The sequence below is a fragment of the Lycium barbarum genome, chromosome 2 (genome assembly GCF_019175385.1).
Source record: "Lycium barbarum isolate Lr01 chromosome 2, ASM1917538v2, whole genome shotgun sequence".
NCBI classification, from domain to species: Eukaryota; Viridiplantae; Streptophyta; class Magnoliopsida; order Solanales; family Solanaceae; genus Lycium; species Lycium barbarum.
Genome location: NC_083338.1, coordinates 95,072,894 through 95,144,982, shown reverse-complemented (window position 1 = coordinate 95,144,982; position 72,089 = coordinate 95,072,894). Strand labels below are relative to the sequence as shown.

Below are 72,089 nucleotides of genomic sequence, written 5' to 3'. Positions count from 1 at the left end.
GCATTTAACACCAGGTATAGTCATACTTTGCCTTTTAGAACTATTTAGAACTCCATTAGTCAACTATCAGTCATTAGAGTGCCACTAATCCATTTCTAACTATTAGAAGGAGCCTTAGACAAGTTCAAAACAGACTTTCAACCATTTTTAGACTAATTAGAAATCATATCCGGAGACAGCACCAAAACAAATACCAAACATGCCTTGTAAACACAAAAGGATCAAACTTGGATAATTTTAAAGGAAAGCAGTACAAGAGTAACTTCTAAACCATAAGCAAAACATTCTTTTTTATTTTTTAAAAGCCATTTCTGTATACACAGGTCCTCATAACATCAACATATCTAACACACACTTAAAACACAATGACATACGAAACAATTCAAAATTTCCCAAATGACCAATGTAATAGTAGGTTTAAGCTAAAGAGCTATATTTCTTTTCCTTTTTTAGACTAGTTTAGCCATCATTCTCCATTTAACACCACTAAACTGACAGAAAACACTACATTAACATAGCAGAGACAGTACAAACATCAAAATAATCACATTTTATCAGCAACAATTAGACAACAACATAGAACAACTTGAAAATAAAGCAATGTAGGGTGGAGATTAGAAATTACCTTTATTAGGGGCAACCTAAAGATCAAAATGGAGATTGGGATCCAAAGTTTCAACACCAAACAAGACCTTAAACCTTTTCTTCAACTTTCCAGAAAATAACTTGTATTTTTTAGTAGTATAGGCTATAGATTAATGTATATTAGTATTCTTTATAGTATTGTATATTGTATATTATAGTATATCCATGGTGTATTGTAGGAATATCGTGATATATAGGCTAGTACACTTAGTATTTTCAAGGGTATAAAAATTCTCCCCCTTTATAATGAACAAAAACTTGCTATTTATAGGCAAATTTAGTGAGCTAGGGGTAAAAATGGTAGGGAAGATACCTCAAAACAGAATTTCCCCCTCATATTCAAAAGATTTCGAAATTTAGGACATAGGATAAGGGATTTTTGTTGCAAAATTGTACAGTTAGTACTATTATCCACTCAAATATTGTACATCTCATACAAACAAACAAAAATCCATCCAATTCGTACTACACCCTAATTCAATATCCCTAAATTTTAGGGGAATAACCGAATAGTACGCCTAGTCATTAAATAGGACAAACAAATAACAAATTGACAATAACACAGTACTAAAAATGGATAGAAACCTTAAAATTGTACCCAAATTCAAACGGGTTTTACCCTAGGTCCCTGCTTTTGGGGTCTTTGGTACACTAGATGGCTAAAGGTTTTAAACCTCGACCATGGAAACCAAAAACCCACAAGGACCCGAGCAACAACCCGAGTCATAATTGAATTTAGGTTAAAAATAATGAATTAGGTTAAATTAAACCTGATAATCAGTAGAGGGAATGATGGGGACAAAAACCCCTATGAAATCGCACCAAAAATGGCCATGGAAGTGACTGAATTAGAATCGCGATGAAACCCTAAACCCAAGTCGCCATTGATGATGAATCCTTTTCCCAAAGGAACTTACCACTAGATTCAATCACCCAAAAATTCTCCATTTTCACCCACAACACTTTCTAGGACAAGCGTTTGGTGAATGGAAAGAATGATTCGAAGTTGGGAAATAAAAGGGGACTTCTGTTCAGCGATGTCTGCCTCTGTGGACACCTTGTCTGCGGATGCGGACTCGCCCCCGTGAAGAGGCTCTCGCATCTGTGGAGTCATTTTAAACCTTACCCTTTTGCATCTACGGGCCAAGCCCCACGTAGGAAGGCCCGCTGAAGCGGGACATCAGAAATCAGCAAAATCTACTTTTTTACCAAGTCCAACCCAAAACTCGACATCCATCTGAGACCTCCCGGATATAAATCAAATATGTATATCAACGTAAAAACACTCTACGAATTCACCTGTGCCCTTGGAATCCCCAACAGTGGTCATTTTGACCAGGTCAACCCCCAAAATCCCAAAAGTCAAGTTTCCAACCAAGTGACCAAAACGCTCCCGAGCTCCTCGGAAACTGAACCAACCACCTCACCAACTTGTATTCGACTCTCCGGACCTCATGGAACCAACGAAATTCCCAAAAAGGCTCGTATACACAAAAGTCAAGTTTTGGTCAACCATTTTTCACTTATTCAACTTAAGGGCTTCTAGAATCCTCAATATTCTTGACGACTCTCCCAACTCTCTCGAGAACCGTATCACCCATCCCCGCAGCTAAAAATTACTCTAACGGAGCTAGGGGAAGGGTCATTTGGGGTAAAACGGTCAAAAGGCCTAAACGACCAAACGGGTCGTTACACTTGATTTCTTAAAATATTGAAATTTGAAGGTCTTTATCTAATATTTATTTAATATCTGGGTATCTAAGTCAGGGTTTTAATACTTTTCAAGAGTTATTCGATCCTTACATAAAAAATCTAAAATAAGAAAAAAGAAAAAAGAATGCAAAAAATAGCAGGTCTGAGAGTAAGGAGTTCAAAGGGACTAATGCTAACATAATGAAAGGGAAGGAATTAGCTGATAAGGTGCAGCCTGTAGAGGACAATGACAATGAGGGATTCAAGGAGAAGAAAGGAAAACAAAGGAATAATAGGCACTTTCATAGAGGTAAATATGATGAAAATGCTTGGAGACTGAAGGAGAATCAAACTCTGCAAAATAATCAATATGCAGCACTGCAGAACACATATGAGGATATAATAGATGTGATTGATGTGCAGAAGTCCTTAGATGTAGAACCAAAGGTGCCTGATGTTCTAAATCATATAGTTACAGTGCAGCAAATTGTAGACAATACTGAGAAGGTCAAGGAAAAGCAGATGGAAGAATCAAAGGAAAAGTAGATAGATGAATCAAACAAGGTGGAGAGGATATCAGCAAAGGCATGGATTGAGAAGAACTTTGGTAAACAACTCAATGATAAGGGGGAGATTTTATCCCAGCAGGTGTCTAAGGTGATTTCAAGTACATCTAGTCAAGAGAAGTAACATGATTTAGAAGAAACTACTGACATCTTAAGCCACGAAAACTTAGAGGAAGAAAACAAGTTAGGTGATGTGCTGCAGGAGAATGCTGATCATGATGAGATTCCTATGTCAGAGGAGGAAGTGGAGGATAATGAAGGAAAAGAAGGTACAAGGCCACCAGAGAGTAACAATTCTGTCATCTTGCCTGTGGAACAAGTAGAGAATGCACATCATGGAAATCAAAATGAGATACAAGCCCAAGTTGATCTCAATAGCCAAGATGAGGAAGATTTAAATCAGAACATTAATGGTATAGCACATGAGGCAGATTTATCCCCTAGAAGTGTGCAGAAATTGAAGCAGGCAACAAATAAACAAAAACCTGTCAGAAGTAGCAGTATTCCAGTGGCAGGAGTGTCAACAAGAAGGAGTAAGAACAAAACCAATAATTCTCAATGATAGACAAAGCTTTATTTTTGAATATTAGGTCAGTTAACACTCAAAAATCTTTTGAGAGGTTAATTGAACTAAAGAGGAGACATCATTATTCTATCATAGGCCTAATGGAACCTTTTCAAGATCCTATTGCTATTGAAGAGTATAGAAGGAAGTTAGGCTTTCAGAATTGCAAGGTGAACTGTTCAGGAAAAATCTGGATTTTTTGAACAGATGAATGGCTTGGTGCAATTATATCTGAATCAGAACAACAAGTTACTTTGCAACTAACTCACTCATCCTTGAATCAATCAGTGCTGGTGTCAGTAGTCTATGCTAAATGTGATAGACAAGAGAGGGAAAAGTTGTGGGAAGCTATGGCGGACTTAGCAAATCAGCAAGACCTTCCTTGGATAATAGGAGGGGATTTTAATGTAATAGTGTCTAATGAGGAGAAGCAAGGTGGCCTTCCAGTCTCATCCTATGAGACTTTGGATTTTTCTACCTGTATACAAAGTTGTGGTTTGATTGATGTAGGATTCACTGGAGGTAAATTCACCTGGTGGAATGGGAGGACTGAAGAAGATTGCATATTCAAAAGGTTGATAGAATACTAGTGAATCAACAAGTGTTAGATATCATGCCATCCATAGTAGTGACTCATATGATTAGACATGGTTCTGATCATGCACCACTACATCTTGAGTGTAACAGCAATGCACATCATATTGTCAAATCTTTTAAGTTTCTTAACTTCTGGACAAAGCATCATACATTTATGGAGGTGGTCAAGGAGAATTGGACTGCTGATTTCGGTGGAAATCCTTTTTATGTATTTCGTCACAAGTTGAAGAAACTTAAAAGAGCACTGGTTCAATGGAGAAGGAACACATATGGAAATATATTTCAGCAGATTGCCACTATTGAAGATACTATAAAGGTGAAAGAGTTGCAGTTTGAAAATAATGCTTCAAGGGAGAATAGAATGCTGTTACATCAAGCACAGGCTGAACTAACCAGATTTTTACACCTGGAGGAGGAGTATTGGAAGCATAAAGCTGGTATGAAATGGTTCAATGATGGAGACAGAAATACAAAATTCTTCCATTCATATGTGAGGGGCAGGAGGAATAAATTAACTTTGAAAAGAATACAAGATCCTGCTAGTACATGGTTGGAAAATGAAGTAGATATTGGCACTGAGGCAATCAGGTTCTTTCAGTCACAGTTTAGTGAAGCAGATTCAGGAGAGGATTATGCATTGTTGAAAAATATTCCTAAGCTGATAACTGAAGAACAACAAAAGAATATAGAGGAGTTGCCATCTGAAAGTGAAGTAAAAGAGGTTGTGTTCTCACTCAAAGGGGACAGTGCGAGTGGGCCTGATGGATTCACAGGACAGTTTTATCAGAAGTGTTGGGAGGTTATCAAGCTGGATGTGATTCAAATGGTTAGAGCTTTCTTTTGTGGATCTGAGATACCACAATTCATCACACATACTAATCTGGTTTTGTTTCCAAAGAAGGAGGTGATTACTACTTTCAGTGATATGAGGCCTATCAGTCTCAGCTCTTTCTCCAATAAGATACTGTCAAAAATACTGCAGAATAGATTGATAAAGGTTCTTCCTAATATTATTTCTCACAATCAGACAGGATTTGTGAAAGGGAGGAGCATTGCAGAAAATATATTACTGGCACAGGAGATCATCAGAGATATCAATTTGAGAGCCAAACATACTAATGTGGTGATCAAATTAGACATTGCAAAGGCATATGATAGAATCTCCTGGATTTGTTTGACTAAAGTATTAAGACAGTTTCGGTTTGGAGAGGTTCTCATTGATTTAGTATAGAGATTGCTTTCAAACAACTGGTATTCAGTATTAATCAATGGTCAAAGTCATGGTTTTTTCAGATCAAGTAGGGGGGTAAAGCAAGGTGATCCACTTTCTCCTACATTGTTCATTATAGCAGCAGAAGTCTTAACAAGGAGTCTGAATAAGTTACATGAGAAGCCAAGTTTCATAGGCTATGGAATGCCAAAGTGGAGTCCTCAAATCGATCATTTATCTTATGATGATGATACAATCTTATTCCGTTCTTGTGATGGATACTCTTTAAAGAAAATGATGAGGAGATTGAGGAATTATGAGAAGGCTTCAGGACAGATGGTCAATACTGATAAAAGCTGTTACTATATTCATCACAAGGTTTCTGCTAGAGTTAATAGCAGGATTAAAAGACATACTAAGATGAGATATGGAGCCTTTCCTTTCACATATTTAGGTTGTCCAATTTTTTATGGAAGAGGGAAACTGATATATTATGAGGATTTGATCAAAAAAATGATGAAAAGGATTCTGTCTTGGCAAAACAGACTGTTATCGTTTGGAAGTAGATATGTGCTGGTCAATCATGTGTTGCAAACCATGCCAGTATACTTACTGTCAGCCATGAATCCTCCTTCTGGGGTAATAAGGCAGCTGCATAAGATTTTTACAAAATTCTTTTGGAGCAATACAGTGGGGGTGAAAAGAAAACATTAGGTGGCATAGGACAAATTATGTCTACCAAAGGATGAAGGAGGGGTTGGTCTTAGATCACTAACTGATATATCTAATGCATTATTTGCTAAATTGGTGGAATTTCAGATGTGGAAGAAGCTTATGGGGTAGCTACATGTTGAACAAATACTGCAAGAAATGGCATCCTACTATGGCAGTAGATAGAGGAGGATCTCACACTTGGAAGAAGATGGTGAATATAAGAGATGCAGTTGAGCCACAGATCTTTTGGTATCTGAGAAATGGAACTTCAAGTTTCTGGTATGAGAATTGGCCAAGGCTTGGGGCATTATATTATATCATTCCTGATGCTGCTAGAGAAGAAGAAATAGAGGTTAGACAGTTTGTGAAGAATGGGGAATGGAACATGGAACTGTTAACAGTCACTCTAGATCAGGAATTGGCTCAACATATCAAGGAAAATATCAAAGTACCAGTTGAAGAAGAAGAAGAAGATGAACCATGTTAAATGTTGGAAACAAATGGCAGATTCTCAATTAAATCTGCATGGGAGTTTCTCAGACACAGAGAGAGCAAACAAACAAGTTATAAGTTCATGTGGGAGAAAGGTTTGCCAATAAAGATAAGTTTTTTCATATGGAGAGTGTGGAAAGGGAGAATCTCTACAGATGATATATTGAAAAGGATGATGATCAATATACCATCAAGATGCTGGTGTTGTGAGGAGCATAAGGAGGAAACTGTAGGCCATTTATTTCTAACATCTTCCATAGTTGTCAAGTTATGGAAGTTCTTTGCTTCTTGTGCAGGTATCCCCACAGATGGAGTTGGTCTACATCAAATGATCATGGCATGGTGGTCTGCTGAGACAAAGCCAAAATTGCAGCCTATGTATAGAGCAATGCCTGCAGTGATCATGTGGTCATTATGGAAGAGAAGAAACTCCATTAAACATAGAGGATCAGTTCCTTTCTACAGACTGAAACAACAAGTACAACACATACTACATCAACTGACAAAGAAGAGATTCCCATGGCTGCAGAATGTATCTGGTGATTGGGAAAATATGCATCAGCACCTTAGTAGATATAAACCAAAAGTTTATTATGCTAAGGTGGTCTGGAGAATGCCACCTTCAAGGAGACTAAAATGCAATACAGATGGGGCAAGTAGAGGCAATCCTGGGCTCAGTTTATATGGATTCTGCATCAGAGATAGTAATGGGGATTTGGTTTATGCTGAAGCACAACAAATAGGAATAGCAACAAACATGGAAGCTGAAGCTGAGGCTATAAAACAGGCACTGAAGTTCTGTAAAGATCACAACATACAACCGGTTCAACTGGAGACTGACTCACTTGTCCTTCTAAACATCTTACAAGATACATGGATCATTCCATGGGAACTAATAAATTAGATTGAAGAGATCAAACAGGACATGAGAGCACTACAGGTACAAATTAATCATATTTTCAGAGAAGGCAACATGTTGGCAGACTTTCTAGCAAATCAGGCTTTGGATCATGCAGAGATCAAAGTACATGACTTTATACTCATGCCACCAGAAGGTAGAAGAATTCTTAATATGGACAAATCACAACTGCCTCAACTGAGGATTAGAACAAGGAGAATTCAGCAGCTTGATCATCAACAATGATACTACATGTATGGATCATAATATGGTGTGTGCACAGATTTGGACTATCATCAAAGCTGACTCAACATGATCACAAAGTGCATACTAGTTTAGGCTCACAGGATAGAAATGGAGGACAATCTCTTATTTTTTTAATTTTAGCTAGTTCATATTATAGACATGCTGTAATAGACTTTTTTTTTACATTATACATTTATTAATAAAAAGTTCTAACAGGCCTGGCCTGCTAGAACACAATTTACAAAAAAAAAAAAACTTTATAATATTATGGTTAAAGTCTGCTAGTAGTAGAGAGGAGAAGATGAAAAAATTATTATATGCATTAACTATCATGCACGTTGAAATCTGAGGATTAAAAGAGTTTTAGTCTCCTCAAATCCCACATTAAAGAATATGATTGAATGGTTAATTGACATAAAGATTAAAGGAGTAACTCTTTAGCTATTTAAAATGGCAAATAAATGGAAAAAAAAAATGAAAGAAAAGGCAAAAGAAGAAGAAAAAAGATAAATAGGAATGGTGAATTGACATAATTAGAGAGTTAAAGGAGTAACTATTTATCCTTTTAAAAAAGCAAATAAATTGGGGGGAAATGAAAGAAAAGGCAAAAAAAGATAAATAGGAATGGTGGCCATAGAGAGGTGCCACATCGTCTTGTCTATGTCTAATTTTATATTATATATAGATTTAGCTTACCCGTACTTCAATTAACAGGCTTGCCTGGAGATTCTAGCTCAAAGCGTCTCACACGACTCAGGCTATCTCTATTCTTTACTTTCAATTATATTTCGTTTATATTGATCATTAACTGCAAATTACAATGTGGTCACTTTGATCCACGCAGCCTAGACCACGTATGCAAATCTAACTATACCAATTTAGGGGTAAATAATTTTCTGCCGAACAACATATAGCTTACTAAAACAGTGATCCCCACTCATCTTATCTCGTGTAAAGCTTGCATGAGAATCACACTAAATTATGCTTGGAAAGTGTCACGACCCAAATATCGTCGTGATAGTACCCGCACTAACCCCCCCTGGTGGGCGAACCATCCCCTTAATGAAGTACTTATTCAATTTCCAAAATAACATAAATAGCAAGATCAATAATAAATAGCCTAAGTCAATACAACAACAACAACAACAACAACAACAACAACAACAAGCCCAGTATAATCCCACCATGTGGGGTCTGGGGAGGGTAGAGTGTACTCAGACCTAACCTCCACCTTGAAAGGTAGGGCGGCTGTTTCCGATAGACCCTCGGTTCAAGAGAGGAAAACAAGACAAAAGGTCAGATAGAGCTAAGCATATCGAAAACAATATGAAAACAAGGAATAACAAAAGCGAGAAAGTCATGGTAGAACAGTCCAGAAAGAAAGGAGCATTAACTACTATAGATAAATAAGATAATCAAAGTACAACGACCCAACAAATATAAGCAACAATCAAATGCAAAAATCAAATGGCAATAAACGAATGAGCAAAACTACAACTACTATGGTGAAAGGATAAGCTACCTAGGATCTGAGTCCTCCACAATCTCCTATCTAAGGTCATGTCCTTGGTGATACCATAGATAATAATAAGTGCGGAAATACTAGTCATAATACAATCCTAGAAAATGAAGTCACCGTACAAGAACTCTAATCCATACTGTCTAGAATAATACAACTGTCTGATCATAATGAATGTCTAAGGAATAATCAAAGACAATAGAGAAGGTATCCTTAGGCAGCATGGCAGGAAGGTAGCTCACCCTCGGATCCTAGCAATTGTATCCTCAAAGCTAGAATCAGGGTCTGGATGAAGGTCCTGCCCCAAAATCTGCACTCAGGAAAAGTGCAGCAAGAGTAGTATCAATACACATACGTACTGAATGGTAAGCATCATAGGCTGACTAAGATTAGCTCATGCATACAATCACAGAATCAAACAAGATAAGCAGATAGGTACAAACATTCACAAAAGTCACAACTAATCAAAAGTCGAATCATAGCCTATGGTGAAGCATCTAAACACAAGTCTGTCAGGTCTTCCACTATTCCCCAGAATAGCACAATACAAGTACAACCATAAATCCGATCAATAGATATAGAATATGATAATGATAGATGCAATGCAATGAGATGGGTGTCAATGCAATGCAATGCGATGGCCAACAACACAACCTGTACACACATGCTTCGATCGGAATCTCGACGTCTGGGTCCGTCATGACCCGCGGGGGACTCATGGCGTCTATGTACCATTCACTCTGGAATAGACCTCGGATCACGAGCCCATATACCTTCTGCTCCAGAACAGACCTCGGATCACAGATTCATATCGTACTTTCCTCAAAGATGTTACATTTTCTTCATAGATGCCATAGTCCTTCCTCAATCATTTCCGAACCATTTCTAGTCCTTCCTCAATCATTTCCGAACCATTTCCATCATGTAAGAGTGAATGAATGCAATAATGCTAGACCAATGCAATCAATGCCAATGAGTAAACGGTGAAACTCACAACACTACAAAACACATCAAGACTTATATAAGTCAACTCAACCATGGAAATGGAATCAACAATCTAGTTCAATCAGCATAGTGAGTCTATAATCTCACTTCATTTCCACACATAACAAGTACACCAAAATCACAATGAGTAAAATAACGATGACGAGCCCACATAATAAGAAATAATATCAACCTAAGAGTATATCAATCCCAACAACGTGTCCGGATACCTAATCATGCTTTCTCCCGTCAATTCTACGCATATATACATTTTTCTAATCAAAGTCTAATTAGAGTAAGTCGTAACCTACCTCAAATGATGAACATGAGCTACGTACTACTTCACCTTAGCCTTCCCCATACGAAGTGCTTCAGAACGATCGAAGTCTAATATTAACAATTCTAAGTAAGTAAATAACCACAACAAGCCAACTAATCGAAAGAGAAACGGGTGGAGAATTACTTCAAAATACCCTTATCGACTCGCGAGGGTAAAACTGGAAATTAAGGGTGAAATTACACTAGTCATAGTCTCATTAGTCATTATCCTTAATCTCATGGAGTTCTAACCACATTTGGTCCTTCAATTTCATCATTTAAGCTAAAAACCCTAATTTCATGAATTGATTCTAGAAGTCAAGAGAGATTCAATCGTAGAATCTATTTATCCACAATTATAGATGATAGAATTAGTAATTAGAACAACAATACCCAATTTAGATGAGAGGGTTTAACGATTAACTAACCTAGGTTCCATATCTCTTATCATGAACACTAGTAAAGGAAAGATAATGCAAGATTAAGGTGTAGAACTTACCCGAAGATGATTTCACCACAAGATCTCTAGAAATCGCCCTTAATGCTCCTTAGACTTAGGTTTTTGGACTAATGACATCGAAGTTAGGAATAAAATAATGAGTCTAGTCCAGCGTTCTTCGCTGGGGCGAACCATTCCCCGCTGCAGCGATCCCCCTAAGCGGACTCCTGTCCGCTGGGGCGGTACCTCATTAATTGCGTCATCATCCACTCCTGCAGACTAATTCCCGTTGAGGCGGGTCCGTTGGGGCGATTTTGTAGGGGCGAGTAGCCACCGCTGGGGCGAGACACCAGAAAGTCAAAAAATTCTGGTTTCTCCAAGCCTCAACCCGAAACCCCGACACCCATCCGGAACCTCCCAAATATAAATCAAACATGCGCACACAAGTAAAAACATGCTACGAATCCATCCGTGACCTCAGAATTCCTAGCGGAGGTCATGTTGACCCTGTCTACCCCCAACGGCTACAACCAAAATTCCAACCAAGTACCTAAAACGCACCCAAAAGCCTCGGGAATCGGACCATCCATCCTACCAAGTCATAAACGACTCTCCGGATCTAACGGAATCGACGAAATTTCGAAAATAAATCCGTTTATCCAAAAGTCAACTATTGGTCAAACGGTTCCACTGAAAGGTTACCTCGGGAATTGGGTCAATAGGGGTAAAATGGTCAAAACATGCATAACGACCGAACAAGTCGTTACAGCAAGTCAATTAATATTTTCATGGGTGCTTTAGGAAAGACAATATATATAAATATATTTCATTGTAATACTTAAACCTTTTTTTAGGCGACTTACACCTCTCTTTTTAGGCGCTCTATACATATGTAACTGTATGAGAGGAAAATCAGATCTAAACAGAGAAAAAGCATATTAACACGTATAACACTACAAAAAATAAATGTATATGCCATCGAAAAACAAGACATGTATAAATAACAAAGAACTATCTAAATTTAGACATAATATAAAATAACATGAGATGATTGAAAAATCAAGTTGGAGACTTGAACATACCGTAACAGATTCTCCAAATTTTACTACACGGTCACAATATAAAAGCACTAAAAAATTAATCTTTCAAGAGAAAGCAGAAATTTGGTGAATGAAATCAGTGATTTGTGAAATATAAATCTACGAAAGAAGAGGATGGAGGAATTAACATGTAATTAAGAGAATTTAATTTTTAAGTGTCTTTTGGGTTGACATGTTGAGTAATTATGACACGTTCAAATGTTAAGGGAAAATGTTCATCAGTTGTATTTAAAGACTTTTGAATAGGAAGAAAGGAGTGTTAATTAAGAATAAATTCATTGTAACCTCAAGAATTTATTAAATATGTTATCAAAAGAATTAGAAAAAGAACAAAAAAACATACGAAGAAGATAAAATACAAGGCTAAATGCTACTAAATGCTGTAGAGAGTTACATGTAGCACATTTGAGATATTTAAGAGATTTAAAGGAGTAACTTTTAGCTTTTTAACATATTACAAAAATAAAAAAATGAGTAAAATGCCAAAAAAAGGAGAAAAAAGATAAATGTTTTTCTTGGTCATTGAGTGATGCCACATCACTTTTCTATGGCCTAACTTTATATTATATATAGGTTCTCTCACTTTCATAATCATTTTTCTCTCCTAAATATCCTTCATCTTTATTTACGAATATTTACAGAGAATTGAATCTTCCCCAAATTCGACCCCTCGATTATAATCCGATCTTTTAGGGATCATGTCAATTTTTAAAAAATGTAAATCTAAGTGGAGCTGTGATGTCGAAAGAAATTAGAGTTACAGCTCATATTGGTGAAAATTTTACCTTACATCAGTCAGATATAAAATTAAATTCCACTTACAGCCCTTTCTATTTTTCTCTATCCTTCTCAAAAAGAAAAAACCAATATGCTATTTCTCCAAGTTTTAAATTGGCTGAGAATCTTGTTCAGTGGAGAATTTTGAAGTAGTGGACATGAAAAATATTTCCACCATGAAACTTTTGGAAATGGGAAAAAGAAAAAGCGACAAAGAAGGAAAATAAAATTGTGATATATATTTTTGTATACACATTATTGACGTGTCATACTCTGTGATATACAAACAACACAAATATTTTTGTGTTATACATTTGGATAAGGAGACTGCAGTAAATTAAATACAACTATATTTATAATTTCATATTTTAGATATACAAAGAAGGAAAATAAAGTTATTGTATACCTGAATGCTCGTTACGACTTTTGCCCTAATCGCCAGTCTCGTTAAAGAACAAACAAAGGCTCGGAGTCATTTTTCCGGACAGTGCCTAAATATTGGCTTTTCTTTTCGTCCGGTACATTTTGTCCGGGGATTTGATCGAGTGGTTTGCCCGTGAGACTTATTTATGCTCTGTGAATTCAGACGTCTCCGAATCATGTTAGGTATTTTAGGGCTGATGTTTTTCGACAGCTTACTTATCATAGATTAGGTTCGGACACCTGAATCCCTGCCTTATCAATTTTTGATATAGCAGTCCCAATTCGAGGGTGTTAAAAGATTTTGGCTTGGTTTAATGCGACCTTGTTGCCTTTGTCGAGTTTCGACTACAGTCTCCGGTATAGGGTATTTAGATAAAATGATGCCGAATTTCGGTGGTAATCATCGGGGTATGGTGTTTAACAAGAAGACATATCCGAAGTGCAATAATCTGAATTTTCAATAATCTTTATATTGCAAGTATTTGCACGTATATGATATGAATATTTCGTCTGTTTCCTTCTGTTTTTGCCGTAGCAACTACTAAGTGGACACGATTCGTTCTGATCGTTTGGTCCTTATATCGAAACCTAATACAGAAGGTCCGATTTTGGACGAAGATGAGAAATACAAAATTTTGAGGACAATCCGGGGTAGCACCTAACAGCGTTCACTTGCTTTGTTGAGCTGCTTCATTTTATATTAACCGGGGTAAGCCTCGATGTGGGCATAGTAGTCCCCTAGTGTTTATCCGAGCTGCATGATCGGGTAAGCACTATCAAGTCCCCACTCGTAGGGTATAGCCCCGTGTTTCCGGACACTTGTCCTCATTTTTATCAAGTAACACGTTGTACTTGTTGCCTCGTTAAAAACTTTATCGGAAAACCCATTTTGGGACTAAACCGTACTAAGGAAAAGAGTGCAACACGTGTTTTCAGACCTAGCACCTAACTTCATCCGGTACTCGACTTCCTGCAAAAAAGAAAGATTAACAAAAAACAAACACAAGGATAGGTGTCTATACCTTAGCAGTAGTATCTCTTCAAATAAGACACATTCCAATTATTGCGCAACCGTTGTCTGTCCATAGATTCCAGCTGATACGACCCTTTACCCATTATTCCGGTTATCTTGTACGGCCCTTCCCAGTTCGGACCCAACTTTTCATCATTGGGATTCTTGGTGTTCAAAGTAACTTTCCGAAGCACCAAGTCCCCAACTTGGAAATGTCGAAAATTGGCCCTCCAGTTGTAGTACCTTTCCATTCTCTATTTCTGGGCTGCAATACGGACCAACGCGTTTTCGCGAAGTTCATCCGTGAGGTCGAGTTTTATGGCCATGGCCTCCTCGTTTGCCTCACCGGTGGTGTATCTGAATCGGAGACTCGGTTCACTAAATTCTACGGGGATGGGGGCTTCGGCCCCGTAAACTAACGAGGAAGGCATTTCTCCCGTGCTTGATTTTGATGTGATTTTGTAAGCCCACAATACCTCCGGTAGCACTTCCCTCCAGTGATGCTTCGATGTTTCAAGTATTTTCCTTAGATTTTGAATTATTATTTTATTCGTGGATTCTGCCTGTCCGTTTGCAGTTGGGTGATACGGAGTTGATACAATTTTCTTGATCTTCAACCCTTCGAGGAAATCATTGACTTTGCTGCCAATGAACTGAGGACCGTTATCACAAGTTATCTCGGTCGAGATGCCGAAACGACAAATAATATGGTCCCATATGAAGTCAATAACCTCTTTTTCTCTAATCTTTTTGAAGGCCTGCGCTTCAACCCATTTGGAGAAATAGTCAGTCATAAACAAAATAAAACGGGCCTTACCTGTTGCCCATGGCAGAGGACTAACAATGTCCATTTCCCACTTCATGAAGGGCCAAGGTGATATCACCGAGTGTAGCAAATCCCCGGGCTGATGAATCATCGGGGCATGTCTTTGACACCCATCACATTTCCAGACAAAATTCTTCGAATAATCTACCATCCGGTTCCAGTAATAACCGGCTCTGATAATTTTTCGAACTAAGGCTTCTGCCCCGGAGTGATTACCGCAGGTCCCCTCGTGGACCTCTCTCATCACATAATCGGTTTCTCCGGGACCTAAACACTTGGCCAGGGGCCCGAAAAAAGACCGTCGATACAATTGATCGTCTATTAAGTAGAACCGTGCTACTTTTGTCCTTAGTGACCGTGATTCTTTTAGGCCACTCGGGAGCTTTCCATCTTACAGGTAGTCGATGTATTTGTTGCGCCAATCCCAAGTTAGACCCATCGTGTTTATTTCAGCATGCCCGTTTTCTACCGCTGAATTTATCAACTGCACTATAGTGTCGGGGTTGATTTCTTCCCCTTCGACTGAAGAGCCCAAATTGGCCAATGCGTCGGCTTCGCTGTTCTGCTCCCTGGGTACATGCTGCACGGTCCACTCTTTAAACCGGTGTAGTATCACTTGGATTTTCTCCAGCTACCTTTGCATTCGTTCATCCTTGACCTCGAAGACGCCATTTACTTGGTTAACGACCAAGAGAGAGTCGCATTTTGCTTCGATTATTTCGGCACCCATACTCCAAGCTAATTTCAAACCTGCAATCATAGCCTCATACTCTGCTTCATTAGTAGTCAATTTAATAGTTCTAATCGACTGTCTAATGGCATTCCCGGCGGGGGTTTTAAGGATGATGCCTAGCCCAGAACCTTTGAGGTTCGAGGCCCGTCCGTGTGTAAAGACCAAATACCCGAAGCCTTTCCCGAGGTTAGTAGAAGTTCTTTCTCAACCTCGGGGATCATAGCCGGGGTAAAATTTTCCACAAAATCGGCCAAGATTTGGGACTTAATGGTCGTCCGGGGTTTATATTCGATATCATATCCGCTAATCTCAGCGGCCCATTTGGTCAGTCTACCCGACAATTACGGTTTATGCATGATGTTGTTTAGAGGATAAGTAGTTAGAACGCATATCGGATGGCATTGAAAGTAAGGTTTGAGCTTTCTTAAAGCACTTACCAATGCCAAAACCAGCTTTTCAAAGTGGGGATAATGGGTCTCCGCATCCCCTAAAGTTCTACTCACATAATATATAGGGAATTGCATACCTAATTCTTCTCGAACCAAGACACCACTTATCGCTACCTCGGATATGGCAAGGTAGAGAAACAACTGCTCATCCGCCTTCGGTGTGTGCTGCAGAGGCGGGCTGGACAAGTACCTTTTCAACTCCTGCAAGGCTCTTTGGCATTCCGGTGTCCAAACGAAGTCATTCTTCTTCCTTAATAAGGAGAAGCAACGGTGACTTTTATCCGAAGATCTCGATATGAACCGACTCAACGCGGCTATCCTTCCGGTGAGCCTCTGCACTCCTTTGGTGTTATTTACCACCTCAATATCCTCGATGGCTTTGATCTTGTCCGGGTTAATTTCAACTCCCCGGTTGGACACCATGAAAGCTAAGAACTTGCCTGATCGGACACCGAAGGCACATTTCTTCGAATTAAGCTTCATGTTGTATTTATGGAGTACATCGAAGGTTTCGTGCAAATGTTTTAAATAGTCCTCTGTTTCCAGGGACTTGACTACCATGTCATCAATATAAACTTCCATTGTTTTCCCTATCTGTTATTCGAACATCCCATTAACTAGGCGTTGGTAAGTCACACCGACATTTTTTAATCCGAAGGGCATGACATTGTAACAATAAGTCCCGTACCGAGTAATAAAGGATGTTTTCTCTTGATCCTCCGGGTGCATCCGGATTTGGTTGTACCCGGAGTAAGCATCGAGAAAACTTAACATCTCATGCCCGGCCGTCGCATCGATCATTCTATTGATGTGAGGCATCGAAATGAATCCTTCGGGCATGCTTTGTTTAAATCCTTATAATCAAAGCACATTCTAAATTTATTACCTTTTTTCGGCACCACCACTACGTTATCTAGCCACTCCGGGTATTTTACCTCTCGGATAGAGCCTATTTTCAAAAGCTTTGTTACCTCATCCTTTACGAAGGCGTGTTTTGGCTCTGCCATGGGCCTCCTCTTCTGCTTTACCGGGGAAAATCTCCCGTCGAGGCTGATCTTGTGAGTAGTCACTTCCGGTGGCACCCCTGTCATATCCATGTGGGACCATGCGAAACAATCGGCATTAGCTTGAAGAAACTTAATTAACTTGTTCCTGAGCTCCGAGGTTAACCCCGTGCCCAGGTATACCTTTCTATCCGGTAGATATTCGAACAAGATGACTAGCTCCAGCTCCTTTACTGTAGACTTGGTTGCATCCGAGTCATCCGGCAAAACGAATGATCTGGGTACACCGAAATCATCCTCCTCATACCCCGGGTCCGACCCCTTCTGCTCCGCTGTCGAACCCGTACACTTTAGTTTCTATTTATGGCCTTTGCCACTGACTGACTCATCATCTTTTGGATCCGATTGTTTGGGAAAGAGTGGCGCTTCCTCGACCTCGAACATCTCCCTTGCAGCGGGCCGTTCACCTCGGATGGTTTTTATCCCCTCCGATATTGGGAATTTCAAATAGCTGATGTAATGTCGATGGCACAGCCCTCATTATATGTATCCACGGTCTGCCAAGCAAAGCATTATACTTCATATCCCCTTCGATGACATAGAACACCGTCTGCTGAATGGTGCCGTCAATGTTGACCGGCAAAGAAATATCCCCCTTCGTGGTTTCACTCGCCATATTGAACCCACTAAGCAGTCGGGCTACCGGTACAATCCGATCGGGTAGCCTTAGCTGCTCAACCACTCTCCACCGGATGATATTGGCCGAGCTACCTGGGTAAAAGAATAAAGAGAATCAGAAAGAAAAATGCACATTCCATATATGAAAGTTTTTACATCTGATGTGGCGTGATTTTACGCCACAAATCGATGCTTTTCTGCTATAAGTTTTACTTGTTTTTAAGCAAGTCCTTGTGATTTTACATGGTTTTTAGTGTTTTTCAGGTGACGAAACAGATTTGGTATGACAACAGTTGAAAGTGCAGAACCAGGTCGTAAACTCAGTTTACGGTCCGTATTCTACAATACGGGTCATATTTCATGGTCGTATTAAAGGATAACAGAACCAGAAAGGTAGGTTGAGAAGATGGTGGTTTACGAGCTCAGTTTACGGACCGTATTTCAGTTTACGGTCCGTATTCCAACACGTATTTAACCATTCGAGCAATTGGCAGAAAGTCTGAGTTTTGGAAGTTGAAAGACAACCAGGCAGTTTACGGGCCGTAAACCACTTTACGGTCCGTATTTCAAAAGATGGAATTTGCTCACAACTGAAGGACGACTGGGTCGTAAACTGATTTACGGTCCGTATTTCAATTTACGGACCGTATTTCGTAACGACGGGACCAAAGTGAAAATCTGTAACTTTTATGTTTCCAAAACCTATAAATAGTCATTGTAGGGTTTTTAATAGACATCAGTTATTATATTTTTCTCTCTTGACTTAGAACAGTAAATACTCTCTAGTTTTTGAAGATTCAAACATCAATTCAAGTATTATCAATTCATCTTTTCTTCCAAAGTAAGCAATTATGAATTCTTCAATTTCTTGTTTCTTGTTCTTTGTCATGAGTAGCTAAATTCCCTTACTAGGGTTGTGAACCCAATGATGGGTGTTTTGTGATTGGGTTTGTGATTGATATACAAATAATGGATTATTAGAGTTTAGTTATTCTTCATTCTTCATTCATAATTAATGGTTGCAAACATTGATTAAAGCCATAAACCTTGATTTATTTGGAAAAATAATTAGGGTTGGTAAGAATAACTAACAAGAACTCAAAGCTTTAAACTTTGTTTAATAAATTCACTTAGGAATAAGAAGAATTTACTTGGCATGATTAATCGTTTTTCATGGTTACTTTCTTATATTTGGGAAAATCATAGAAAGACATAATCTTTATTTATTGGGAAATAGTAGAGATTCACATAGAGATTAAGTGCATTCATATAATGATCCATTATAAGTATATCAAGATCAATACCCATGATCATACACCCTATCAAACGGGGACACAACCTTAGTTTCTTTTACCATAAATTTTCACCAAAGCAAGTAAATAGCAATTAGTTATAGAAAAACCAACTTTTACCAAAATCATCGGATTAAGACATTAGACATAGAACTTAGCATCCTACGACTTTAGTAACCTTTTCACACCATATTCCCTGTGGGATTCGACCCCAACCTTGTTGGGTTACTATTTTTGACAACGTCCGCGTTATACCATTAATAGGTGTAATTTGAGCGTATCAACATCCAAAATTTCTACAAAGCTAAAAAACAAAACGAGCCAAAAAGGCAAAGGCAAAATAAAGGCTAATGCAAGCCTTGGTCTACCCAGTGCGACTGGAGCCGGAGTGCTCGGATACCGTTCTCTCATAATCCTCAGAATCCTCAGAATCGGTATCGAGGGCTCTCTTAGCTTCCTCCTAGATCGTTCTGGCTTCGAGTATCAGGGCCGGGAGGTCCCCAAATCCTTGTTGGGCTTGCTCAAGGGTGGCCCTCCGGGACTTCCACCGTTCATACTCAACCGCAATTGTGGTATGAGCCTCGGTAGCCTCCACATTCTTAAGAGACTCAGATAAGTCGGCCTCAGCTTGGGCCAATTTAGCCACTAATTCCGACCTCTATTCATCGAGGATTATTTGAACCTGAGTAGCCGACTCAAGCTCGGCCTTCAGAATGTCATTGGCCTCGGCTGTCTCCTTGAATTTGGTTTTGAGCTCGTCACATATCCGGGCCCTATCCTAAGCTTTCTGTTCGAATACCCTCAACTTCTCCTTGTACTCATCATTCTTGGATTCAAGCAGCCTATGCCTCTCGGCCATATTCACGGCATCAACCTTGTCCGGGTCTAGCTCACTCCGAAGTTGAGAGATAGTGGCCTCGAGTTCACTAAGCCTCGAAGAAAAACGGGCATTGTCTTGGCTAAGGCCGACCTTGTCCGCTTCCAGGAGCCGGTTCTTTTCGATCATTCCGGCCAACTCAGCCTTCAACCGAAGATTTTCGGCCTTCGCTGCTTCGAGCTATAGTTGAAGGTTGGAAAGGGCAACTGCCCGGTTCAATTGATCCTCCTTTACTTGTAAAAGGTGCTGGAACTTCTCCGTTTCCCGACCCTAGGCATCCAGCTGGCCCTTAAGGTCGTCAACCTCTTGCTGAGCAAGGATGAAGGCCTCATTGACAAGCATCACACTCTATAAAAAAATGAGACGTTAAACTTGGATAAAATCGGAGCTAAAGTTCACATTGAATTATGGAAGGATTGGGTGATAAGCTTACCCGGTTGCCTGCGTGCATGCCCTCGTTAATAAGACTCTACCAAGGGACTCCGATCATCTTTCGCTTATCCGAGTCCGAGATGAGGGGCCTCAGATAGCTTGCAATTCCCACAGGACGGGACAAGAAACTGCAATCCTCGGGGACAGTAACCACGACCGAACTTGTCCTCCTCGGTTCCACGCTCGGGGCCGGGAAGACACGTACTAGGCTTTCCCTTGAACCAGTTATGGTGGACCGACTAGCTGCCATCATGACCCGTGGGATAGGGAGATGTCCGAAACCGGCTGCTTCCCCGGTAGCAGATGATGTATCCGAGAACATGTCATTGAGGTTATCTAACCTCGGCGCAGGAGAAGTTAGAGCAGCCCCAGCGGTCTCCGTAGAGGCAGGTGCCTCAGATGTTGAAGCTGGGTCACCACCGGACAGTGGGCCGGTATCCACTAGAGCCTCGGTGTCAGGGACCGGCTCTGCTCTTTGTTCGCCTCAGCAGTCAAGGTGAGCCCGGATCTTCTAGTCCTTTGTAGGGGAGTCTCCTCAGATGAAGCATCACCTGAAATGTCAACATATTCAATTGACCTTAGAGGAGTCGGATAAAGAACTTCTTCCCCACCTGTGTGCAAAGCCGGAGCAGAAGGTCCTTCCCCGGCTGAAGGAAATGGCAGAATGGTGGCTTCCTCATCCGGAAAAGAGGCGACGGAGGGGGCCACACTGACCCTTCGAATAAGGAAATCGGGCTCTGCTCATCCCTTAGAGTCCGAACGACGCTCCTTGCCCTCTTCTTCGGTTTCTGCCCTTTGTCCGAGGGCTTTTCCGCCTTTTATTGGCAGTAGCATTAAGACGAGCTGTCCTTGCTGAATCAAATTCAGGTACCGGCGCAGCAGGCTCGGCTGCTGGCTCTTGTCTTGGCTCTACCGAGCCCTTGGGTAAACCTGAATACCGAAGAGGTTATAAAAAGTAAAGGAAAAAGTAGTAGATACAATATATTCCAACTCAAGCAGAGTATTACCGTGATTTTGGGCAACCCATCGGCCACGCGACAGGTTCCCCCATGATCGTTCTTCATGGGTGTGTTGACCGAGGAGTGCTCCAACCCATGCATTCATGTTCCGGACGGTCGAAGGTATCCATGCCACGGCTGATATAAAGAGAGAAGGGAAGAAATCGTGTGAATACAATGGAGCAAGTGTTTGACAAAGCATTCAAGATTAATTATTGAAGGGAGAACTGAGAAACTTACGATTATCGTTCCACCTCTCCGGAAAAGGCATATAATCAGCCGGAATAATGTCTGCGGTCCTCACCCGGACGTAGCGCTCTAACTAACCTCGGTCTCTGTCTTCATCCATCTTCGAAAAGATCGGGTTCCGACCTCGCTTGGCGAGCTTTATTACGCCTCCTCGAAATAGTCTGGGGGAATATAAACGGATGAAATTTTTCATCGTAAATTCTCTTTTTACATTGTTGGCCAACAGCTGGAGGCAGGCCACGGTCCTCCAGATTATCGGACCAATTTGGGCCAAGGTCACGTTGTATGTCCGGCACATATCCAAAATAATCGGGTCAATTGGGGGATTGTGCTTGAGTGTGAAGAGATAGGTGTAAACATATAAGAAGCCTTCCCTATGATCGGTGATAGATTCGTCGGGCCTGGGGGCGAACACTTGCACCGGACGGTTCCGCAATCAGCCCGGATCTAATCAAGTTTATCCTCGGTAATAGACGAAGGATATCGCCTTATATCGAACTCTCTATCCGCAACCAGAGAAGGCTTCTCGGCTTCAAATTCTTTGTTGTAGTTGGGTTTGGACGGTACTATGTCCGAAGCGGTAGGTTCAATGAAGGTTTTTCATTTGGGTTGTGAGGTTGGCTCGGCTTCTTGAGAAGAAACCGAGGGAACATCCTGGGAGGTAGTTTCGGTGTTGGCAGACATATAGAAGATATGGAAAAGGAGATTGATGAATTCGAAGTAGGATACGAAACAAATTGAAAGTGTAAGAAGGATTGAAGAGGAAGTTGAAAAAATTCAAAATGACGAGATAAAAGAAGAAACACAACAGCACTTTCGATCAAAGAACAGCAATGGAGAAGTTGGCAAAATCGGTTTATTCTTACGATCAAAACAAGCGAGAAAAGGAGATGATCGATCAAAGAAAGTAAGAAAAGGAGATGATCACGATTGAAACAAGTAAGAAAATGGGAGAGGAAAACGATAAGAAGTGGAGAAGTTAGAAGATGAAGTGAAAGTGGTAAAATGAGAGGGTTAAAAGCCTTATATAGGCATGGGAGACTGTAACGGTTACAGAGGTCAGCCAACCGGGAGGTGCCACGTGTCCCACAATTAATGAGACGTGATTTGAAGAGACGTGCGTTCCGGCGGTTACCGAAGTCGGCCATTCGGGATGAGACACGTGGTTGATGGTAGAGGGACGTGACATAACTGTTCCAGCTAAAATTTAAAGATAAGAGCGAGCTTGTGAAACCACCGGTTTTGTGACTTATCCACTTCCCGTTACTCTGGTAAAACTACAGTCCGGAAAGTGTGAGGACTATCTGTATACGGTAAAAATCGAATATGCGCAAAACCGGTGACACCAGGGCCGGGGGTAAGATCAAATGAGCACGAGTATAATCAATCTTTTCTTCAGACCGGGGATTGCACCAAATGTGGCTGATCCGAGAAAATAGAAGTAAATCTGTTGGTCCGGTGTCTCCGGACCAAACTTTGCATTGCCGTTAGCCCGGTTTCGCCAAGTCAATTCTCGTGGCCGTTAGCCCGGTCTCTCTGCATCTGGATTGAACGTGGCCGTTAGTCCGGTTTACCAGCTGCAGAACAGCCACGCGTCATGACCGTTCTGCCATTTTGTACTGACAACCGTACGGGTGTCAGACCGTACGGTCCTATCTTATCCTTTTAGGGTTTCTTTATTCCAAAAGGGCTTTGTGTAGTATGAAAGGCCCATGAGGCAAAACTATAAATAGAGGACATTTCCCTACTTTTAGGGGTTGGCTTTTTGAGATCTAGAATATTGTAATAGAAAATATATTGAAGCACTCTCTCCCTCTCTTTCCTTTTTTAGTCCGAATCAGTGGATCTTGTGGCTTGTTTATTCTTTTAACATTATTAGTTTAATCATCTATAACGACATATTCATTCAAGGCATCGATATATATATATCTTCACATATACATATTATAGCACCCAAATCCACAAGTATTTCACATCAACCCAAGATAGATTAAAGTTTACCACATATCCTATACCTCACTTATAAATTCAATTGTTACCTAAATTCGGGGTAAAGAGTTATGATATACACAAAGGAAAAAAAGTAAAGTTGTGATACACATTTAAAGTTGAGATATACATTTTGATATACACATTATTATTTGCTATACACGGTAATATATAGATAATACAAGAAAGGGCACCTCAAACTATAGACACAATACATATCACACACTTCACAGTAGGCACCTAGGAATTAGAAGGGGAAGAGACCACACGTTTTTGTACTTTTTTTCACATCACACAAGGTAATTTTGAGGTAGAGAAAATACATGGGGGAATACACTTTTTGTTCCATTGGTAGAGAATACAGAGAGCAATTTCTTAGAGGCATTAGATAGATATATTGATAGAGAGCAATTTTTCTTGATACAGAGAGAACTTCATGAAATCTAATTTTGGTTGGGAAGAAGAAAGATGATTGTTGGGAACAAGAAAGAGACATGTTGTAGTTATTTTAGGAGTGTCATTAATATTACATATCATGGAAGATAAAATAGGGAAGAATATTTTTATCTTTCAATTAAAATACACAGTAAAATATAGAATGCCAATCTTTTTAGGCTTTATTTGTTAAACTAATCATTGGCTAAAAATATGGCAATAATTACTAAGGGATGTATATAAGTGTTTATTGTGTAAAAACGGTAAATATTACCATTTATAACAAAAACGCAAGAGCAAATATAAAGCCTAAAATAGAGCACCTAACTACACAACCACCTTCTAGGAAGGGTTCCGCGAGAATAAGGCCTCCAACAACTAATTACCAATCAAAAGTTGAACAAAACTCTTACATCTATACAATCTATTTGATGTATGAAATCTGTCTATTCTGTGTACTATTTCCTGTTTGATATGTATTTTAACCCTCGTAGTATTTACATCAACACCCTTGAACAATTTTCAATTCCAAGCCTTTCATGTATGATATACCAATGCTCACCAAATAGCAACCACTATTTCTTTCTTGGCTTGCTTCTAGTGTTTCCTTCTGATCTTCAAAAATACGTGAACTACAGCAGTAGTCTGCAATAGTATGTTATCCAACTAACAAGTGCTTCCCTAACTATCATAGTCCATACACAACCAACAAATAGATGATTAGCTAACTCTATCACTTGATTGTCACATAAACAATATTTTTTATTGTCCACCCTAATATGCAGCTTTCTCAACCTCTCCTTGATAAGGAATCTGCCATTGGTTGCTAACCACAAAAGAAACTTGTACCTTGGTTGTGCTACCCTTGTCCAGATTAATGTAGCAGTTTCTAACTTTCTTTGAGGTCCAATGATGTCAATATATCTTCTACTGATGGAGTATGTCACGACCCAAATACGTCGTGATGGCACCCATGCTAACCCCCCCTGGTGGGCGAACCATCTCCTTATCCGTTTAGCCATTCAATTGTCCAAAACAATTTAAATAACAACAAAAATAATAATACTAAGTCTATGTCATAACATAAATAGTATGTGCGGAAAACGAAACATAACATAACCCCAAGAACTGAAAGTCATCGTACAAGGACTCTAACCAACACACCGTCTAGAAATACATAAATGTCTGAAATATAGAGATAATGTCTAAAGAGATAATAGTAGACATAATAGAGAGAAATCTCCAGGTCGGCATGGCTGGATAGGAGCTCACCCTCAGATCAGATCAGAAGTAGCCTCGGGCTAGAAGACGGTCCGGGAACACAATCTGCACTCAAAAAGGGCCCAACAAGGTAGTATCAGTAAAACACACGTGTACCGGTAGATATCATAGGCCGACTAAGATTAGCTCAGACATACTACCATAAAATCAACAAGATAGACAGAAAAGGCACAACATCCACATAAATCAACCAATCAGAGAGAATAGTAAAGACATATGCAATGCAATGCAGTATGATGCAATGCTCAGTGCCATAACCTGTACACACATGCTAAAGGCCTTGTATGCTCAATTGTCATGACCCGCGGGGGACCCATAGTGTCCATGTACCACTCGTTCCGGATCTTTGCCCAACGGTAATGAGTCTCTGGATCTTTGCCCACAGAGATTCTTTATCATATCTCATCAAAAGTATCTCAAAACCTTTCATAATCAGCATAAGTCTATCATCAACCAAATCTGAACCATGAATGAGTGAATGAATGCAAGCACGGTAAATCAATGAAATCATATGCCAATGAAAGTACAAAGTCACAATGCCATAAGCCATAACAAGACTTAGATAAATCAACTCAATCATGGAATGAATCAATCAAACCATCTCAATCAACATAAAGAGTCTATATCAACCCTTTCATCCAAATATAACAAATACACCTCATGATTCAATGCGTAAAGTAACAGCGACAAGCCCATATAATTAGAAGTCATACCAACCTAGGAGTATATCCATCCCAACATCGTGTCCGAAGACTAATCATGCTTTCTCCCGTCAATTTTACTACATATGCATTTCACTAATCAAAGTCTAACTAAAGTAAGCCGTAACCTACCTCGAATGCCGAATTGGAGCCATGAACTACTCCACTTGAGCCTTTCCCTTACGAAGTGCCTCGGAATGCTTGAAGTCTAACAACTAGTAATGCTAAGTAAGCAAGTGACTACCATAAACCAACTAATTGGAAGAAGAATCGATTTAGGGAAAATCTCCCAAAATACCCCTAACGAATCATACAGGTTAAACCGGAAATTAGGGGTGAAATTACCCTACCCATAGTCCCAATAATCATAATCCTTAATTACACAGGTTTCTAATCACATTAAGACCTTCAATTTCATCAAATTGGCCAAAACCCCCAATATGGGTAAAACCCTAAGTTTCATGAATTGATTCTTGAATTTTAAGAGTGATTCAACCCTAGAATGTGCTAATCTACAATTCTAGGTGATATAAACAGTAAAAATTAAGCAACAATAACCAATTTATATAAAGGGGTTCATGATTAATCCCTTAGGTCTCATAACCCATCATTCTAAGGCCATAATTCCCCCATGGAATCTTAAAGAGGAAGGTAATAAGGCAAGATTATAGGTTAGAACTTACCCCAACAGATTATTTCTCGAAACTCCTTCAAGAATCGCCTCACCTAGCTCTTAGAATTAGGTTCTTTGGTGCGTTGGACCAATGATTCGGACTTAGGGCATTAAAATAAGGAATTGATCCCGTCGATTCGCCTCGCCGATCATAAGGATCGCCATGGCGGAACTCCACTTAAACAAAGATCCTCGCTATAGCGGGCAAGACTCCGACGTGGCAAGCCCGCTATGGCGGTACTGGGCTCGCCATGGCGAGAACACCAACAACCAGATTTTCTGTTTTTTCACAAGCCCATCCCAAAATTCTGACATCAATCCGAGGCCTCCCGGACACAAAGCAGATATGTACAAACAATTAAAAGCATACTACGAACTCACCCGTAGCCTCAAAATTCCCAACGGAAGTCTAATTCACCAAGTCAACCCCCAAAAGGATAAAATTAAGTTTCCAACCAAGTATCCAAAACGCAACCAAACTCCTCGAGAACCGAATCATCCACCCCACTAAGTCATAATTGACCCTCACGGAATCGACGGAATCAATTTTGTATTGGACAAGAAAGGAATTCCTTATGTGTATGCGCGCCTCAAAAAGGTATAGTAGTCGATTCCATTACATGCATCGGGGGTTTCTATTCAGTGGACGTGGTTATTGGCAAGAACTTATTGAATCCTTCGTTTGGGCTCATAATAAATTAAAGTTGCTCCTGCTACTCAGCCGAGAGCCTTGAGCATTATACAAGGACGTGCTGTAAGAGTAACCCATTACCTTCTGGGTGGAATTGCCACAACATGGGCATTCTTCGTAGTAAGAATTATTGCAGTAGGAAAATGGCTAGGTCTATTTACCTAAAAGTCAACTATTGGTCAAACTTTTCCACTAAAAAGCTCTAATTTCTCAAGTTTTGCTAGAATCGCATGATAACCTCGGGAATTGGGTCAACATGGGTAAAATGGTCAAAATACATGTAACGACCGAACGGGTCATTACTGAGTAAGTACCTCCCGTTGTAAGGTTGTATCAGTAAGTACCTCCCATTGTAAAGTTGTATCTACCCTGAGTATACCAGTGCTTCATGTAAAAGGCCATTTAACTTCCTCCATTACCAACTGTTGTCTGGAGGAACTTTATGAGTACAAATATTAGTGTCTCCTTTCATATAGAATCCATGCAACCATTTACCCCAAAGTGAATCCTTATATCAACTATTTGACACGGAAGATCGCAACAGAAGGAATATTCCAGTTAGTACATTCCGTAATATTTAGACCTCCACAATTCTTAGGCAGGCAAACCCTTTCCTATGAAACCATTCAACCTTTTGCTTGTCCTAAATTCTACCCCATAAATAGTTCCTACAGATTTTGTCCACCTCCTTAAGGATACGTTGCGTCAATATCAAGACTGATCCTCAAAAGCTATGAATTGAGAACAATATTGTTATAGTAACCTACAATCTTCCTGCATAAGACAGTTTCTCACAGTATGTGACAATGATTCTCTGAGTTATCTTGTCCACCAATTAATAACACTCCAGCTTTGACCACTTCTTATAAGATAGAGGTAATCCCAAATACCTGATAGGAAATTATCCTAAGGTGAATCCAGTCTTATTCAGTAACAACTCCTTCGTATCCCCAGTGTTACACCTTGAATTTTCGTGTCGCTCGCATTCTGATTATGCCAATGTAAAACTAAAGTGTACATTAAGCCCTTGTAAGGTTAAGAAGGATTATTGATGATTCTAATTAAGATTCCAAAGGCATTTGAGGTAAAAGGAGTAAGTTCGTCGGAGAAAATTAAGGTTGAGCCATATTCTGGAAATTTCATATCATTTGAGCTATGCATTTCCTAGAATCATCTTGAGGGAGATATATAAGGCCCCTTAGATGGTTAATGAAGTTCTAGACAAGTTCCAAGAAGGTTCCATAAGGATTGGAGATCAAACGAATCGAAACGATTGCATTTTCGCAAAAACAAGGATAAAGTGGGCAGTGTGGGTCGCACACTCAATGTACTGACCTGCACACTGGGCGACAACTTGCCAAAATTGCTGGACGTTCTTCCCAAGTCCCTCCCCAAGCCAAGGGAGGAGTGTGCGGCCGCACACTCAGTGTGTTGAGCCGCATACTCTTCGCCAAGTGCGTCGGGGTGTGATTTGGCCACCTTTTTAAAACCCAAACGGCCCCAATTTCATTTCCACCTTCTCTCACTTATTTCCTTACCTTTCTAGAGTACTCTTGAGAGATTTGGAAGGTTCTAAAACCCTTCCCACCTTTCCATATCATCAAGAGAGAAGATCAACATCAAGAGCTTAAGGTAATCCATGGAAGGTGAAGTTTCTTGCTCCTTTTCAAAGTTATGTTGAATGTGAGCTTGGAGGAAGTTGAGTAAAGTGAAGTTCTTTGATCACAAGGTATGTTTTCCATCTCATTCTTATGGTTGAGTTGAGGTAAAGGTTTAGTACCCCTTAGAAAGGATAAGAACGAAAGTGGAGAAGCCATGGATGGTGTAATGAAGAAGATGACTATGAGTGAACTTAAAAAGGGGATTTTGGCTAGACTTGGGGTTTAATTGAATAAAACTTCTTGATTGTGATATATTGGATGTTATTATTTTTGTTTGGGAGTTGTTTCATCATTTGGTGGAACTTGATGATTTAGGGGAAGTACTACCCAAATTTTGTTAATTTGTTAACTATGCTAGTGTGAGCTTAAGAGTGCTCTTCAAGACTTGACTTTATTGTAATTCCTCTTGAATGTAGACTTGCGAATTGGAAGGAGAACGTTAAGTTATTAAGGAGACGTTAAGGTATGTTAAGGCTATCTTTTCCTTTATTTTGGCATATAATCTTATGATATGAATCAACAAGCGAGTAAACGAGCTTCCATATTACTCTACTCTTAGAAGCATTAGGAGTACTTTACTCTTTGATGTTCATGTACCCCGCTTATGATTGTTCCTTCTGTTCATGGGTCCAGTTCTATGTATACAGTTATTCATGCATTACATTCATATATATATATATATATATATATATATATTCATATTGACCCGTGACCAGAAGGCGTTATATTCGCGAGTATTATATTTATATGGGGTATGAGGAAAGGGAATGGCGTTATATACGCATTACCACCTGATCAGCTGGTGCACCATAGTGATGATATAAGGATCGGGCTGCTTGTACCGCAGCAATGTATATGATGATGATGCCCGCCGAGAGGCTGATATGATATGATGGGATTCCCAAAGAGGCTTAACAGGCGTTATATACGCATATATATATACGTATGACCTACATTGATAGGCATGAGTATGATTATTGTTGAGAGCATGCATATTATGCGCCCACAGAGGCATTGTCAGTTATACAGATTTATGCACATGCTTACAGATACTGGTTCATACAAATCTATGTGGCAATCAGTGATATTAGAGTTCCAAATTCAGTTCATGATTCTTATGCTTATGCTACTCTTATGTTTTACATACTCAGTACATTTTCCGTACTGACTCCCCTATTGCTCGGGGGGAGGGGGGCGCTGCGTTCACGCCCACAGGTTCAGGTAGACAGCCAGGTGGTCCAGTTCAGTAGGATCTCTATATCCAGCAGTGGTCAGTGTGCTCCATTTGATCTGGAGCTGCAGTCTATTTTGGTATGTCATTCTGTGAGATGTATATGCTATGGGTATGGCGGGGCCCTGTCCCGTCCTTTCTGCAGCATTATTCCAGTAGAGGTCTGTAGACAGTTGTTTGTATATGTCAGATGATGTAGCCTTTTTCGGCTTCTATTCTTTTGTGTACAGTATACGTAGCGGCCTAGTTAGCTTGCACTGTTCTTTCAATATGTATGTATATATACAGATTGTACAGAGTTCATGATATTACCCTTTCATGAGGCAGTATGAGATCAATTTAAGTTGTTTATGGGACTTTGATGTTCAGTATTATCCAGATATAAGTATAGGGGTGTTTGGTCACTAGAGGGCAGACACTCGTCACGATTCATCGGCTTGGGTCGTGACACCCAGTCACTCCGGCAATGAATATACTAGACTTTTCCATGTTTGCCAATAAACTAGTGACTTGAATTAAATGTGATATAGCTTCAATAACTCTAGTCACTGATTTCTCATCCCTCTTATAAAAGACCATGAAGTCATCATCAAAGATTAAATGTTTTAATTGAACTTGTTTGAGCATTGGGTGATACTTAAAATCATGCAAAAAAGTTATAGTCTTAAGGACTCTTGACAGGTTCTCTCTTGACAGATTCTCCATGACAAGAATAAATAGCAAAGGTGACTTAGGGTCACCTTGCCTAAGTTCCCACTGCCCTTTGAATTATTCAAAACCTTAACCATTCATCTTGACATTAAACATTGGAGAAGTAACTTAAGTCATGATTAGCTTTGTGAACTCCTCTGAAAATCTATATCCTTTCAAACCCTTCTCCAAAAACTCTCAGATAACCATATCATAGGCTTTTTCAAGGTCTATCTTCATAAGGCACCTTGAGAATGTTTGCCTATCATAATGTCTCAATAAGTCATGACAAATAAGAATATTATGCACCATGAATCTACCTTGTACAAAGGCTGACTAGTTATCAGCCAGAAGATGGTTAATTGCACTCTTCAATCTGCTGTAAATCATCCTAGAAATGCTCTTATAGAGTACATTACAATAAAAGATGGGTCTGAACTGACTTGCATACTCTGGAGCGGTGACCTTGGGAATCAATGCAATATTTGTGGAATTTATCTGCCTCAATAGTTTATCATTATGAAAAAATTCTAGCACTGCATATGATATATCATCTTTTATAATGGGCCATGCCGGTTTAAAGAATCCACTTCCATAGCCATTAGGCCTAGAGCTCTTATTACTATCAATCTGGAAGACGACTTTCTTAACATCTTTCACTGTGTAAGGCATCATAGCTTTGGTCTGGTATTCATCATTCAACATTGGACCATTTTCAAGGAAGTTTCAAAAAGTCTTTACTCTAGATACACTCTTTCTGCCCAATAGATCCTCATAGTAGGCCACAAATATGTAATTGCTCCTAGATCTGATTGTCATGTATCATTCTCATTCCCCAATTTAGTTATTGCCTATTTTAACCCTCTATGCTTAATCACTGAGTAGAAGTAGCCTGTGTTTTCATCAACAAGTTTCAACCAAATAATCTTACTTCTTTATCGCAAAAACAATTCAGCTAGGCATGATGGCTGCCTAAATTTTTGGTACTTCTGTCTTTCATCCTCTTGGAACTCCTGTCTAGAAGGATCAGTATGTAATTATTCCTAAGACACCTTAAGAGCCTCCCTGCCACATCTTCTTCTTCAATGATGATTTTGAAATGCTAAGAGTTAAGTTTTTTAAGCTCCTTCTTTACCAATTTAAGTTTACTTGACACTTGCCACATTTTGTAACCTTCAATGCTTCTGCTCTACCCAGTAGTAATAATATTGAGGAACTGAGGATGAGTAGCCCACCCATTGCAGTATAAAAATTACTCGCTTCTTCTAGGCCTTTATTCTATTAGTGATATTTTAGTCGGGCAATGATCTCTAATTCCTTCTGGCATAAATTTCACCTTGCAAGAAGGCATAGTATCCAACCACTTTCCATTAATAAATACTCAATCTATTTTTGAAAAGATTCTTGGGTCACTACTTTTGTCATTCCAAGTGTACTTATTTCCTTGTTGGGGCAGCTCAACAAGATTTCCTATTCTCCTAGTCCCCTAAGAGCATCCAGGGCACTACACAGCTTTGAGACATTCACCAAATAATTTCAGAGGTCTTTCTTTTCTTCTTTAGGGTTGAAAGCATGCACTACTGACAACATAAACTTCAATTACAATGGGATGAAAACCACTTCACAAGTAATTACTAGGCAGTCATGCTGATGGGTACCACTTGGTAGTAGCCACGTCTTCATGCGAGTCGAACCCTTCAATTGTAATGATTTTCAAGGTTGGTTAAGTAGTGCCAACCACCAAACAAACTACTAGTAATTTTCTCAATCTTGTCCTTTTTTATTTTGATTTCTAGTAAGCCTATCACACCCATCTTTTCATTATTGCAATGGTGCATTTTTTTTTTTGCTTATTAGGGACATTTAAACCTCTTACATTCTAGCATAACATGTTAACCATTCCCAGGGAAGGGTACGGTTTGTCCTCCCACATTGTTGTCATTCATATTTATCACTTGTGCACTAGTCCCAGGATTTTTCAACATTTGGAAAGAATTAGCACTAATAACCTTATCCTGCTGCTGATGTTGTGTAGGTCTTCCCAACTTTCATTGGTGTAACCCAACCTTCAACAATTACCCCTTATTGGATAGTTGTTTTCTAAACTGCCTACCTAGTCTTAGTCCCTTGATGTTGCCCTTGTTGACTATTTGCCTTGTGACCACATGATGCTGCTCATGTTAAGCAGCTCTCCTCTGAACTATGTGATTTGTTTTGGTCCTTTGATGTTGCCCTAGTTGTACTAGAACCAGCTGAATAACATGCTTTTTAGCTACTGGCTGTTGCACTTTCTACATATTATCCTTCTAAACAACCTAAGAAGGTTCTGAGTTCGAAGCATTAGTAACAACATATGTAGGTTGTAACATTGGTGGAGGTGGTGTTTTCTCTCTGCAATCTCCTTATGAATTTCTCATACCTCTTACAAAATGTGCATAAAGTTGGTTTCCAATCACAAAGCACATTCTGCTCAATTAAATTGCCTCTTCCATTCCTAAAAGTGATCTTTTCTAACAATTTAGCATCCAACTTCACTTCAATCAATATCCTAGCAAATTTTAGACCAATCTTCTTCTCAGTATTATGGTCCACTATTAAGGGCTTCACCGCCAAACTACCTATCTTGCTCAACCCCTTTACGCTCTAGTATTTGAACTCGAATCTTGGGAATTTAGCCAAAATTAGAACTGTATATAGTTCTGCCCTTGTGAATTTCATATCTAAGTCCCAAGACTACACTATGAAAGGCTTGTTATCAAAATGTTAAATGCCTCATTGTATCACCTAATTCTTCTCGTTAACAGTATCAAACCTTACCAAAATAATCCCATTATTTAGCTCAGTGATTTTATTTATATCGTGTTTTGTCCATGACTTTGAATGTAACCTTTAATAATAGTAAATGGGGGATGTGGCCCTAGCACATAACAGACCACAAAAGTTTTCAAGAATTCTAACTCAGAACCTATATCTTCGAGTTAAATTTCGACAGTGGAAGACTCACCATGTTCTATGGGTGAAATGTGCTCCAACTTGAACCCTGCATTTGATACTTTTGTTATGTCAAAATTGTCTCATACTGATCTTTTAACTGTGTTTTTTCACTCTGTTCTTCAACCTTATCTGCCCAAGTTTTCTTTTCGCTACTTACAGGTAAGTGATTTCCCACTGAAGCTGCCTGAATTACTACATCCCATTATTGCTAGGCTTTACCATCTTTTATTCGTCGCGTACTATTTCATTGGATTCAGATCTAATATGTTCTCCTGATACTGATTTGCTAGCTTGCCCAGTTTGAATGTCAGTTAGGGCAGAGCTGTGAATAGGTATATCCTTCGTACTCAAACAAACTTGGCTGAGTTTTTTATTTCTAAACTTGATCTCCATCCAATTTGCGTGCACATTTTCAGTTGCACCAGATCAACTTGGCCTCCTTGCAATTTCTGAGTTTGATTCCCTTCTAATTGAGCTTTCACTGTTTCAGTGGCACCAGACCCACTTTTTTCACGCCCCAAAACCCACTTTAGGCTTAACAAGCATCCAATGCTATGAACAACACCGGAAGCACCTTATAAAATCAATAAGCGTCGAATCTCTTTCGATCATCTTTCAACAATTACATCAATAAGTTATAAATAGCTAATTAACTCATGATCACTATGAAATAATAAAATCGGCGGAAGTCTATCATAAATATATCGTCATAAAATGTAGCAACACCCAAAGAGTCGAGCAATGACTTCAACAACTACCCACAGAATTAACGTCTATCTATGGAGCCTCTAAAATGATAAATAAAGCATAATCTAACTTCAGGACGCAGCCCGGAAACTAAAAAAATAACTAAGATAGGATGGTGTCCCACGAACAAGCATGTGGGCTCACCAAATAGTTCAAAAACTAGCAAGCTCTCCTAATCCGCGTGCATATCACGAACTTGCTCCTCAACGTTACCTAAGACACCATCAAAAACAACAACAGTATGCCTGAGTACTGGGTACTCAGTGAGTGTCTCCAGGACAATAGTTAATAGAACAACATAATATAATAAGGATCCATAAAACAGTGTCAATAAGAGCAGTTTGAACTTCAGAGATAGAATAAATCATCAAGCTTAGTAACACTCAATCATGAACTCAAGAGCATCAACAAGCCACTCACAGGCAACCAAAGTATAACACATGCCAATACAGGCCCAAATCAATATAACGAAGGGATGACCATTTAAGGTTCCCTAAACTGCATAGAAGCACCACATCGGGGTTATCAACCCCAATGACTACCCTTCCTCCTAAATAGCTAGGCAAATACCACACCGGGGTTACCAACCCTCAATGACCACTCTTCATCCTGAATGGCTAGGCATGAACCACATCGGGGCTTTCAATCCTCTATGGCCACTCTTCCTCCTGAATGGCTAGGCAAACCCCACTAGGATCTGTAATGACTACCCTTCCTCCGGAGTATCTAGGCCAAATATAAACAATAGAATCAGAGCATAAAAGCCGAATAACAATCAAGCATGGAAGTTGATTTACTCATTATGAATTATGTTCATCATCCCATTAATAGGGGTATACAAACGCTATCAACTGATTTAGAAATCATAGTAAACCGTTATTCAATTACGACTCAAGTCAACCCATTCATAAGGCAAAACATTTCAATTGTCACTACCATTTAAGTTCTTGTGCAAAACATCCCTTGTGGGGTAATTCAAGTTCAAGTTTCAAGTTTTATGCTTTAGTTCAACAACCCATAGATAGAAAACAATGATTTCATATATATAATATAACGTTTAAGGCTCCATGAGGGCTTGTCCCTCACGCACATGAAACCTTGTCAAAGAAAACGTAATTCAATTCGAAAAAAGTATGTTCAAAAGAGAGACATACCTCAATTCCCACTATATCACTACTAAACGGAATTCCCAGGGTTCAACAATCACTCTACAATAGATTTAGATGAGAAATATTAGAACTTTAATTGTTTCTACGAGCTTCTTTCAATTTCGGAAAACTAAGTCTATTTCTAATCTTTAATTCTTGTTCTTGAATCTCATATGAATCATTCGTAGATTCTAATCTCGTAGTATAATCTATACTAGCCTAGAAGTCATCAGTAATATTAGGAAAACCAAATTTCATACCTTTTAGACAAAGTTCTACACGTCCCTTCTTCTCCTCTCTTGTGTTTTCAAGAATTTAGGGTTTGGAGAGATGAACTATGATCAACTTCAGGTGATATTGATGTAGTAATGATAGAATTGAACAAGAACTTACCTTGGATGTTTTGGGGAAGTTTTAGGTTGATTCCTCTTAAGAAGTCGGCCAAAACGAAGTGGGAAACATATAAAATTCGGAACCAGAAAAATAATGGGCCGCGCCACCCTTGCGTCACTGTCCCATCGCAAGTCTGTACACCTGCGACACCCCTATGACGCAGTGGTGCCACGCAAGGAAAAATATTGGTCAGAACGATATTCCGATCGCGGCACCCTTGCGACGCAACTACTGACCTCTGCTCAGCAAAACGGTCACAACTTTTCGTACGTAGCTCCATTTGAGCTCCACCATATATGGTTGGAAAGGTATTTCAAAGACCTACAACTTTTATGTTTTGAGTTTTCTCAGATTCCAACGTAACTATCCAAAAAAAAAGTAAAACTTAGAAAGCATCTCAGACTTAGATGGATTTAAGAGCTCTTGTGAATTTAAAATTTTGGTTTGACTCCAAAACAACTATTTTACACAAGGATTCGTCCCGAAAGGATTCATATAGCTAAAATGTCATCTTAATACTAATTTTACATATTCACACCTAATCCGGATTTACGGGATGTTACAACTTTGTTCTCCCTTCAAACTTCCAGTTGCAGAAACCATCGTTGCCTTGTGACCTCGCTAAACATGCGAGGAAGCTTCTTGAGATTTCAGAGATGCTATGCGAGCCCTCTTCCCCATGGATAACGCAGGTTAGCTAACATGAACCGAGAAGAAACATGCCATCATAAGAAGCAGGTCAAGTGTTATTGTCAAAATGGAAAATTTAAGCCCACTTAATGTATATAAGTGTCAATAGTCCTTTTAAAAAAAACTGTAAGGCAAGCTTATGGTCAACTCGCAACCTGCTTATGGTCAGGTTGGCTAGTATTTTTATTTTTTTTGTGCGGAGTGCCCTTCTTTTGGGCTGGTCTTTATATTTTGCCCCTCATTTATGCCTTCTTTAATTTTTCCCCCGGCCGCCTGTTTAATGAAAGTTCTTTGACAAAATTACCCTTACCCCATTAAAACCCTTTCTATTTCGTTATTTGCCCTTTTCTTTTCTTTTTTGCTTCTTCGTTCCTCCTCTGTTTGTGTCTGTCTTATCTGTTCTAAAATTTAGGTACGAATTTGGATCTTTTGCTCGTTTCAATATTTGTTTTTATGTTAAAGTGTTGTTTGTTGAATTGATATCTTTGTCTTCGTCGTTTTTTATAATTAATTGATCCTTTTTTATTTAAAATTATTTTCTAACGTGTTTTGTTAAAGTGTCTGTATGATTTTTTGAACTTTAGTTTCGTTCCCCATGGTATATCTTGGTTTTTTTAATGTCGTATTATGAATGCCGTAACATGTTTTAGTTGATTTTGATATGCGTTTTGGTTTTCTCTTTGTTGAATCTTTGAAGTTTTGCCTGTGAACAGTTGTTTTATGTTGTTGGTGTTGTTTTTGTTTAATAATCTAGTTTTTGTGAAGAATGTGTTTGTGTGAGGCGGCATATGCCTGTTCCGGCAGAATTTTTGTTTTTTGAAACTGAATTTATGCCTATTCCAGCATAATTTCGTGATTTAAGTTAGTTTGTATGTGTTTTAATTTTTTGGTTTTTTTTTTGTTAATAATGTTGGTTTTTATGAAAGTTTATATGTTTTCCTGATTATAGGAAAAAAAAATTAGGCATTTTTTGAAGTTTGGTGGTAATATTTTGTATGAATGAAGTTATTTTGTATGTTTTTTGGTTTTCAATGTGTTGAATATGTTTATTTTTGCCTGTGAACATTAGTTTAAGATTTTTGGTGTTGTCTTTTGTTTAGTAACATGTGTTTTCATGAAGACTGTGTTTGTCTGAGGCAACATATGCTGGGTCTGGTAGAGTTCTTGGTTTTTGAAACTGAAGTTATGCCTGTTCCGGCATAAAGTTATGTCTGTTTCGGCATAAAGTTATGCCTGTTCCGGCATAATGTTATGCCTGTTCCGGCATAAAGTTATGCCTATTCCGACATAACTTCATGAATTAAGTTAATTTATGTGTGTCTTGGTTTTTTGGAGTTGTCTTGTTAATAATTTTGGTTTTTATGCAATCTTATGTGTTTTTGGTGTTGTTTTCTTAATAATGTTGGTTTTTTATGCAATCTTATGTGTTTTGGTTCTTTCTTCTATTAGGCAGGTATTTGTGTACCAGTCTAGGGGCTGATTTTGTATTATGGTATATGTTAATTATTTTCATTCTCATTTTTGGTTTATTCTTATGTAAATTATTGGTTTCTGTTGACATTAATTTTTCTTTTATAGGAGGAACATCCCTTGGTTAAGTTTGAACACTGGGTTGAAGGAGGTGGCATGTGGAGTGGTGATTTTCATTTTCGGAGTTTGATTTTGTCCTTTTTAAGTGTCTCTCAATTGGACTTGTTGAAAAAGGGTGTTTTTGGACAGTTTATGGATTTGGTTGATGTCCACCTGAGTGATAGTATTTTCCATTGCTTGATCTTATCCCAACTTTCATCTAGTAATGATAGTGCGTTAAAGTTTAAGATATTTGATCGCATGTGTGTATTTCATTCCGAGTCTTTCCATCTTATTATTGGTTTGGATTCTTGTGTTGGCGATTTTAGTGTTGTGTCTAGCAGACCAAATAGATTGTTGAGACTTTATTTTCCAAATCAGGATAGAATAAGGTTGTATGATCTCAAGAGTTTCTTACAGATTAAGTCAAGTAATCATAGTGGTGGATTTTGGGAAATATCTAGTGATCCTGTTAGACTTGCTGAGGTCTATATAATGGAGAGGGTTTTGTTGGGTCGTAATGAGAAATGTGTTGTTAAAGGTCATCTAATGAAGACAATTAATGATGATAGTCTTCGAATGTCTTATCCTTGGGGTTCTGTTAGTTTTAATTGGTTGGTACAGTCGATTCGTAGTTGTGTGAAGACTTTCAAGAGCATGTCATCTACACGTTATATGATTAGTGGTTTCCCTTACGCTTTAAATGTGTGGCTGTTGGAGGTTTTCCCTATCTTTCGAGGGTTTTCAAGTTTTCATGGTCTGAAGTCTCCTCATATGTTGTCTTGGGGTCCTGCAAAGCAAGTTGATTATAATGTTATTATTGATAATTTCTTCCATGCTGAAAAAGGATGTGTTTCCTTTTTGTTGATGCTTCTTTTTCTTGGTTCTTTTTCCCTCTTGTTATTTTTTGTGTTTTTATCTAATTGATGTGTTGTGTTATAGAGATTCAAGAAATTTATTGTCCATGTTGTTGTTGTTGGTACGAAACAAGAGATGTTGGATTATCCAGTTGCACTTAAATTTCCTGATGATTCAGGCTCTTGTTCTTCCAGTGCGGTTTTGCCATCTCAACTTACTTCTCAGATAGTTAATGTAAGTTGTACTTTGCCTTTTGTGGTTTTTGTTGTTTAACTGAATTCTGAGTTAGAGGCCTTCTGGTAGAGTATTTTAGTAGGAGACATTTTTGTAGTCTTTTCTGTTTTGGTTATGGAAATGAAAGTTTATGCCCCTTGAGGCATACTTTTTGGCTTTGCAAACTTAGAATCTGCCCCTTCTGGCATACATTTCTCCTTTCATATTTCAGTTCTGCCCCTACTGGTTGTTCTCATTTTGAGACTTATTTTAGTAGGTAACACATTTTGCAGTCTTCTCTGTTTTGGTTATGGAAATGAAAGTTAATGCCCCTTGAGGCATACTTTTTGGTTTTGCAAACTTAAAATCTGCCCCTTCCGGCATACATTTCTCCTTTCATATTTCAATTCTGCCCCTACCGGCATACTATTTTCATTTTTAGACTTCACTTCTGTCGGGTCCGGCATACTTATTCAACATTAATTTAATGGCATCAAAAGTAATGTGTTGTTTTATTGATCTGTTATACAGGGTGTTTTGTCTAGTGTGAAGAAGCAACTTGATGATGAATGATCTACAATTGTCAATCAAGTAAAGGTATGGCTTTTTATTTTTTTATTTTTAAGTTTGTTAATATGATATGTATACTTTGCATGTTGCATTCGTTGTTTTTGTTTATTCTCATTTTCTTTTTTTCATTGTTTAATTTTTTTTTTCCTTGTTTTGTAGTGTTTGGATAGCCGTTTCGAAGAATTGGATAAAAAATTTGTTAGTGTGATTAATGTTGTGGATAGCTTAGTTCGTGTACATGATGAAACAAAGTCATGTGTAGCAGCTTCTAAAAGTGCTAAAAGAACTTGTCTAGAAAGTAGACTTGATAATTTGGAAAGTAAATTTGATTATGTGATGCATTGTGTTGAAAGTTTAGTTCGACTGCATAGCGAAAATAAATCTTGTAAAACTTGTGCATCTGGTAAAAGACAACCTGATTTGGGTTATTCAGTGAATGATGAGGTGAAGTTAGATGCACATCTTGGAAAATATTTGCAGGAACGTATGGAGAATATGCTTTGTAAAGCAAGGTCTACGAAAAATGTGACCTCTCCTATGCTCGATATGCTCTGTGATGCTGCTATATCTTCATCAAGTCAACTGTCTGATAAAACTCAAACTCATTCTCAGTTTGAAAAGGAATTTGTAAAAGAAAATGAAGACCGCGCAAAAAAAGAAGCACTTAAAGAAGTTGCTGCAATTAATGATGCTTTTCAATACGGAGATTATGTGTTTTCTTCTAATGAAGCATCACAAAATGCAAATGAAGTAGCAGCTGTTGTTGAAGATTGTAGAAAACGTCCGAGATGCGAAGATGGAAACAAAGAAGATGATGGTTATCCTAATTGGTGTTTGCTTATACCGAGCAGTACTCCAGTTGAGAAACGGTTGAGTTCTGGGACTGATATATACTGTACTGCAGAAGAGTTAGGAAAGTGAATTGATTTTTTTGTTGTTATTTAAGGCAAGTGTTATGTTATTATGTTTTCCCCTTTTTCGAATGATGTATATGTAAATTGGTTTTTCATTTCTGTACATATAATGAAGCTTCACTTTTTCAAACTGTACTTTATTGTAGTCTGCCTTAACCGACATACTTTTGCCATTTGTGAACAGAAGTTCTGCCCCTTCCGGCATACTTCTAAGATGGGAGTAACTTTTTTCCTAAAAATAAAAAAGATAATTAGAAAGTGACTCTTGTTCCAAAACATCTAGAATAAGTGCTACAGTTACTTCCAATTAATGTATTAATTATTTTATTTTTTAAAAAAAAATATACGAAGAAAAGCTGAAAAATTCTTTGTATTTTTGTCAATAGTTCCAACAGTTACTCCAATTCAAATTTCATTAACTGTTTTTTGTTTAAAAAAAAAACTGCAAAATTTGTTGTATGCTGATCCAATTGAAATCCAAATTGCTTACTATGCAAAAGTCAAGTCAAGTGAGCTTGCCGCCTCCGGCATACTTTTGCCCATTGTGAACAAAGTTCTGCCCCTTCCGACATACTTTTAAATTGGTAGTAACAGTTTTTTTTTCTAGAAATAAAAAATATAATGAAAAAGTGACTCTTATTCCGAATATCTGTAATAGGTAGTGCTACAGTTACTTCCAATTGAAAATGTATTAATTCTTTTGTTTAAAACAAAAAAAAAAACTGAAAAACTCTTTGTATTTTTATCAATAATTGCAGCAGTTACTTCAATTCAAATTTCACTAACTGTTTTGGTTTTTTTTTAGAAAAAACTGAAAAACTCCCTGTATCCTCATTCAATTGAAATCCAATCGTTTCAACAGTAATTCCAATTTAAAATCGATTAATTTGAATTTCTATATAAAGCCACACAGTTATGCCCACAACGACAAACTTTTATTCTTAGCACACTTACATTATGCCTCGTTCGGCATAAGTTTTGTCACGTGGTTAGCATGTGTGCAGTTTTAAAATTTTTTTGTTCAATATATGTTTGCCCGTTCTTCCTTTATTTTACTTTTTCTATTCATTTATTCATTATAAAGCTGAAGAAGGCAGTTGCTTTGTCACGTTTCCTATATCATCTTTATCAATTTTTTGATTGATTTCTCTTAGTGGGTTTAAATTTCATATGTAAGTTATTAGTTACTATGTTATTACTTGTGGATAAGTTATTTCCTTCAATTGTTTGTGTCTGTATTTTATTTGAATAGGGTTTTCTGTTTTTTTTTTCCTTTTTATTCTTTTACCTTTTTATTAATGCATTATGTTAATGTATTTTTTGGTAATATTTTTTATGTGTTTTTTTTCCTTTTTTTTCCTGATTGTATTTTATGTTTTGTTCATGTCAGTGTGCCAAATCATGAGACGTCAATTTGGACAAGTTGCTGACTATTATATTCCTCCGGAAGAGTGGACAGACACATGAATCAGTGCTGTATGGCGAGGGGACGAAAAGTTTGTTAAATTTGTTGAGAAATTTCTTACAAAAGAACAGTTGGTAATTTTGAAGAATCGTCCTTTTGGGAAATTTATGGAATTGCATAATATAAAAATGTCGGGTATCTTGGTGAATTTTATGTTGTTGTCGGAAGTTCACTGTTCTGAAACCAATTAAATGCATTTTAATATACAAGATAAACTTGTGACATTTACAGAACAATCATTTAAGAGAGTCCCTGGGTTATCGATTACTGAACCTCCTAGATCTTTCTATGCTAAATATAACAAAACCAATGGCAGTCGTCTTTTGAGAAGATATTTTGGTGTTGAAGATGGTAAAAGGAATTTGGAAATGAGGGACTTGAAGAATGTGATGAGTGCTAAAAATGTAGATTTTGAAGATGACCTTGATGCGGTGATGCTAGCAGAGGTATATATTCTTGGTCGTGTCTTATTGGGCGGTAGGATTGATAAAAAGGTGTTGTGGCAGCATATTGTATACATAGAGGACAGTGAATTGTTTGAGCAGTTTAATTGGGGGTCTTTGTGTTTTGCTGAACTCCTGAGGTGTTTCAAATCAATATATAAGCAAGAGATAAACAGACATACCATTGATTATGGTGTTGTTGGTTTTGTTTATGGCTTTATCGTTTGGGTTTGGTCTAGGTTCAATGACTATCGCAGACAATATGTTGAAATTGTTGGCGATTGTCGTGAACCTATGATGTTGTCGTATGTCAGTAATAAATCTCCACAATTCAATGATGTCAAGAAATTGCTTGTATCCGAAGAGTACACAACAAAGGTAATGCTGTTTATTGCCCTTTACTTTTCGTGTAAACTTTTAATGTGGTTTTTCATTTTCTGTTTTGATGTCATTATTATTTTATTATTGTATGGATTTATTTCAATAGCGAGGTAAAGGGGTGGTTGATGAATCGGACAATTCAAGTGATGATGGAAGAGAATCTGAAGATGTCCATTTTGCTGGCAAAACCACTGAAAGCTCTTCTCTAGAGCATCGCATTGAGGTATTTCTCATGGGTCCTCTCTGTTTTTGCTCTAAAAGTTTTGTTCTTTTTTTTTCTTGAGTTTAACACTTTTTTGTATTTGTTTATTTACACAGTTCCTGGAAAATGTTTGTGATGTTAAATTGGATAGGATTTTGAATAATCAACAGCAGGAGAATGCCCGGATGGATCAGCTGATTTCTTCTCTGCAAAAAGCAGGGTTAAATTTTAAATCCCAAACTGCTTCCGATGCTGAAAATGTTCGTCGACATGTTAATTCTCCTCGTTATGTTGAAAAGGGTAAGCACAAGAGCAAAAGATCTATTCGTAAAAGTGCTGCTGCTAAAAGGAAAACTAAACAAGCCAGGTCTCGTAAAAATGTTGAGCAATCTTCCGTTGGGCAACGAAGAAGATCGGTGCAGTCTTATGTTGGTGAAGATATTGTTGATATTGAACAGGCATTTTGGGATGCTGAAACTGCCACCGAACACGAGAGGGGAAACTCGTTTGGTGTTGATTTGTCTAATGTTGAGGCTGAAAGTAATCAAGAAATTCAGATGGAAGATGTGCAAGCCGTTTCTAGTGAAAGAACTGTTGATGAGACAGAGTTGGGAGGCAAAATCCGGTTTTACAAGAGAAGAAAATTACGCAAAACATTACAATATGCATATGCTTCTCCTAATCCATGGCTTCTGGATGGTCCTCAATCTACAAATGTGGTAGCTGATAGTGACAAAGCATTTGAAGATGTTTTTGGAGAAGGTCAAGCAAATGTGACACGTCCAATAGAGACAGATGTTGAACAAGTTGAATCTCTAAATGCAACTGAAAATGTTGAGGCTGAATTGCCTTCGGTAAATTTACATTTATACTTTGTTGTTTTCTAAACCTAAGTTGCCTAGCACACTTTTCTGGTAGTTAACACTTTGTGCGCTCTTTTTTTCTGCTTATGCAAATGATAGTTTTGTCCCTCATGGCATAATCCCCCCTTTTATTGCAAACTCATGTTCTGCCTACTCTGGCATACTACCTTTTTTGGCAAAGTTATATTTCTGCCTACACCGGCATACTTTTACTTTTTGAAACTTAGCTCTTGCCCCTTCCGGCATACTTTCACATTTTATTGCAAACTCATGTTCTACCTCCTCCAGCATATTCATCTCTTTTGGAAAGTTATTTTCTGCCCACTCCGGCATACTTTTACTTTTTTGAAATTTAAATCTTGCCCCTTCCGGCATACTATTCCCTTTTTCAAGCATAAGGTTTGCCCCTTCTGGCCTATTGTTCAAAACTTGTTCATAAATTTTCCTTTTTGCGAACCTAACTTCTACCTGTTTTGACATAATTTTCAATCTTTTGCCACTTGCAGAATTTGTTAATATTTTTGCTTCGATGATGGATATTGTGTTTCTTAATTTTTTACTTTATATAGGTTGTTGCGGAGGAACAATTGGGCAGTGAAGAGTTTCGTGACGCCAATCGTGAAGAATCTAACGTATCTCCACCGAAAGGATATATGCCTGAAAATCTAGAGCAAACTCAAGATGACGCTGCGGTGATTGCTGATCATCTCGAACGAGATTTATCTCCCGCCAGAGATGATAGGACAGAAGAAGGTGATATGTTGGTGTCGCCTTATGATGATGAATCCATTGTATCTCAAGCTGAAGGAAATGCAACCGAAAATGTTGAGGCTGAATTGCCTTCGGTAAATTTACATTTATACTTTGTTGTTTTCTAAACCTAAGTTTCCTGGCACACTTTTCTGGTAGTTGACACTTTGTGTGCTCTTTTTTGTGTTCCCTTATTCAAATGATAGTTTTTCCCCTCCTGGCATAATCCCCCCTTTTATTGCAAACTCATGTTCTGCCTACTCCGGCATACTACCTTTTTCGCAAAGTTAAATTTCTTCCTACACTGGCATACTTTTACTTTTTAAAACTTAGCTCTTGCCCCTTCCGGCATACTTTCACATTTTATATGCAAACTCATGTTCTGCCTCCTCCGGCATACTCATCTCTTTGGGAAAGTTATTTTCTGCCCACTCCGGCATACTTTTACTTTTTGAAACTTAAATTTTGCCCCTTCCGGCATACTTTTCCCTTTTTCAAGCATAAGGTTTGCCCCCTCCGGCATATTGTTCAAAACTTGTTCATAAATTTTCCTTTTTGTGAACCTAACTTCTGCTTGTTTTGACATAATTTTCAATCTTTTACCACTTGCAGAATTTGTTAATTTTTTATGTTAATATTTTTGCTTCAATGATGGATGTTGTGTTTCTTAATTTTTTACTTTATGTAGGTTGTTGTGGAGGAACAATTGGGCGGTGAACAGTTTCGTGACGCCAATCGTGAAGAATCCAACGTATCTCCACCGAAAGGACATATGCCTGAAAATCTTGAGCAAATTCAAGATGACGTTGCGGTGGTTTCTGATCATCTCGAACGAGATTTATCTCCTACCAGAGATGATAGGATAGAAGAGGGTGATACGTTGGTGTCGCCTCATCATGATGAATCCATTGTATCTCAAGCTGAAGGAAATGCAACTGGAAATGTTGAGGCTGAATTGCCTTCGGTAAATTTACATTTATACTTTGTTGTTTTATAAACCTAAGTTGCCTGGCACACTTTTCTGGTAGTTAACACTTTGTGTGCTCTTTTTTGTTTTGCTTATGCAAATGATAGTTTTGCCCCTCTTGGCATAATCACCCCTTTTATTGCAAACTCATGTTCTGTCTACTCCCGCATACTACCTTTTTTCGCAAAGTTATATTTCTGCCTACACTGACATACTTTTACTTTTTGAAACTTAGCTCTTTCCCTTTCCGGCATACTTTCACATTTTATATGCAAACTCATGTTCTGCCTCCTCCGGCATACTCATCTCTTTTGGAAAGTTATTTGCTGCCCACTCCGGCATACTTTTACTTTTTGAAACTTAAATCTTGCCCCTTCCGGCATACTTTTCCCTTTTTCAAGCATAAGGTTTGCCCCTTCCGGCATATTTTTCAAAATTTATTCATAAATTTTTCTTTTTGTGAACCTAACTTCTGCTTGTTTTGACATAATTTTCAATCTTTTACCATTTGCAGAATTTGTTAATTTTTTATTTTAATATTTTTGCTTCGATGATGGATGTTGTGTTTCTTAATTTGTTACTTTATTTAGGTTGTTGTGGAGGAACAATTGGGTGGTGAACAGTTTCGTGACACCAATTGCGAAGAATCCAACGTATCTCCACCAAAAGGAGATATGGTTCAAAATCTTGAGCAAACAACACTTGAAAATCTTGAGCATATAAGACGTGAAACACCTGAAGCTCAAGTTTCTAACGAGGGTGATGAACGCGCTGTTGTTCCTCATATTGGTGTTATGCCTGAGCCTATTAAAGCGGTTGAGCCATTGAGGAGCGAACCAGCCAATGCAGACCCGGTTCAAGTCAGTACTCCAAGGGAGTCTGCTGTTGTTGATGGAAAGGGTGAGAATTCTCAAGGAATGGAGGACAATTTTCGATATGTGTCCTTTGAAGATATTGTAAATGTCGCTTCTTCTGCTGTCAAAGAGAGTACTGTTATTCAAACCCCTCCTATTGCAGAAGAAAAACCTGTTGTTGAAGTGGCGGAAGTGTTATCTTCCTTGAAGACAAGGCTCCAGAGGAAAAGAAAAGCAGTGGGTCATACCCCGGCACCCGGATGGATGCTATATTCTGGACGAAATGATCTTCCTTTTGGGCCACGGAAGGACGAAAGTGACTGGAATGAACAACACAGAAGGATGTGCCCATTCCATTACTTCAAAAGAAAATTTGTCGTGACCTTTTGGAAAAAATTTATCAATCCTCGAAATCTTCCACCAAGTAGCTTTCGACCTACTGGGTAAGTTTTTAGTTATTGTGTGCTTTCTTGCATTTTTCTTCCTTATTTTGGGTTTATGTTTTTTTCTTTTTCAGTCTTTTAAGTACAATATCTGTATTTTTGCCCCTCCTGGCATAATCCCCCCTTTTATTGCAAACTCATGTTCTGCCTACTTCGGCATACTACCTTTTTTCGTAAAGTTATATTTCTGCCTAAACCGGTATACTTTTACTTTTTGAAACTTAGCTCTTGCCCCTTCCGGCATACTTTCACATTTTATTGCAAACTCATGTTCTGCCTCCTCCGGCATACTCATCTCTTTTGGAAAGTTATTTTCTGCCCACTCCGGCATACTTTTACTTTTTGAAACTTAAATCTTGCCCTTTCCGGCATACTTTTCCCTTTTTCAAGCATAAGGTTTGCCCCTTCCGGCATATTGTTCAAAACTTGTTCATAAATTTTCCTTTCTGTGAACCAAACTTTTGCCTGTATTTTGTAATTGTTGTTCCCTTTTCTTTAATCAGGGCAGAAGACGAGGTAATGTATCCTGGAAAGTTGAACCAACTCAGTGAAGTTTATAAGTTGGGTGATGTTGAGCCAAAATATAGGATGTTTTTTTTTGAGCTGTACCATGATGTCTATGCACTTAATGATGAGGTTCGTGACTGTCTTTTACTTTTTCTTTTCTTATTTTTATATTAGTTATTGCTTCTTGCTTCTTCTTTTTTTCTTTATCGCTGAATCGCTATTTTTTTTCCTTAACACAACATATTGATATGATGCTATATTATTTGAGGAAGAAAATAATGTATCATCCTCCAGCTGCCAATGCTGTTAAGTACACAACCGTAGATATGATGTTTGATTAGCTTGTGCAATTTGACATCAATAGATACTACAAAGACCCGGTTAATTGCCACTGGTTTGGTGGAGACAGTGATAATGTATTTTTGCTTAGTAATATTGTGTATGGGAGAAGAGGAAATGTAGTATATCATGGGAGAATGTCGACAGGGTATTAATTCCTATTCGCCCATGAGATGATGATCCTAATGCAATTTCTCACTATGTACTTGTTGTTTTCATCATTGATGAGCGTAAATTGATAGTTTATAACTCACTCAATCATAATGATGATCATTTGGTTCGCATTGTCGAGGCCTACTATGGTATGATCCCTAAGTTGTTGATGATCAATGATTTTCAATTATTCAGGCCATCATACAATAACTTCAATAATCTGACATATACCTGGGCTGCCTGTCCAAAGCAAGGATCGTACGTTTCATTCTTATATTTTTTAGCTTTTTTCGTTGTTTTTTGTTGATTTTTATTTTTTTTATTGTTTTTGCTTTTCTGTTGTTCTAAAACATCTCTCTTTTATGACTTTCAGAGATTATAATTGTGGTCGTTTTTTGATCAAGTTTGCTGATATGCTGATTAGTGGTAAAAATCCTGCTGATTGGGATGGTTCTGGTTTGATGAACTACATGAAAGAGTGGTCAATCAATTTGGTTTGTCATGGGAAAGATAAGCTGAAAAAGGGTTATGACACGCCACCAGATACAGCTGGAAGTGATTATCATGAGCATAACGATATGGAGTGTGAGTATGAGATGAAAAAGAGAGCAAGATCTGTGAAGAAAGCAAAAAAATAGTTTGTTTTAGTTGAGCAAGATCTGTGAAGAAAGGGAAAAAATAGTTTGTTTTAGTTATTTTTGCACTATGTAATTTTTTTTTCGTGCGCCCTTGTGTTTTTTGTAAATGTTATAAGATTGTATAGTTTGTTTGTGTTATAAATTTCAACTTTAAGCCCCTTTGTAATTTGATGGTGTTCATTCTTAATCTCAACTTCTCTGTTCATAAAAGCTGTTATTTTGTTGAAAATCCAAGTTATGCCCTTTCCATCACAACTTTATGGTTGTTAAGTAATAGAAGTTTGCCGGGGTCGGCATAGTTTCTCATTATGTAAACAGAAGTTTTGCCCATTCCGGCAGAATTTAAGTTCAGAAAACTTGCCACAACCAGCAACAAAGACAAACCCTTTGAAGTTATTGACCAGCCAAAGTGCATTTATTGGGGATTATTTGTGACGGAAAGCTGTTATTTTGTTGAAAACCAAAGTTATGCCCTTTGCATCACAACTTTATGGTGGTTATGTAATAGGAGTTTGCCGGGGTCGGCATAGTTTGTCATTTTATGAACAGAAGTTCCACCCTTTCTGGCAGAAATTAAGTTCAGAGAACTTGCCACAACCAGCAACAAAAACAAAACCTTTTAACTTTTGTGACCAGTCAGAACGCATTTTATTGTGATTAGTTGAGAAGCCATAATTGTTGTTTTAGTATGAATGAATTTTTATTTTTAGTCTATGTTGTTGTTGTTTTTTTTTTCCCTCTCCAAAATTTGTATGAATGAAATTTTGCTATGAATGAATGAAATATTTTACTTAGTGTTAATTGTATTGTGCTGAATGTTTTATCCAATTTTCCAGCATTTTAAAATATTTTATAAACAACAAAGCACATAAGTATGCCCCTAACAGCATACTTATTTATTTTGTAACCGGAAGACTTGTCGGTTCCGGCATAAATGTAAAACTTGAAAATAACAGAGAGAAACAATATTGTTATGTCCCAAGACATACATCTATTAAACTAACCAGGATGTAGTCTTTGAGATACCAATTTTGTTTTCCCGGCAAAAACTGTTATACCTGCCACAGGAAGCATAAATTATAAAACTGGATAATTAAAGTTGAAGATTTTTTTTTATTTTTCCTCAATGTTTTATGGTAGAGAATTGTAGATTTCATGTAGGGACATTTATCTCTTGCTATTACATAGTCTTTTATTATCAGCAACAAGAAGATAACAACTTAATAAAATAAAATAATAAAAGAAAGAATGGACAGAAGAATAAATGTGTGATAAGATGCTTGAAGTCTCAGTCTTAGTAATACCAAAGTTTTGCCATTTCTTTCAGGCAGAGTGTGCATTATGCGTCAAGAATCATAAGATAAATTCATATAAACCATGTATAAGAGTGTGATGTTAGGATGACAATTTCCTTTTCCTGTATCTTCTTGAATATGGATTGAGAGCTGGACTGTGGTTACAGGTTGCCCAAGTGTGTCCAAAGAACTTGCATCTACCACATCTGTATGTGTACTTTGTTGATTCTCTTCTTAGGCGATATCTTTTTGTTTGTTTTCTTCGGGGTCTTATTTTAACATCAAGCGGCGTTATGTTAATATCCATAATGTTTTGTGGAATAATCCATAAGTCTTCATTTCCAACTGATTGTATTTCACCTTTGTATGTATTTTGCTAGGCTTGTTTCTTGAACCAGTCCGCACAGTATGTAGATTTTGGCAAACTTCTTTTGTCTATAACTGCCATGGCATGTGTGCACGGTAACTCGTCAGTTTGGAACTCCAAGCACTCACAAGTCATATTCTTCAGGTCTACATTATATTGATATCCTTCATCTTTCACAACGAATTTGATGGGAGTTATGTTTTCTACCTGTTGAAATTGACAATATAAATGAGTGATATTTTTGTGGCAATTTTCAGATTATGTGAGAGTTATGCCCTTTCCGGCATACTTCCTGTACAGTGAAAATAAGAGTCTACCTCTTCCGGCGGAACTAAGTATAAAATAGGGTCATAGTTGTTCCTTTATCCAGCATAACTTTTGTGTTTGGTTAAATTTAAACTATACATTGCTCATAAAACTAAGATTGAAGTGTGTGTTGGAAAATCTACTTACTTTCACTGTGAGCATAAAAACAGTGTCATAGTTATGCCCTTACCGGCATAATTCCATGCTAGTTAAAATAAGAGTCTGCCCCTTCCGGCAGAACGAAGTATAAAAATAGGGTTCATAGTTCTTCCTTTATCTAGCATAACTTTTGTGTTTGGTTAAAATTAAACTATGCATTGCTCACCAAACTAATATTGAAGTGTGTATTGGTAAAATGTACTTACTTTCATTGTGAAGCCTCTACTTATCTTTTCAAGTAGAATCTTTTCAGCCCAACATGTCAGGTCATGGGACGGTCCTGTTGCATCCAATTTTCTCTGGTAAAACTAATTTTGCAGCTTGTTCTGGATGTAATCAATACATGTCATTATTGGCAACTCCCTTTCTTTCCTTAATACAGAATTCATTGTCTCGACATTGTTTGTTGTGAGCATGTTGTAACGCCTGTTGGTGTGGAATGAACGTGCCCATCTTTCCGATGGTTCTTCTTCTATGTATTCTGCAGCTTTTGGGTCAATTTGTTGTATCTGTGACATATAGGTACGAAACTCTGCCTGTTTGTAGGTAGTTGTTGCATTGTAGAACAGTGATAGGATCGCTTCGGATGGGAAATATTTCTGCAAGTTCTTCTCCATGTGGTAGATGCATATTCCATGTTGGGTATATGAATACAGTTCTTTGATTGCAGTTGCAATTGATGTGTGGCGATCAGAAAGAATTGATAGGTCTTTGCGCGTGCCAAACACCTTTTTCACGTGTCTGAAGAACCACCTGTAGGATTCATTATTCTCAGAGTCTGCAAATACCAAATGCGAGAGGAAATATGTTGTTGTTGCCATCCTTTGCTACTGCTATCATGAGCACACCGCGGTACTTTTAATTTTAAGAAGGTTGCATCCACCATCATTACTGGTCTGCAATGTTTCCAACCCTCAATTGATGCTCCATAAGCGTAAAAATCATACTTAAACTTATTGTCAGGGGTCCATTTGATGTTAGCAACTGTTCCAGGATTTCTTAATTTCATCATGTGAAGATATTGCGGTAGAAGTGTGTAGTTATTTTCTGGGATTCCTCTTATGACATTATAAGCGTGTTGGAGGGAACGCCATGTTTTGTGGTAACCAATGTGCAAGCCATATCTGCTTCTCATTTCTTCAATCACAAATTTGGGTGTTATCTCTTGTAGTGTATGGCGTACTAGGTCTGTAATGTATTCCGCTATGACTTTTGAAGTTGCATTCCTCATGTCAGAGGTGATGAAATTTCTTGAACAACTATGTCTCTTTTCAAAGTTAACTACTTTGAAAAGTTCTGATCCTCTGAACCTTGAACTGTGGAAACGCTAAATGCAAGTTGGGCCAACACATCTGATGTAATACCGTTGCGTGCATGACTTTTCTACCTTGTACTGTTGACGACGAGTAATTGCAATGTTATTCATGCACTTTTTCACGGTATCTTTGTCTTTGAATGAAATGCCAACTTCTATTTGATCAATCGATGCACTAGGTGTCAAAATTTGTGTATCATTTTGTATCCTCTTCCTCTTTAGTGTCTTTCTTTTGTTGCATGGCTGTATTTGTGTCTCTTCAACTGTCATGCTCGGAGTAAGTGATACAACATTCCTTGAAGTTGGATGCTGAGAAAGGTCATTGTTTACAACTTGTTCAATGTTTGGCGGTTGCCATTGTAGCTGCTCAGGTGTCTGGTTAGGAGTTACTATCTCGCTCTGCTCATGTGGAATCCCAAGGTTATGTCCAATAGGGCTGTGTTGTTCGTCATCCAATCCAACTTCAGACATGTCTTCTTCATAAGCAATGCAGAGTTGTCTGTCAATTTCCTCTATGGTTTGTCCTTCTGTCATTAGGATAGAGTCATTATGATGTTCTTGTAATGGGTTGTTCTCCGCATCAGTTGAATTGAACTCTAATATGAAACGGGAATTTCTGAAGTTGTCATTGTTGTTGAGCAGGTAGAAGCAAGTATGAAGATCAATGTCGTTTGTTACATGCATCTCTTTGGATGTTTTCTCACTGGTGTCAAACCATATGTTGGCCTCTTTTTGCTGAGTATCTTGTGTATGCCCCGCAAATATCTGTTGAGTGAATTGTTGAAAATTTACACCATCATTGACAAGTATTAGCTTGGTTTCATGATAACATAATTGTAGGCGGCGTCCCATTTTCCGTTGAAGGCTATGTAGATGCATCTTGATGTCATTTTTAGTTAAACTTCCTGCATATAGAGAGATTCACTTGAGAAAAAACCAAAATGAAATGTATTTAAGTTGTTATTTTTGAAAATTTAAGTCCTTCCCTTCCCAGCAGACTTTGTATGTAAAGTCAAGAAGTATGCCTGAAACGGCATACTCTACCATTTTGTAAACAGAAGTTCTGCCCCTACCAGCATTCTTAAAAAACGGAGTAACTGTTTCTGCAACAGTTATTCCAATGAAATTGCAACAGTTATTTTCATGAAATTGAAAAACCTCCTCTGTCTTTATCCAATTTAAATCAAATCCATGCAACAGTTATTCCAATTTAAAATGGACTAATTTATACTTCTATATAAACCAACACAGCTTTTGGAAGAAGAAAAAAAAAACACTTTACTTCTGAAAACCAGATATAATCACATACAAAATGAACCAAAATCAACATATTGTACATGTTAATGGTGGCCACGAGCACGCACATGAACATGCCCATCTTCGTAACCAAATCCATCCTAATATTGCAAATTTGCAAATTACTCAAGAAATTGCTGATATCAAAAGAGACATAGATTTTCTGAGGGCTCTTTATGGTGCTCTAAGTAGAGAAAATGATGATCTACGAAGAAAATTATGATTTATAAGGCAGAGGTTATTCCAGCACACTGGTCAAATTGACGATGGGGCAATTTGGAATGGGTACACATGAAATTAGAACTGATGATAGTAGTTTGGTACTTATGAAGTTAGGATTTTATGTTTTGTGGACATATATATTTAAATGTATGTTAATGAAGTCTAAGTTTCTTTAGGTTTGTAGAATTTTACTTTAATGGCTTCTAAACAGAAGTATTGCCTTCTCCGGCATACTTGTTCAGAAGTTTGTTCAGAACTTTGCCTGTAATGGCATACTCTACTCCTTTGTAAATTGTACTTTTGCCTCCCCCGGCATAAGTAATTTTTGTTTTGCTTATCATAATGCAGTAACTATTTTTGGTTTAAAAAAAATGAAAACCTCCTCTACCTTCATCCAATTTAAATCAAATGTCTGCAACAATTATTCTAATTAGAGGATTGACGCAACTGGACTAATTTATACCTCTATATAAATCAGAATTTTTGTCTTCTCCGGCATACTTGTTATGAAATTGGTTCAGAACTTTGCCGGTAACGGCATACTCTACTCTTTTGTAAGTTGAACTTTTGCCTCCTCCGGCATAAGCACTTTTTTTTTTGCTGATGATAATGCAGTAACTGTTTTTGGTTAAAAAAAAATGAAAAACCTCTTCTATCTTCATCCAATTTAAATCAAATTCATGCAACAGTTATTCCAATTAGAGGATTGATGCAACTAGACTATTTTATACTTCTATATAAAATAGAACTTTTGGCTTCTCCGGCATACTTGTTATGAATTTTTTTCACAACTTTGCCGGTAACGGCATACTCTACTCTTTTTGTAAATTGAACTTTTGCCTCCTCCGGCATAAGTACTTTTTGTTTTGCTTATCATAATGCAGTAACTGTTTTTGGTTAAAAAAAAAAGTAAAAAACCTCCTCTATCTTCATGCAATATAAAGCAAATCCATGCAACAATTATTCCAATTTAAAATGGACTGATTTATACTTCTATATAAACCAGAAATTTTGCCCTCTATGGCATACTTGTTATGAAGTTTGTTCAGAAATTTTACCGATAACGGCATACTCTACTCTTTTGTAAATTGAACTTTTGCCTCCTCCGGCACAAGTACTTTTTGTATTGGTTATGATAATGGACTTTGCCTCTAACGGCAAAATGTACTCCTAAATTAATTGAACTGTTGCCTCATTCGGCATACTTGTTCAAAATTTGTACACAGTTTGCCTTAATTCAAGTTTAAATCGATAAGCATTGTCTGATTTAAATTGAATTTACTATAATTACAATTTCAAGTAAATATGCGTTGTATACTAATTTAAGTAAGGTATAAAGTAATTAAAGTAAGAACAAAGCAATAAATCCAATCAATTCTATTTTGCTGATTAATTTTATCATGCGCAATGTTCAATCTGAGCTGTATGTTAGTTGTTTCTTAATAATCAGGTCGTAGAAGATGATTTTTTTTTTCCAAATATTAACAATCTAAACTCAATAAAATCGTTAAATTGAGTTGAATTAAGATTTGTACCTTTTACTGATGCTATAGCAGCAAAATCAATTGAGAAATCTAGCTTGAAACAACGATTTGAATAATGTAAAAAATTGGGAATGAAGTTTGGGTTAACGATATGAAAGAAGGGAATGACTTGAATAAGGGTAGATTTGAATAACGATTTTTTTTTATATGTAACGGTTAGGGGTAGTAATGTCTTTGTACTGTGTTGCTTTTGCTCGGAAGGGCAATAATTAAAGATCACTATTTTGAGGGGCAAAATCTAAAGACCAGCCCAAAAGAGGGGCATTCGCGCCAATTGCCCGTATTTTTAAGCCCTTTAAAACAAAGGGTTGGGCTGAGCTAACTTGTTTTGACCGTTCTAAATTTACAATAGTAAAATCATAATTATTGTTAGATAGTAGGTAAAATTCGATTTTAATATAACAAAAAATAATTAAGAGACAAATTGGCACACAAATTCTAGAATACGTACTTGATTAAACCATGGTTGTCTTTTACTGTTCATCAGTCATCACCATAGCCAACCTATCCTATATAAAAGGACGAGAACTAAAAATAGCCCAACACAACGCAGAGTCACATATAGTAGTAATTAATATATTTTAAACTCCATACATATTTAAATGCCATTTGTGCTCTTTCCATTTCCACAAAGTAGTCTTCTTCTGAAAAAGTCCAAAGGGAGATAAAGAGAAAAAAGAATGGTGGTGGAAAGAGATATCGACGATCTTCCAAAGAATGCTGCAAACTATACCGCTTTGACGCCGCTATGGTTCTTGGAAAGGGCGGCAATGGTATATCCTAACAGGAAATCGTTAATTCACGGCTCCGTTGACTACACGTGGCTCCAGACTTATAACCGTTGTCGTCAACTTGCTTCTGCTCTTACCAAATGCTCCATTACTTTTGGAGCCACGGTATCTTCCAAATTCTCCTCTTCAGTTTACTCGTCCCTTTTTACATCACATGCTTTAACTATTATACTCCCTCATTCTCATTCTCAAGTTAGTTGTATGGTTTGACTGGATACGGAGATTAAGAAATATAAAATGACTTAGTAGGCATTTCAAATCAGCCTTGTTTATGAAATTTGCATAAAATTTCAACTTCATATTATGTTTCAAATTTAGACGTAAAACTTGACTCATAAATTTATATTTTGTAAAAAAAGATTTATCATTTTTTATTTTGAAAAAAAAGACTCATGCTCGACGTGAAAAAATTATTCATACCATATAGAAGAATTATATTAAGGAATAACTAGTTACTATTATTGTTGATTTAATGGACCAATAAATCTTTGGTTCAATTATGTGCTATTTAAACGTTTGTAATAGCATGTAATTACAAGCATTTATTTATAAAGGAACATGGAGATATGCAATTTATTAATATGGCGACTTAGTATATTTTAATACCTTGTTTTTGAAATAGATTTGCTCATTTGGTAAGATTATATAAGAGTTGAAAAAGTTTTGATAGTTTTCACAAATTGTGAGATTTTCATGTTTATTAGAAATAATACAATATAAGAAATTCAAATTGCATGTCCAAACAAAATTTCAACTTGATTCCAAATCACCGATTTCAAATCATGTCCAAATGGGCCTTAGTACTTTCAACTTTCTTTTGGATGCTATTCCCCTTTTTCTCGGTAAAAACTTATTTGCATCCGGTGTTTACACCAAACTTATAGATGCCTCATGACATGTGTTTAATCTAGAATTTTAAAAGTGTTTTTATTTTTATTTTTTTTGGGTGGTTATTTTAGAATGTTGAGGGGGAAAAAGACGATACTCTGCTGCTTAACTGTGAGGTCTCTCTCAAACACTGTGAGGTTCTCACGTGACTTCTAACTTCATACTAAGTTTTTCATAAAGTAAAAGAAAGTGCTGTACATTGAATAATTGAGCTGGGGTACATTTTAATATTGTGGTTCTCAATTAAAGATATGTATAGTGTATTAAAATGTTCTTTGAATTTTGTGATTTTAAACTTTTCATGTATGATGGTTTGAATTGTCTAACTTACTAAATATATAAATATAGAAAGAGATGTTCTTTTTGGGATAAAACAAAGGAAAGTATACTTAAATTGGGATAGAGAGTATGAAGGATTTACATAGGCATACACTAACTAGTTTGGGATTTAAGTGTATTAATATACATATTTTGTAGACGTATATAAAATTATAACTATAAATTTGCTGTTATGATTCGTAAATCTTTTCCAGAAATAGAAGAAATAGGAAACTTATTGTCAGTTTCTTTTTCCACTAAGGAAAATATTTTCTGCTTTATTTGTTTGGAATCTGGGCTTTTGTTCTTTTTCTCTGTCTTCTCAGATAATTTCCATTTTCTCCTTCTTTTCTTTATGTTGTTAGTTTGTTTTCATGTGTTGTATGTTGCTGCTACTGATTTGTATTTTTTTTTTTCCCTATTAAGCTAAACCACCGTCATGGCAGTGGTGTGAATATGGAGATTTTTGTGTTGTGGTGAGAGACTAAGAGTAAATATGCTTTTGCACCAAGGTGGTAATTTGGTATAAGTTCGGCTAATTCTAATAATTGGATGTATGGTCTATTAAATTATTACACACGCTATCAGTTAGCATAGTATTTTTTCGACGCTTGTGGGATTACACTGGGCATGTTGTTGTTGTACACAATATCAGTTAGCATAGTGTTTTTTCAACTAAACCAAATAACCTTTCCTCTGTGCTGATCCAATCCAATATGATCCCTATAATCCATCTTCTTTCTTGCTTGTATTACAGATAAGATACTCGTAGTTAGTTGTACATAATTTGATTCCATAGAATACTTGAGACTACATTCAGATAGGGTCTTTGCACCCTCCACCATTATAGTGATTTCTATACTGATTGCGTAATGATTATTCGTGGTTTGCTAGCATTGATTAATCTCACCATCCTGATCTATCTACATAGCGGTTCGGATACTGTGTTTCCGAAGACTCAATTCAGTATGGATAAGGGTGATTCTTGGACACCAGTCCATGTAATATTGTAACTACATAGCAGCCAATATTTAGGAGAAATTGCCTTAGACATGAGTTGGTATGAGTCTCAGAGACATTTTGTGCTCTTTTAGAGAGTATTATCCAAAAATGACATTGTGTATATCTTTACTTGCTCTAGGATCTCTTCAAATCTGTATTTGCTAGGTCTGAAATTTGAAATTAGCTCTATTGATGGTCCTGTTGCCGTTCAGTTAGCCTCTATACCGCAGAATGCTCGTGTTGGAGTTCTGTCTGTTGCTAAATGAGAATTTGGCATTTCAATGAACTGTTTCAGCTTGAATGGATTAGAGCAAGCTGTTTTACATCTTCACTCCATACTCCCTCTTCCGCTCTTTATGGATCACTAAACCAACACAAACTGACCATACAAGTTAGTTGAACTTTATGGATATACGAGGTAAAAGAAGAGGAATACTTATTTGGCCTCCCTGGTGATCAGAAAGGAAAATGTTTAAATAAAGGTAATAAACAAGCTAGCAAGGATCCTTGGCTATTGGACATTATGCATACAATAATGAAAACAATGTACAGATTCTACAAGTAAGCTCACATTGTCTTGTTTCCTTGTGGAGCAAATGAGTGGGTGGAGACAGATTGGCCTTTAGTTTGGAAATTAGAGAATGGTCTTTGATTTATTGATAAAGTGTCATATATCTGGTAGGTTCATTACATGGTTTTGTGCCTTGCATTTCTGTATGTTCATTCTCTGGATGGAGGTTATCCTTCCCCATTCTTTTCTCTTGTTCTGGGGTTATCAGGAGTCACAATCAATATTATGTCAATATCTATTGTTCTTACTTTAAACTTCTCGACCCCCATTTGTAGGAATTTTAAGGGAACTTAGGAAGGACGAAGAAGAGTAGAGTTGTTAAGTACTATATTATTCAAAAATCAGCATTAATGAAGTGCTATAATTTGCAAAAGTTTCAGGGATCATCCCTGTTAGGGAGCCCATAAATTCCAAAAATTGCTTTTCACTAAAAAGCTAATGAAGCAAAACCTATTGTCTTCAAAGAAGTGGGGTAGAGTTGATTGAAAAAGTAATAGTTCAGAGAGACATGATCAGATTTTGACAGAATCTAAAATATTTGTAAATGTTGCATTGCCTATCTCAATTTGTTTCTCCATATGAACTGAATGGACATATGGAAAACTTTCTATCAGTTCTTTATGGATGTCCAGTGTTGTCCTCTTGAGAAAATGCAGTTTTCTGGTATCCAGTGGGAACCTTATAAGTCCTTCCCTTTTTGGTTTCATGGCAGGTTGCAGTGGTTGCACCAAATGTTCCTGCTATGTATGAAGCTCATTTTGGAATTCCAATGGCTGGAGCTGTTCTAAATGCTGTCAATGTTCGTTTAAATGCAGACACAATTGCTTTTCTTTTGGGCCACTGCTCAGCTGCAGTTGTCATGGTGGACCAAGAATTCTTTCCGTTAGCTGAGGAAGCTCTAAAAATCTTAGAAAATAAGAGCAAAGGAAAATCAAAACGACCACTTGTTATAGTTATTGCTGATAAAAACTGTGATCCTGTCCCATTCCAATATGCTTTAGAGAAAGGGGCAGTTGACTATGAGAAATTCTTGGAAACTGGTGACCCGGACTTTCTATGGAAGCCACCGCAGGATGAGTGGCAAAGTATTGCTCTGGGTTATACTTCTGGTACGACAGCTAGTCCTAAAGGAGTGGTACTTCATCATCGTGGTGCTTATATTGCGGCTCTGAGTAATGCTGTTGTTTGGAGCATGAAAGAGGGAGCTGTGTACCTTTGGACTCTACCCATGTTTCATTGCAATGGTTGGTGTTTCACTTGGACACTTGCAGCAATTTGTGGGACCAACATATGCCTTAGACAGGTGATCCCTTGGTCCTTTTCTTGCAGATGTAGATCCTATGACGTATTTATGTTACTTATAATAGCACAATCAATCTACCTTAGTAATGATCATGAAAATATCGCAGGACATGTGGGGTTGATAACGAGACACTGGGCTTTGACCTGAAATTTTTGCAATAGAAGTCATGATTGTCTATTTTCACCACATTGGCCCACCGCCCACTTCTTCAGTTGCCATGAGTGTTTTATAGAAGATGCATATCTAGTGATTTCCTCTTTTGCAAAACCTGCAAGTATATTTACAAAGAACTAGGGTTATCCATCACAAAAGGCTGAAAACTGAAAGGATAGCATAGGTGGTGATATATCCTCACCCATGTATAAAGCGAGCAAATTAAGGGTGATGATAGAAGGAGTTGTAGATAGTATCCTCTTTAAACAATATGAGGAGTTAGATACTTCCACTGCATTCCCTTCCCCCCCCCCCCCCCCCCCCCCCCCACCGACTCCAGTTTCGAAGAACAGATTCAACAAATGCCTATATTAGTCTTCTGATCATACATGACATACAAGTCACCAAATAAGAAGCAATGACATCCTATTTACCAAACTATGAGGGTTAGAAGCAATTATTCAGTGTTTCATCTAAAACAGGTTAATAGACTATAAGAATTTTAAGGAGAAATATCAAATTTACTGTCTTAGCATATTCTTTTAACAAAGTAACACCGTGTCTACTTCCTAGTTAAGATCCCAAAGATTATTTCATGAGTTGAGGAGTCTGAAAATTTTTGAAGATACTAGGAGGGGCACATGCCTTTTTGGTCTATATCTGAAATAGAAGGAAAAAAATCACGGAAAAGATAACGGCTTTGAGGCAGGTACAATAAATTGCAGCTTTTCTCCCTGCTTCTTGTTTTGGCTCTTGACAACCTTGCTGTTTTGTTTTTTCTTGAGTGGTCCATATGCAGGTAACTGCAAAGGCTGTCTATTCCGCCATAGCTCACCTTGGTGTGACCCATTTCTCTGCTGCACCTGTGGTGCTCAATACCATAGTTAATGCCCCAAAAGAGGAGACCATCCTTCCCTTGCCTCGGCTAGTATATGTAAGCACTGCTGGTGCTTCTCCTCCTCCTTCTATTCTTGCTTCAATGACTCAACGTGGCTTCCGTGTCTTACACACTTATGGCCTTTCTGAAACCTATGGCCCCTCCACTCTATGCACATGGAAGCCTGAGTGGGACTTACTTCCCACAGATGTCCAAGCGCGTCTAAATGCACGTCAAGGTGTCAGATATGTAAGCTTGGAGCATCTGGACGTCGTTAACCCAACGGACATGACACCTGTTCCACCTGATGGGAAAACGATGGGAGAAATCGTCTTCAGGGGTAATGTTGTGATGAAAGGCTACCTGAAGAACCCTAAAGCCAATCAAGCTGCTTTTGCGGGAGGCTGGTATCACTCTGGTGATCTTGCGGTAAAACATCCAGATGGGTATATAGAAATAAAAGACCGATCAAAAGACATCATCATTTCTGGTGGTGAAAATATTAGCAGTGTTGAGGTCGAGAATATCCTATATCAACACCTAGCAATACTGGAGGTCTCTGTTGTTGCAAGGCCTGATGAGCAATGGGGAGAGTCACCTTGTGCATTTGTGACATTAAAGCCTGATGTAAAGGAAACGGATCAGCAACAGTTGGCAGAGGATATTATGAAATTCAGTCGATCAAAGATGCCTAGGTACTGGGTTCCAAAGTCAGTGTTTTTCGGACCATTGCCAAAGACAGCTACAGGGAAAATACAGAAGCACTTGTTAAGGGCAAAGGCAAAGGAGATGGGACCAATGAAGAAGAGTAAATTGTAAATGTAACATGGTTGGATGATTGACTGATTTGGCTTTGTAATTCTAAACTGTCTGCTGTTTAGTGCTCGGTCTATACATCTCTGTGTATCTTTATCCACCTTGCAGACAAATAAGGTTATGTTTCAGATTTTTGCTAGATAATCATGGAAGGCATTATGTAAGTTTTTCTTATCATGAACTATTGGTGTTCATTGTACTTTCAGGTTGAGTGGGAAATTTCATCTTGATATCTGGTTAAAATCCTGTTCTTTTCAGGCAGTAGTAATTCACTGCGGATGATTCTTATGAAACAGCATCTTTGATTGTTGGCATCTTCCCTCTTAATAATTTCTTTTTTCTCAAAACACTTGAGATTGATACAATTGCAATCATATTTGTAATGTCTACTTGACTTCATTCCCGATCTCCCTATCCTTTCTTAATTTTCCTTCTTTGGATAAAGAGTTTAACTTTATGCACTGAAATTTCTATATTTTTCTATTATATATAAGTGTGGAAGAGGGACCAACACAGCATTTACTGCTTTTACCAACAGCTTTATAAATTGTACACGCAATGAATGCTTGTACCAAAAACTATATAACTTGTACACTTTAGCCAACTACTTTTTTGTCCCACGTAGACATATGTCATAGTACTTAATATTTATTCCCTTCTCATGTATAGACGTATGCACTTCAATTTTAATTCTCCGACACATTTATTTCCTCGGTGCACTTTTACTTGTTCACTTTTGACTTTTCACGTTCTTGCTGAATATTTATTCTCTTCTCATGTATAAATGTATGCAGTTCAATTTTAATTCTCCTACACAAATTTATTTCCTCCGTGCACTTTTACTTGTTCACTTTTGACTTTTCACGTTACACTATAACCAATTACTTTTTTATCTCACGTGGACATATGTCATAGTACTTAAGATTTATTCCGTTCTCATGTATAGACGTATGCACTTCAATTTTAATTCTCCGACACATTTATTTCCTCTGTGCACTTTTATTTGTTCACTTTTGACTTTTCACGTTGTTGCTGAATATTTATTCTATTCTCATGTATAGACGTATGCAGTTCAATTTTAATTCTCCTACATAAATTTATTTTATCCGTGCACTTTTACTTGTTCACTTTTGACTTTTCACGTTCTTTAAGAATTAATAAATCTCACGTGGACATATGTCATAGTACTGAATATTTATTCTCTTCTCATGTATACACGTATGCACTTCAATTTTAATTCTCCGACACATATTTATTTCCTCCGTGCACTTTAACTTGTTCACTTTTGACTTTTCACGTTCTTGCTGAATATTTATTCTCTTCTCAGGTATACATGTATGCACTTCAATCGACACATATTTATTTTCTCTGTGTACTTTTACTTGTTCACTTTTGACTTTTTATGTTCTTTAAGAATTAATAAATGAAGTACTCCCTCCGTGCCATATTACTTGGCCACGTTACTTGACTTTTCACGTTCTTTAAGAATTAATAAATGAAGTACTCCCTTCGTTCCATATTACTTGGCCACATTACTATGCTTGACTTTTCACGTTCTTTAAGAATTAATAAATGAAGTACTCCCTTTGTCGCATATTACTTGAGCACATTACTAAAAATATAATATATTTTTCTTTATTATATATAAACGCCCAAGGTGGACGAACACAGCAATAATAAGTTTTACAAAAAACAAATGAAATTGTAATCTAAGTAGGGACTAACATGTGTACATTTTATAAGTTGAACATTAATTCTACCTCTTGTGTGTTTACTTTTTAAGTCCCCACGGGTTCGCGGTGTCTTAATTGTCCTTTCATTTTCTTCATTTGGCATATACTCCCTCTGTCTCAATTTATGTGTCTACGTTTGACTAGACACGGAATTTAAGAAATAAAGATAGACTTTCAAATCTTGTGGTTCTAAATTAAAAATGTGTATAATATAATAAAATATCCTTTGAACCTTGTGATTATAAACTTGACATGTATGATATTTGAATTGTCAACTTACTAAACATAAAAAGGGGTGGACATAACCAAAATAAGACAAATTTTGTTATTTAACAAAAAATGCCCAAGGGGGACGAACACATCAACAATAAGTTGTACAAAAAACAACTAAAATCGTACTCTAAGCCGGGACTAACATGTGTACATTTCTGAAGTTTAACATTAATACTACCTCTTGTGTGTTTAATTTTTGAGTCCCCACGTGTCAGCAGTGTCTCAATTGTCCTTTCATTTCCTTCACTTGGCATATACTCCCTCTGTTTCAATTTAAGTGTCTACGTTTGACTTGACACGGAGATTAAGAAATAAAGATAGACTTTTGAATATTGTGGTTCTAACTTTAAAATGTGTATAATTTAATAAAATATCCTTTGAATCTTGTGATTATAAACTTAACATGTAGGATATTTAAATTGTCAACTGACTAAATATAAAAAGAGGCGGACATAACCAAAATAAGATAAATTTTAATAACAATTGAGAAATTAAGGGAAAAAATAAGAGGAAAAGAAAAAAATATGGAGACTCACTGAGGAGAATCGCAGTATCCTTTGCAAAATATATAAACCATAAAGACTAACTAAAGTGAATAACCAAATTAATCACATTGGGCCCCGTGCATCGCACGGGCATAGTTTGCTAGTCTATTATATATGTGTCCAAGAGGGACTAACATAGCAATGAATTCTTGTAACAAAAGCTATATAAATTGTACACTTTAACCAACTACTTTTTTATCCCACGTGGACATATCTCATAGTACTGAATATTTATTCTCTTCTCATCTATACACTTATGCACTTCAATTTTAATTCTTCGACACATTTATTTCCTCCATGCACTTTTACTTGTTCACTTTTAATTTTTCAAGTTATTTAAGAATTAATAAATGAAGTACTCCCTCCGTCTCATATTACTTGGCCACATTACTAAACTACTTTTTTATCCCACGTGGACATATGTCATAGTACTGAATATTTATTCTCTTCTCATGTATACATGTATGCACTTCAATTCTAATTCTCCGACACATATTTATTTCCTCCGTGCACTTTTACTTGTTCACTTTTGACTTTTCACGTTCTTTAAGAATTAATAAATGAAGTATTCCCTCTGTCCCATATTACTTGGCCACATTAGTAAAAATATATGTCCAAATTATTTATTCATTTACAAAACCAAGATAAAATTAATTAAATCTTTCCCATCTTACCGTCCCATATTACTTGGCCACATTACTAAAAATATATGCCCAAATTACTTGTTCATTTACAAAACCAAGATAAAATTAATTAAATCTTTCCCATCTTACCCTCTCCGTCCCATATTACTTGGCCACATTACTAAAAATATATGTCAAAATTACTTGTTCATTTACAAAACCAAGATAAAATTAATGAAATCTTTTTCATCTTACTCTTAGTAATAAATGTTCTTGAAAATAGTTAATTTTGATTAGAATGTATTTATTGGAGAGAGCTAGGGGTAAGATAGTAAAATATATCTATTATTTATGATTTCTTAAGGGGCGTGTAAAAGGAAAAGTGGCAAGTAACATGGGATGGAGGGAGTATATATTTTACCATGATATTCATATTTATTGGTGTAAGTCTCAGTAGCCTTGGAAAATGAATAATTAATGTGAAGGGTAAAATTAATAATAAGAACAAAAATTTCTTTCTCTCGATATGTTAACATGGACAAGTAAAAGTGAACGGAGGGAGTGACTTTTATCCCCGTTTTTCTTTTTTGTCAATACTTTAAACGTGAAGAGAGGACTAACAATAGCAATGCAAATTTGTACCAAAAGTTATACACATTGTACACTTTAACCAACTACTTTTTTATCCCACTTGGACATATGTCATAGTACTGAGTATTTATTCTCTTCTCATGTATACACATATGCACTTCAATTTTAATTCTCCTACACATATTTATTCACTCCGTGCACTTTTACTCGTCCACTTTTGACTTTTCACGTTCTTTAAGAATTAATAAATGAAGTATATACTTTATCATAATATCCATATTTACTGGTGTATAGTCTCAATAGCCTTAGAAAATGATTTGAAAATGAGTTGAAGGATAAAATAAAAAGAAGAAAGTCCAACTCTTTCCATCTCAAAGACTTAATTTCATCATATGTTTTTAATTTTTAAACTCCATTTACTAATTATAACTAAAGTGATGGTACATAAAATACCTTTTGTATATGTTGCTATATATAATAACAATTAGAATGTTTTAAAAGTTATTTTTAAAATACAAACCTTAAAGATTGGCTAATTAAAGTGAATAAACATGATGCACGGGCATATATTGCTAGTTATTATTTATTATTATAGAAATGGGAGTAAGAGTACGAACGCATGCTGAAAAAATTGTACTTTGTGCTACATTGAGAATACCAACCAATTTTTCATTACTTTCCATACCCTCACCTTTTGTACAATTCCCATTGTGTCCCAAAGCATTTCACACGTGTCTAATCACTTGCATTTTGCTGACAGCTGCTTCCTTAACTAAAGGCCACATACGTCTTTTGGACTACCTATTGATGTTAACACCCTTCTTTTTCCACTGCTTCAATTATTTGGTTTTCTTCCACTGTCTCATTTTGTTGCACTACCATTTTCTCTATTCAGATCACCATTTTGATATTTTAGCTTTCTGTTCCTAGCTTCTTTGTTTTCATTTTCTTCGTGAGATTCTGTCACTTATTTTCTCTCTTTGTTTATTGCTTAATTTTTCACGTACTCGTGATTATTTTTGGTGATTTTCTGAGAGGTGTAAAAATTGATTCCTGTTGCTTCTATGAAGTTGCTGGTATAACTATAATTTTTTGTCAGTTATTCGAATGTTTAATCAATTTCAGATATGACATACTGTAGTTATTTTGTTCCTTCCTAATTTGCACTTCATTGTGTCTTTCTTCTTTTCTTTCCATTTTGACCGTAGGTGTAAAGATTTGCAGAAATGTGAGAGTCATGTGATAATAATTTGCTCTGATTTTTCTTAAGCAAATTAAAAATCCTAATTGCCATCAGTTATGTCATAGATCCATCGGATGTACGTGAACAAAGTGGAAAATTTGCTAAATCAATTGCAATTAAAAGGGAGAAAAATGCAGAGCTGCAAAATAAAAGCATAGGTTCATGAACGTATCTTTCAATGAAAAGAAAGGCAAGTTAAATGCAAGAAGTAGGAACCAACTACAGTAAATTTCCTACTAAAGAGAGAGGTACCAGAGGAAGAAGGATAGTCAAAGAATATGTGTTGTGACAGAAATTTAATGATAAACTGGTTTATTATTACGTATTCGCAAACATAATGATCTTGGAATTCAAATAGAATATAACAATCGAGACCATTTATGGTAGACCACTTAATCCTCCATATATTAAGCGTAGAAGTGTTGCAATTTTTTTAATGCAGAGGTGAGCTAAACGTTAGTAATAATTTTTGGATTTAGTTGTTATAAGAATTATTCAATGGCATCTTTCGATATTTTCATATTTTTATGTGAAATATAATCTTTTTTATATTGTACTACATATCAGCCCACATATGCAGGTTGACTAAATGGCTAGCGGTGAATGATAGTTATGCACCTCAAAATACATATCGTAACAGTTTAAACATGTTCCCAGTAGCATGTTTGTGGTTCTCCTTTGCTTTACATTGTTGGTTTCATGAATTAATAATTTACTCTAATTTTTAAGTTTATTATCTTTGAATTGTTAGAACCAAGTTGTGTTTGTTTTATTTGTGTTGCTGCATATCAAAACTATATTAACACTATTCGTTGACCTTGCACTGCTTAATTGACTTCTTTGTGCTAATAATTAGATTTTTACACTTGAATTCATCCAATTAATTACTAATATATATTTTCTAAATGGTGTTCTCATACCTACGTTAATTATGTGGCCCTTATGCTTCCTACTTTTTCATCACTGAATCTTTTGAATCAGCTTCTTGCTGGTAGTTCCTGGATCTACAACATTACTGTTAGTCAAGTTAATCCCGTGGATCTTGAGTTTTCAAAGTCCACATATCCTCTTAACTCTTTTCGTCCTAGCTAATGTTTTTCTATGGCAGACAATTTGAAAGTTCACTTAATGTTTTTCCAATGGCATATGAATTGAGAGTTCAAATGGCAGAAGACCCGAGAGGATCGGAGATGGACTTCCATCAACTTATTGGAGATATATTTAGTTTTGGTAACTCTTATTTTTGTAGTAACGAATTTGAAAAGTTGTAATTAAAATATCTTAGTTTGTACCATTAATTTGGTGACATTCACTTAATACTCAGACTTAAGTGTGGGGCCCATGCAGGGCACGGGCAAGTCGTTGCTAGTATTTAGAAAAGCCAACAAGCAGTGTACGAACATTGTTATGGCTAATTGTACCAAAAGTAATGTGGATGGTACTTTATATTTGGGCCCATCTTATTGGATAGATATCTTCGGCCTATTCCTGTTAACATGTGTATTGCTCTTTCATTTTAAGCAAACACGTGAACTATGATTCTAATAGCTATTCCCTTCATCTTCTCTTCCTTCCCTCACTTCTTTGTTCTCTTTCGGACTGCTCAGTAGCTTTTAGAGCTCTCTATATCTTCTCATCTTCTGAACTGGTGTTACGATATTCAGTTTTTTTTTCCTCAATCTTTTTAGGGCTGAGTTGGCACAAAAGCAAGAAAACGACTTTTACAATCAGTACCAGTGAATGGGATAGGATGGAAAAAGGAACTCCATTCATTATTAAAAAATAACTCTATCATACCCCTTTATTGTGTCTGAAGTTTATGGTTTCCGTTGGTGTAAATCCAATCACCTGAATTTAAGATGATATGAAATTCTCCATTGGTAACAAATGGTTATCCATTAAGCGGAGGAAATCTTATTTAAAAAGCATAAAACATAAAGATTAGGTAGGTTCCCAATCTGGCAAGAACGGACTAAGAGGGTCAGCTGCTGTAACAACCCGCTTGGTCGTTATGCGTAACTTTACCATTCTACCCTTGCTAGTACGTTCCCATGGTTAGGAATGGGCGGACCTAAATAAATTGGGGTGTATTTAACGTTGTGTTTTGCGACTTATAAGTGACTCTATGATGTGTTTTTAACTTGATTTGTTTGTTGGCTGTGTTAATAAGGCCTTAGAATGATTTTTAGAGACTAAGTATAAAAGTGGAAATTTTTTAGCTCACTGCCCAAATTGCACCACTGCAGCGGAAGAATTTTCGCTGCCATGAGCCCGCTGCAGCGAAGGGTTGATTTTTCAAATGGCCGCTGCAGCGAAGGGGTGTCTCGCTGCAGCGGACCTCAGTAAGTCAGAATCCCGATTTAAATACCTTATTTCGACCCCACTCCTCACATAATCCCAAAAACAGTTCCCAATAGTATAGAGGCAACTTTCTAAGGCTAGGGCACTATTCTCCATCAAAGGTAAGCCTCAATCACTAACTTTCTTCGCGTAATGTTCTTATTCGATTCTTGTTCCAATCAAAGGACCTTTAATGGGAATTGAAGGGTAGAACACAAATACCAAGGAAACCCTAGAATATTATGGGTATTGTTTATTGTTGTTTAATTATCTAAGAGTAGAGATTGTCGCTTCATAGCATGAGAACTTGATATTCAATGATGGAAATTGGCTGTTGAGACCTAGAGTTCCAATAAAAATGGGAACTTTGGCTAAAAACATATTGTAGGGTTCAAATGATTAGAGAACCCATTAATTGATTCAATCGGATGCTTGAGACTAGCCCTAGGGTGATTATCACCCTAAAGATAATTAACCCATCTGATTAAGGGTAGAATTGAAGGGGTTGTTACCCCCAATTTGTTATTGTTAAGTTTATGATCCTTTACTTACTTAGAATTGTAATTCTAGACTTTGAACGTTCCGAAGCGTTGAGGAAAGGAAAAGCTATTGCGGAGTGATTGCATTGTTCCGGTTCGGCTTCGAGGTAGGTTACGGTTTACTTGAGTTAGACTTTGATTAGTTAATTGTATATGTCGTAGAATCTATGGGAGAAAGCATGTCTAGGACTTCAGACATGGAGTTTGGGTGATTGTTGTTAGTTGTATGATTTAATTGTGTGAAGTGATTCTCCATTGTTGAGGCTGATAAACTTGAATTGTATTCTTGAGATTGTTGAAAGGAAGGTGTTCATATATACCTTTCAGAGATGAGTTGATGTTAGTGACATGTTCTATTACGTTGAGCAGATTATTTGTGAGTCTTATTGTGACCTGTGTTATTTGATTATACTTCATTGATGTTGACTTGATACGAGTACTTGAGTCATTCTTTGTGATTTTGATTATGAGACGTTGTTGATGATCATTGAGATGGAACATGTACATCTTTTAAGGCACATTTGACAGAGGGTGACGTTGTGAGCTCGTGGTTCGAGGTTCATTCCGAAATGAGTGGTACATAGGTCCCCTACAGGTCATGGCTATTTGGAGAAAACATTACCATTTAGCATGTGTGTACAGATATGTGACAGATTTGGGACTTTATTGTTTATTCTACTTCTTTTGGCTTTAGCATTGGTGTTTCATTATTTATAATTGGTGACTTATTCTGAAAGTGAATTATTGAGGATCTTATTTGTGATACATGTTTGTTGTGCCTGTCTTCCTATTTCATTTATTTTATGTATGTATGCATGATACTAATATTAGTTGGCCTATGGTACCTACCAGTACGTGTTGTTTGTACTGACCTACACTTGCTGCATTTTTTTTTTTTTGTGAGTGCAGACTTTGAGCCAGAGACGTCTTCCAGACCTCGCATCTAGTTGAGGTTATTCGTATAAAGATCAGAGGGTGAGATCCTATCTGTGCTATACCGCCTGAAGATCTTTCTTTATTTCAGATGTCTCTTTTCATCCCAGACATTATGTTTATTTTTAGATAGTATTTCTTCTTTAGACATTGTTGGTTAGAGTCCTTGTACGATGACTTTAAGATTTTGGGAATGTAATAGCTAGACTTCCGCACTTACTAATTAGTTTATTTTATTGTCAGACATTTTATGCTATTATTCGTGAGCAATGTTTGATAATTGGTTTAAGTAATTGAAATTGGATTGATAATGGGTTAAGGGATTGGTTCGCCCACTATAGGTTTAGTGTGGGTGCCACTCGCGTCTGTTTGGGACGTGACAAAGTTGGCATCAGAGCTTTAGGTTTGTTGATCTCGTCGTACAAGGACATGTCTAGCAGAGTCCTGCAGATCGGTATGGAGAAATCTGTACTTATCTTCGGTAGGCTATGGGACACTAGGAAACTTCAATTTCTTTCTTTATTTCGTGCTACTTGATTGCAGTTGGTATCTGGATGATTCAAATTGGTATCTGACTTTTCTTTCTATTCTCTCACAGATAGTGAGGACTCATGCGGCAGCAGCACCTAACGAAGTACCGGCGCCGGCCACTGGGGACGCAGCTCATGGGGGAGGACAGGCCGCAGCTCGTGGAGGAAGAGGTCAGGCCCGGGGCCGCGGTCGTGGTCATGGTAGAGGCAGGGGAGCAGCAGCACCAGCCGGGGGCGGGGCTCCTGCGGCTGGTCAGCAACGCACTGAATCCCCTCAGCCTCAGGTTATTCAAGATGAGGTAGCAGAGTTCGCAGCAGCACCAGCTCA

General features: G+C 37.4%; 1 protein-coding gene across 4 annotated transcripts; it reads left to right on the top strand.

The window, feature by feature from the left end:
* The first annotated feature begins 56,235 nt into the window (after window positions 1-56,235).
* Window positions 56,236-62,718, top strand: LOC132626643 (acetate--CoA ligase CCL3-like). Of its 4 annotated transcripts, none has more exons than XM_060341577.1 (3): window positions 56,236-56,588; window positions 59,975-60,565; window positions 61,518-62,718. In XM_060341577.1, the coding sequence occupies exons 1-3, from the start codon at window positions 56,373-56,375 to the stop codon at window positions 62,412-62,414; spliced, it is 1,704 nt and encodes a 567-aa protein (XP_060197560.1). In that variant the 5' UTR covers window positions 56,236-56,372; the 3' UTR covers window positions 62,415-62,718. The 4 variants fall into 4 exon arrangements, with proteins under 4 accessions (XP_060197560.1, XP_060197561.1, XP_060197562.1 ...); XM_060341578.1 differs by lacking the exon at window positions 56,236-56,588 and adding an exon at window positions 57,638-58,212; XM_060341579.1 differs by lacking the exon at window positions 56,236-56,588 and adding an exon at window positions 57,647-58,201.
* Window positions 62,719-72,089: the final 9,371 nt, after the last annotated feature.

Coding starts and splice junctions, on each gene's coding strand:
- LOC132626643 (XM_060341577.1), top strand. CDS start 56,373: ATGGTGGTGGAAAGAGATATCGACGATCTTCCAAAGAATGCTGCAAAC. Junction 56,589..59,974: donor CCATTACTTTTGGAGCCACG/GTATCTTCCAAA, acceptor GTTTCATGGCAG/GTTGCAGTGGTTGCACCAAA. Junction 60,566..61,517: donor CCAACATATGCCTTAGACAG/GTGATCCCTTGG, acceptor GTCCATATGCAG/GTAACTGCAAAGGCTGTCTA.